This window comes from Sciurus carolinensis, chromosome 2 (genome assembly GCF_902686445.1).
Source record: "Sciurus carolinensis chromosome 2, mSciCar1.2, whole genome shotgun sequence".
Classification (NCBI taxonomy): Eukaryota; Metazoa; Chordata; class Mammalia; order Rodentia; family Sciuridae; genus Sciurus; species Sciurus carolinensis.
In genome coordinates, this window is record NC_062214.1 from 30780417 (window position 1) to 30852505 (window position 72089).

The window sequence follows — 72089 nt, forward strand, 5'->3', positions numbered from 1 at the left end:
TCTATGTGGGAAATGTATATAGAACCCTTATAGACTATTTTCCACTAAATATCAGTGGAATAAATAATACCATAGGATTTCCAACCCAATTTTCACACAACTAAGATCTGACAAAAAGTGCATTGCTTAGCTTAAAAAATAAAAAAAGATGATGAGGTGTAATTTCAAGTCTTAGGTTCTCAGACACTACCAAAATTTGTCAATACATAAATAAACTGCCTTGTGAAAAACATATAGAAGGTAGACGAAATTAGCCATCCCTATAGGGTAAACACTAAATATCAATTTCTCATAATAACATTATAAAACCATCCTACAAAAGTAATAACTTCTTGAAATTCCATTTTATAATGAAGAAAATAAATCTGTCATTTTATTTAACATTCATTCTTAAGTTACAGATATGTCAATACAATGTGCTTCTAATGAAAGCAACCTTAGTATAATCCTAAAAACATGCATATACACTCAGTAAGATCTTCCACATTTCTAAATAAATTACATGCATGATATATATTAACCAATAAAGAAAACCAATATAAGAATCCAGGACATTTATTTTTCTCCATGAAGATTTAACTACTGTACAATATGCACACAAAACAAACCCACAAAGCAACAGTGTGTAATAGGTAGTGAGAGAGACTTAAAATACGCATATTTAAAATGCCTAAGAATAGTCTTTTGCTTTTTTTTTTTTTTTTTTTTTTTAGGCAACAAAATATTTTCAGTCCTTGACATCTTCTCACACTTACCTAGCACCACAGATGCAAGGACTTAACAGTAAACATGTAGAATCTCATGCTTAAAACCTAAAGCATGCACTGAATCAAATTTATACATTGTGATCTACTCTTAAGTATGTAAATCGTACTTCTAATATTTTATACATTAAATTACCCTGCAGCATTTTGAAATTTTAACATTTATGCAAAACAACTTTTGAAAGATTTATGAAATGAGTTTCAAGGCTCACCTCCAGGCTGGTTTGGTTAAGTGGGGAAATGGCAGCAGCCTCAAGGTTCATACTGAATGAAAATGGTATGTGTATGTCAATCCATGTTAAAAATACCTATATACACAGATGGCACAAGGATTTGTGCAGTTGGAATCACCAGTGCAAATGCATGCATTTGAGGTACTTATTTTTTCCATGGTCAGGTATAATTATGTGTAGTCATTTTCCTCATGTGCTAAAGATTTCAGACCTGATCAAATGAAAAGTTCTAAGAGTAAATATGAAATATTTATATAGTTAATTTCAAAGTGCTATACTTTTAATGAAGATTTCTTTAACATTATAGGCTTAAATATTTAGTTTAAAAATATTTACCAACCAATAAATTTTCTCATTGTATAGAGACTAGAAATTATACCTGGCCAAGTGATTTAAATAGCATATTCAAAATTCTTGCAAGAATTGTAGTGAAAGAGTGAAATACTTCATTATTGCTTCATTGAACTGAGAAACCCAAAAGGCATAGATAAACAATGCTCAATGATGAAAACTGATTACCCAGAACAGAGGTGCATGCCCCAAAATGGCCTCTATGCGACAAAAACTAAGCATTCTCCACGTTATCAATGCCATTGGCATCCACATGGATATCAGAATCCCCACACAAAGAGGAGGGAACAAAGCGGCTAACAGTGGGACACAAACAGCTCTTAAGCTCTGGCAATTCCTGCTTCAGGCGTTCCAACTGCTCCACTTGGAATATATTTGGCTGTTCAGGCATCCAATCATATATCCTATGGTGAAACAAACACAGAATACATAAAATAGTGTAATTTTATGGCTTTTGTAAGACCTGTCTGACTTAACCTTGTCATGAGAATTCATTTACGAAATGTCTGGAACATCCATATTACTGAGTTCTTCTTTTGTTTTATTTTAAAGACAAAAGCATCAATTCTACTTTAAAATGTTTTTTTCTTCCGAGTCTAATAACCCCAAACAGTAGCACTGCCCTTTCATATCCCTGATATAAAAGAGCCGAATATAAAGCAACTGAATTGGAAAGTGAAATCTACAGATTACGAGTGACTTTGAAAGAATCTGCCACTCAAGTGATTCAATTGGCAATGTCTTAATTTACAGATGGAAACCTCTCGAGAGCTAGAATTCACACCCTGTTCTGACTTCGCTGAAGATCAAGGTGAAAAAACTGCCCACCAGTGTGAGAAGTACCCTATATTGAGTAGTACAAAGCCCAGAAAGAGTCTCCCATGACTCAGAGGAGCACTGGCACCACCCACCAGCAGACAGAGGACAGGACAGCTTCTTATACCACACTTGAAAGCCAAGTAACGGTGCAGGGAAGTGTGGTAATCTTCCCACACTTCACAGTTGAGAAGTTGTTTTTAAACAAGATTAAAAGATAATAATAACGGATCTTTAAATATCTGATTCTAATACAATAGCTTTTGTTAATTAGACATGTGAGAGAATGAAGAGTGACCTCTGGGTCAAGGTATGAAATAGAACAGAAGCATCTAACTTTACTCCCTCCCTATGTTCCATTAAATATAAAGGGAATTTCTTTAAAAAAAAAATGCGAAGAGTATGCCAGATACAGAGGTGCACACCTGTGACTCCAGCTACTGGGAAGCTGAGGCAGAAAGATTGCAAGTTCAAGGTCAACCTGTATTATTTAGTGAAACCCTGTTTTGAAAAATACAAAAGGCTCAGGGTATGGTAGGTATGGCTCAGTGGTAGAGCACTGAGTTCATTCCACAGTACTACCATGCACACACACACACACACACACACAATATCCATGAATATGAGGAAAAAATCAAGAGACAGAGCAATAAAATTGAAGGCTAGAAAATTGATGAATGAACAACCACCAAAAAAGTTTCTCAGCGCAACCAAAAAGACCAAATCGCAAGCCAGGAGTAAGAAAATCGAAAAGGCTGGGCTGAGAGCAGAAAATTCCTCTTGAACTGTAGTGAAAGGGAAGGGGGCAAAAAAAGACAGGAAGAGATGAAGGCATGGAGCAGCAGTGATCATTTCCTTCCTCTACTCCCATCTGCTGGGGCTGTGCCTCCTCCACACCAGACTGTGAATTTAACTGGATGCCTCTTAAAATGGAAAATAAGTGGACCAGGTGAGGGTTTGGGCATTTTACAAAACCACCACCACGGTCACAGCACCAAGGGTATTTAGAGACAGCAAATACCAAATGACCAAATGCTAAACACAGAGATGCCCTCCCTACCCCATCTCTCTTCCTTCATTTGATTCCTTGGATCCCCCAGGAAGAATATAGATTTTCTTATGAGGAATTTGATCAGTCAAAAAGTAAAGTTTTGCCAGGCATGGTGGCACTTATCTCCCAGGAACTCAGGAGGCTGAGGCAGGAAGATTTCAAGTTAAAAGCCAGTCAGCAACTTTGCAAGACCCTGTCTCAATGGCAGAGTGCCAGTGGGTTCAATTCCTAGCAGTAGGGTGGGTGGGGGTGGGTAAAGTTCTAAATCTGGTAACCTTAGAGTGAACACCAGGTCAACAACCCCAATCATACCTCCACATATTCCAATAAGCTTTGCAAGTCCCAACCTTATCATGGAAGGAAGCCTTGGATTTTAAACAATTTAGAAAGTTTTTAAGATGAAAGAGCAGAATTAAGGATGTCACTCAGTGGTAGAATCCTTGCCTGACATGTATAAGAACCTGGGTTCCATCCTTAGCACCAGAGTGATAAAAGTTCTTATGGAAAATTCTAATAGAAAATAATTTCTGATACAGAATCTGGGCCCAGTCAAATTTCCAGACACATAGTACCTAAAAACATTTACAGAGGACACAGAGAACATCAGCAAGTGGCTGTTCTCAGGATGGCACTTGTGGCCACAGAGGTCAACCAATTTAGACTGGAGCAGTCCCAGTAAAGAGAAAGGCATATTAAGGCTATCATTCCAAAAGAACCGCTGCCACTGTAGCAGCCCAGTAACCTAAGGACAGGGTGTCCTAGTGAGCATGAACCAGTCTTACTCAAGTACGGTGCATCTGAACCATGTATGTACTGATGCAATTTCTACGATACCTGACAGTATTAGAATGCTTGGCCCTACTCCTGAGAACTGGTGGTGGGCTACAATGCAGCAGGAAATACAGAACAGCCCACTCCAGGTGACCATAAATAGTTCCTGTTGTACTTCCAATGCCTGACCCACAGGCAGATGCCTGATGGTGCTGGGCTAGAGACCTAGTGGGTCACAAAACCAGTTTAGAAAGTTAACATTTACATTTAACAAATACATACTCATGAATAGGAAATATTCAAGACACATTACTTCTTAATATTGTTAAGCAGACACTTGTAAATATACGTATCTATGGTGTGTAATGGGTTGCAATGTAAAATGGGTTGGGGGTCAAAAAGTTCTGGAAGATACTGTCCCAGAGAAACCTTATACGTATATTCTAGGAAACCTGGTCAATAACGTTCACAGCAAGGACTGGGAATGTAGCCCAGTAGCAAAGCACTTGCCTAACATGAATGTGTAAGGCTCTGGGTTCAATTTCCAATTCCCAGTACTGCAAAAACAACGATGATGACGATGATGATGATAGTAATAGTAAATAGTTCACAGCAACACTGTGCATAGCGACAAGAACTTGGAAACAACCTAAATGCTCTTAAAAAGTAGAACAATGAAAAGTTATACAGTTATGAAAATGAATAATTATAGCTACATGCAAAATACTTAATTTTAAGAACATAACTGATGAAAGTATAAAGTTTAAAATTATATAAAACTCAATGGCAAATTATTTAAGGCAAGAAACAAGATCAAACTTAAGAAAAATAATTTCATAAGGGGTTATGTATGAAAGAGTGGGAATGTATGAAGGATGAGGGATTGGGATTATATAGAAGAACATAGAACTTAAAAACTATGATGGTGTTTACTTTAAACACAGGTATCTGTTGTATTGTTACTGTATTATCTTCTATTTTAATCATCTACATAGACAAATAATCATTAAAAATGGAGGGCTGGGGACTCAGTGGATAGGTCAGTGGTTAAGCATTTGTATGTATGTGTCAGGCCCTGAGTTTATTCCTATCACCTTAAAAAAAAAAAAAAAAAAAAAAGAGCAATTATTTACTTTATCAGGCCGGTAATATCCCTGATACCAAAACTATAGACAACTGTTTGAGTAAGGTAAATTAAAGGCCATCCCACTCTTTATCATAAATGTAAAACTCTCAAACAAAATATTAGAAAATAATGCAGTTTACATATCACAAAACCATGATTAAACATGAAATCTGTGTTTTAATACCTCTGTAAAGTAAAATAGTTTTTAATAATCTAAAATACCCACTCTCACCACACCTCTCCTAAACACCTCAGACTCCAAATCACTAAGCATTCAAAACTGTCTTCATGTTTTGTTTTTTGTTACCCAGGATTGAACTGAGGGGCACTCAACCACTGAGCCACATCCCCAACCCTATTTTGTATTTTATTTAGATATAGGGTCTCACTGAGTTGCTTAGTGCCTTCCTTTTGCTGAGGCTGGGCTTTGAACTCACAATTCTCCTACCTCAGCCTCCCAAGCTGCTGGGATTACAGGCATGTGCCACCTCACCCAACTTCATGTCTAAATTTGATAACATAAAAATAACAGCAATAAGAATATTAATCAGAAATAATGAGGTAAACACCAGGGGGGCGGGGAACTCCTAAAAGAATATTAGGAGACCAGAACTTGGCCAGGGACAGTGAAAAAAAAATGGCACAAGGGACAACTTTTTAAATTATAAGCCTTACAAAACTATTTAATTTTTAAATTATACACATGAAGTGCTTTGATTTCATTTAAAAAGAAAATCCACACTAACATAATCCAACTTATCTCTCATTAGATGCTAAGAGGCCAGTGCCAGGCTGTCTCTTCAAAACCCTCCACACCTTCAACAGGCTTTCCGATTTATGCTCTTGCCACTACCTAAAAGGTCAGTCTTATCAGAGCAAATTTAAGTATCTTCAACTAAATTCCAATTCAATTCTTCTTTCAAGATTCCAAGCTAGGAAAAACTACCTTTAGTGCTGATTATATTACACATCCTTCCTGTTCTCTGTTACATGTTACCATTTGATGCCTATAATCAAGGCCCATGAGATGAAAGAGCTGCCTAAAATTTGTATACCTTATAAAGCCATACACTGCATAATCTCACAGTACAATTTTCTTGCCTGAAAATATCTGCAATCACTCCTTTCTCTACATATGTGCACATACATACATATATATTATGTGTGCACATATATGTATACATAAAATCTTCAAAGATTTGCTGACGCTAGCACTTCCTTTTTTTTTTTTAGGAAAGATAAAACTTTTATTTATTTTTTCATTCTGAATATTTTGTAAGTTCTTTTTTTTTTAATTTATTTTTGCTAGTACTTCTTTAAAACTGTCCATTTAAAATTTAAATTTTCATCTGATTAGTTGGACATTATTTTTTTAAAAGTTGTAGAACATACTGTTTTATGCAAAATGAAACCAATCATTAACAAGGAAGGGAGGATCTTGGCTGCAATTTAAAAACCAGACTAATTCAGACAAAATAGTGGGGGGAAAGGCTTTATTAAGAAAGTGATATAACTTTGTAGAACAAGTAATAATACGAACTAAATTCAAGGAAAGTATTTTAAAGCAGGTCCAGTCAGGATTTTATTACTTCCTCTTTGTATGATGCTACATGCCTACAATTTCCCCAGCTTAATCACATCCTTTCTAATCCCAAACTTCTTTACTCTAAAGAAACCTCTCTGTCTGTCAAGGTAGTGCCTGTCAAACTTAAACACCCAGGAAGCCGACTTAAAAAAAAAATTAAAAAATACAACAAACATTTGAAGTCCTATTGTGTGTTATACAGCCTAGTCTCTGGAAGCAGTATTTAAAAAGAAGGAAAAAAAAAAAAAACAAAAAAAAAAAAACAAAACAGGGAAAAGCCTTGCTCTCATGAAGTTTATATTCTTGTTTGTGTGCATCAGAAAGAAGAGGGGAGGAGTTAAGGGAAAGGGGTTAGGAAGAAAAATAGTCAAGTGCCATATGATATGCATATGTAGTGTGTCAGACGGTAATAAATAATATGGAGAGAAGTCAGGAAGAACACAGTAAACAGAGGCTGGAGTCTTTCTGGGGGAAAGTTGTGGGGAAAAAGGGTCAGAGAGGGAAAGAGGACTGAAAGGTGGTACAGGGAAAGTGGGGTAGGGATCAGTTCATACAAGCCCTTACAAAGTACTCTGGCTTTTCCTTTTAGGTGGCACAGAAAACCATGTGGCAGCAAAATGATCTGATATATGTTTTAAAAGCCTCCCTTTGGCTGCAGTGTGAGAAGAGACAGTGTGGAGGCAGTCACCAGGCTATTAAAATATGTACACAGATGAGGTGATTCAGCTGAGATTGATAATAGTAAACACCGTGAGGGGACACATTCAGGATTTTTCTTGAAGTCAGAGTCAGATTTTTGTCTCACTGGATCTGGGATTATGAGAAACTGGAACAACCACAGTTTTCATTTATGTTGAAATCAGGAAGATGAAAGGAGGACTAGGTGTGGTATCTGGACATAAAAGTTTAGACATCAGGGAAATGGTCTGAGTTGGACACACACAACATTAGGAATATACTGAAGGTATGAAAAGCCACAGAACTGAGAAAGCTGGTATAGACAGAAAACAGGTGTCAGACAGTAACCATTAACCCTAAAATGACTTGGTACATCTGGGTTAGGGCCTACTCATTTGCATTTTTTAGCAAGCTTCTCAACTGACTTCAAAGTTTGAAATCACTGACAGACAAATGTCAAGATAAACCTCAGGCCAAACTACAGAATTTTAACTTAACTAAGTTTAATTTTATTTATAATTTTATAAGATGAAAGCTACACTTTTCCTAACATTTCATGGAAATTTTTTATGAAAACCAAATACCTATCATAAATTAGACCATTAACTCCAAATTCCTTCAATTTCCTTCTGTTTTCAGGATCATTGGTATCATCACCCCAGCAGAATATGACTAGTCCCTTAGCTTTTGCCTCTTGGATATAGGACGGATTTCTGAGCAGGTCTTCAGTATGTGCGTTAATCCCCTAAAAGAAGAAAAATTAGTTGTTCGTGAAAAAGTAATGTGTGTACTGTAAATGTTAAATACTATTTTCTAGGTCAGTGCTTTCTAGACTAGAGAAGGGAGGGAAAGAAAATGTAGAAAATATTAAGATTCTTTTTTTTTTCCTTCTAATTTCCCTTATTCTTTTCAACATATACATACAGTTACAATACAGTGCTAACGTAAGTAATTTATAAACACACATGTTGAATGCATGGTCACCCTCATTTCTAAAGAGAGCTACCTGCTTGTTACACGTCAAATTTCAACCATTAGGTATGTAAAATAACATGAAACCTTATTTACTACTGTTATACAAAACAATAGAAAGCAAAAAGTAAAAATTCAAACAACTTGCCAGAAGATTTTCAAACTGTGCAAAGCTCATTGCAATCGGGGTTGTCCGAGATCTGAGATCCATGAGTTCAGGGTAAATATCAGATTTTCCTTGAGTCAAAAATAATATGGGATATTTGTTCTGCTTCTGCCGAACCCTAAAAAGGACAAAACAATACTTTCTGTAGGGAGATATCTGTAATATTGATTTGAAATTTTAGAAAAACAAAGAAATAGAAAAAAAGCAATCCCACTACTCTGATATAACCACCATTAACTAAAGAAAAATATAAAATACTCTCAGACATGAGCAACAAGAAAACCCAGGAGGATTTACAATCAGGTAAGGAAGACATGACATGCAGGTACATGAAGCACAGAGGTGAGGTTCAAGATTTCACAGTAGCAGAGGGCACTCCAGAAAGCCATCAGAAAGGGTCATGAAAACACAGGCAACTTGACTGAGGTCAAATTAAAGGAAAGGTGGACAACTTCCCAACCTCCAACCACCACCTGCACTGAGTGCTAGATACAGAAGGAAAATACTGAATATTACTCACATTGTACAAATATCTGCATCAAATGAAGAAAACACTATTCTCCTCTTTCCAGAGTTTTCTAAAACAGTTTTTAAAATTATATCCAAAAACACATTCATGTCAAAATATGTAGATAAGTTACCATCCCACATTCCATCCTATGTGGAAAAAAGAAAATAAAAGCTATTGCACACCTTAGAATTACAGGGCTGAAAAAAAAACAACATTATTAAGAACATCTACTCTAATTCATATTTTTAGAAAATTGCTTTCAATATATTTTATTGTGCTCATTTAAAGCATACCACAGAATATTATGGAATACACAAAGACAGTAAAAAGGTAATTAAACGAATCAAGTTATCATATCCATCATCTCACATAGTTGCCGCCCCCCTTCTCTTTTTCTGGTGTTGGGGATCAAACCAAGGGCCCTGCACATACTGAGAATACATGCTACCACCCAGCTACACCCAACACTCTCCACTGTGTGTCAAAAGCAGCCAAAATCTATTTATTTTGTGTATAATATAATGTCATTACATATAGTCTTCATGTTGTACATGAGTGCTCTAGACTTGTTCATCCTACACATCTGATATTTTTTATCCTTTGACATATATCTCCCCATCTCCCCCTCCCCTCTCCCCTAGTAACCATTGTTTTTTCTCTTTCTATATTTGAATTCCAAGTAGTTTTCAGATCCCATATATAAGTAAGATAATACAATATTTTTGTATGTCTGGCTTATTTCATTTAATATATAATGCTCTCCAGGCTCAACTATCTTGTGGCAAAGGAGAAGAGCTCATTCTTTCCTAGGGCTGAATAATATTCCATCTTATAAATGTATCACAGTTCTTTTATCTATTTGCCCATTGAAGGATACTGAGGTTGTTTCTGTACCTTGCCTACCACGAATAATGCTGTAATGAATAAAGGAGTGCAGATATCTTTCAAGGCAATGATTTCACTTCCTTTGAGTTTGTGCCCAGAAGAAGTACTGCTGAGTCACATGGTAGTTCTGTTTTTAATTTCTTTAGGAACCCCCATATGTTTTCCATAATGGCTGCACCAACCTACATTTCCATCAACAGTGTATAAGAGTTCTCAGAATTCTAAGTATGATCTCACCAATATTTCTTTTGAGTTTTTGATAATAGCTGCCCTAACAAGTACGGAGTAGTATCTCTTAATGGTTTTAACCAACTCTGATTTCAAGGATGAGGAAATTAAAGATCCGAAAAGACTAAGTAACTTGCCCAAAACCACAGTTATTCAGTGATGGTAAAGAAATCATAACCCAGGTACAGACACTCTTATATAAAAAGTAACTATATCATTAATAGGCTTTCACTTTAATATTAAAAGATGAAATTCTAGAAAATTATAATCTACTGATTTAAAAATATTTTGTATAATCTTCATAAATCTGTAAGTTTCATTTGCTAAATGAGAACCTATTAATTTTACCAACGATAAGAAACATCAAAATATACAATATAAATAGTTCTTTTAATTAAAAAAAAAAAAACAAAAAACTTCAGAATCTCCTTTGGGTCTCAGACATTATCAACTATCCTTTTGAAACAGTTAAAATAATTCAACAGAGGAGGTGGGTGTAGGGAAGGGGAAGGTTCATTGGAGTGGACAGGGCAGAATGTGGTGAAATGAGGGGGATGGGAATGGAAAAGAGAGTACAATGAATTGGACCTGACTTTCTTAGGTTTATATATGAATACACGACCAGTGTTAATTTCACATCATAAACAACCACAAAAATAGGAAGTTAGACTCCATGACATTCTCTGTCATGTATAAATAAAAAGAACAAATAAAAAATAATTCAACAAATAACCGAGATACAAAGAATCCTAACATTCAAATATTGATGAATGTTTTTACATACGAGTTATTGAAACAATTCTGGAAGCACAGAAAGCTAAAAATCACATATTAGGAAAATCTTGGTTCAGCATTTACTATGTGAACAAGGACCAGCTTCATGATTTGAAGAGTTAGAATATTCTGACCAAAACAAAATACAGGACATTAGTCTGACTGACCAATTATGATACCTGAATAAACTACTTTGAACGCCTAACCACAATTCAGTCTACTCACCAGGCATCTCATCAATTTACACATCTCCCTGATTCCATAGTTAGTTCTTGTTTTCTTCAATTAGAATATTAATTCCAAGAAAACAGGACCTTATTAAAGTTCACTACTAATCCACTGCACTCAGAAAAAGCCTAGCCTACAGCAGCTTTCTCTTTGTTGAAAAAGGAAATGATTGGGGCTGGGGTTATAGCTCAGTGGTAGAGCATTTGCCTGGCAGGCGTGAGGCACTGGGTTAAGGCCTCAGCACCACATAAAAATAAATGAAACAAGGTATTGTGCAACTAAAGGTATTGGACAACTAAAAAAAATTTAAAAAAATAGAGAGAGAAAAAGGAAATGATTAAAAGCACAGCTGCAGAAATTTGTTTTCCTGGATAACTATTACTAACTATCGTTCTTCAACAGAAAACTGCTTAGGAAATTATTTAAAACAAACATTTAGATGAGAAATTAGAAAGTAATAACTAAATCAAAGAGATTTGCCTACTTTATAAATCTGTCTGGAACCCATTCACATGTAAATCAAAATTTCTACAATACATCATCATTAATTTTTTTTTTTTTTTTTTTTTGGGTGCTGGGGATCGAACCCAGGGCCTTGTGCTTACAAGGCAAGCACTCTACCAACTGAGCTATCTCCCCAGCCCCCATCATTAATTTAAAAAGTACTCACATGTTTGCTATGTGTAAGGCTTTTGTAAAATGGTTCAACAAGTACTGTGCTTTGATGGATAAAGCTGAAAAATTTCAGTTTCACTTAATTCCATTAAAATAAAAAGATAGAAACTAAAGAACTTTAAAAATGGGAGGGAGAAATAAAGAAGAATGTGTAGTTCAGAGAATAACTTACCCTTTGTTGGCAGATCCATTTTATTTCTATGTTAAACCCTACATCTTCTGGTAAGGACTCCAAAACCTGGAGTTTTGTTTTTGGTGAAATGGTAGAATTAAAAAAAAAAAAAAAAAAAGGAAAAAGAATTATTATAAGAAGCAATCAATAAAGAATACATTGCTAGTAAGGATAAAATGTTTTATGTCTTCAGTATAAACTACCTTTACTCATCACCAAACTGACAAACTGGTTAATGATTACTACATTAAATAAGACAAAACAGCGAAAGGAGCAGTTTCAAGAAATATCTGTAACAAATGATAAGTAGCACCAGAAAGATCCTTAACCTAAAATCCTTCTCACCATTCCTTTAGAACATTAAGAATTCAGGAAGACATTTGTTAGGTTTTCTAAATCACATTCAGGTATGCTGGTATACTAAGGTATGATTATATGAAAACCCATGATTTTTAGCTTGTTTTGAAGGTGATAATACTTTAAAAATACCATGGTGATAACCCCCTGAAAGTTATCCCCAAAGAAACAATATGCTAAAGCACATAAATCAAAAAACAATAATCTATATAAAGGAACAAATAAGTTGTTCTGTTTATCTAAAAAAAAAAAAAAATCTGCACACTTTCCAATCAGATTATTTGGACAGTCATAACTAGAAAATCAAGTTAAAAATATGAAGCTTGTTCTTCTTTATGACTGAATAATATTCCATGGTATATATATACCAGTTTCTTTATAAATTCATCTGTTGAAGGGGATTGAGGTTGGTTCCACAATATAGCTATTGTGAATTGAGCTGCTATAAAAATTGATGTGTCTGCATTACTGTAGGATGCTAATTTTAATAAGTCCTTTGGGTATAAACCGAGGAATGAAGCATAAAATTATGGCATTTGCAGGTAAATGGATGGAACTGTAGAATATCATGCTGAAATAGGCCAATCACAAAAAAAAAGGCTGAATGTTTTCCCTGATAAGTGGATGATGATACATAATGGGGGTGGGGGGTGGGGGGAAGAGGGGAATGGAGGAACTTTAGAGGGAAATGAGATGGTGGAGGGGGTGGGGGTATGAAAGATGGTGGAATAAGACGGATATCATTACCCTATGTACATGTATGAGTACATGAATGGTGTGAATCTACATCATGTGGCACAATAGAAACAAAAAGTTGTACCCTATCTGTGTACAGTGAATCAAAATGCAGTCTGTAAAAATAAAAAATATATATATATATATATATTTGAAGCTTGGTTATTAACCTACAAAGAAATGAATACACAAACATGCTTAGGCCAAAATGAATCTGACATAGATTGTCTTTACTTTAACTGATTTCAAAGCTTTAGGGTTATTAACATGTCTAAAATACATGGTATTTAATTTTATAACAGCAAATCAAAGGACATCAACAGAAAAATTTAGTGTTAAGAACACCGCCTAGCCAGGTGTGGTGGCACATGTCTGTAATCCCAGTGGCTCAAGAGGCTGACGAAAGAGATTCATGAGTTCAAAGCCAGCCTCAGCAAAAGCAAGGTGGCTAAGCCACTCAGTAAAACACTCGCCCTAAATAAAATACAAAACAGGGCTGGGGAATGTGGCTCAGTGGCTGAATGCCCCTGAATTCAATCCCCTGAACCAAAAAAGAAACCAAAAAAACAAAACAAAACAAAAAACCAAACCACCACCCAGAAGACTAATAACCTGGGGTCTCTATGAACCAGTTGCATATAAAAATCACATGACTTAAATAGCATGCATTCCATTTTGTGTGGGGCTTTTACCCTTTCTTCTCTTATACCTAAAGTCTTATTTATTCAATGCTTCTGTATGTTTTTACTGTACTTATTTGAAAAATAAGTGTGCTTTAGTGGTAAGATTATTAAGCATTAAAATTTGCAAAAAAGATTGTCCTTACAGTGAAATTGTATTTGATAGTTTTTTTTTGTAAAAATGTCTTTATTACATGATAATGATGGCAAATTAAGTATATTAGTGTATCTGTGTGTCACTTATTAGGCTAAACAAAAGTTGTCAAACATTCAATACACAATTAAAATGTTTTTCTATGTGGTACATACACACAATGGAATATAATTACCCAGTCATAAAGAGGAATGAAATTATGGCATTTGCCAGTAAACGGATGGAACTGTAGACTATCGGGTTAAGTGAAATAAGCCAATCCCAAAAACCCAAAGGCCAAATGTTCCTCTGATATGCAGATGCTGACTCACAATAAGTGGTGGTGGAGTGGTGCTGTTCACCAGAATAGATACAGGGAGTGGGGGGAGAAGAGGAGAGATGGAAATGGGAAAGAGAAGAATGAATCGGACATAACTTTCTTAAGTTCGTATATGAATACATGACCATGTAACTCCACATCATGTACAGCCACAAGAATGGGAAGTTATACTCCATGTATGCACAAAATGTCAAAATACATTCTACTGTCGTGTATAACTAAAAAGAATAAAAAAAATTTTTAAATTTGTTTTTCTGTTCAATAATTCAGAAGGTTAGGAATCATGAGATTTCTGAGAACCAAATGACTTGAGGGCTCTTCTGTGAAACCCTTTTTGCAGAGTAAATAATCAATACTTTTTTAACCACTTTATACTCTAACTATTTAGATTGTTTTATGAACTCCTTTCTCAGGTAATGCATACCTAAAAGTTTTAGCAAAATACCTCATTACAAATTCCTTACTGTCACTTCTTTCCTAAATCACTTATCTTCACATTTTAGCAACCAAATGACATTCTAGATAAAAATTCACTAATAATACAATGGAGTTTTATTCAGCCATAAAGAAAATCATAAAAATTCTGAAATTATGGCATTTGCAGGAAATGGGGTGGAAGTAGAGACCATAATGTTAAGCAGAATAAATCAAACTCAGATCATTAAGGGTCACATGTTTTTCGCTCATATGTGGAAACTAGAGAGGAAAAAGGAAAACAAATGTGGCCATGCATCTCCTAAAAATCAAAGGGAGATGGGTAGAGGAAAAGGTCCGAAAGGTATGGGAGGTGGTGAGGCAATGGGGAAATGCTGGGAAGTAATACTGGCTAAATTATATTTTTACATTGTATGCATACACAAATATGTAACAACAAACCCCTTTAGTATGTACAATTATAATGCACGAATAAAAAATGTGGGGGGAAAAAAGAGAAAATGACAATAAATCATCATGATTTTTGGAGATCTGAAAAAAAAGATATTCCACTAATAAGCCCCATGCCCAAAACATACATTTTCACATCACAATAAATGGAAATCACCTATTTTTGCCTATGAAATCTACTATATCTGACACTGTCAGAAAAAACAGAAACAAAGAAAAGTCAGGCTCAGTGGCACACATCTATAATTCCATCAGTTTGGGAGGATGAGGCAAGAGGATCCAGAGTTCAAAGCCAGGCTCAGCAATTTAGCAAGGCCCTAAGCAACTCAACGAGACTCTGTGTCTACCTAAAAAATATAAAAAAGGGCTGGAGATGTGGCTCAGTGGTTAAGTGACCCTGGGTTCAATCCCTGGTACCAAAAAACAAACACAAAAACAAAAGACCCCAAAACAAAGACAAAACAAAAACAGCACAGAAGAGAAGATGTATGTTCACAAGAGGAATTGTAGGAACCAAGGGAGACTCACCATCTCTTGCACCCATGAGGGCTTTCCTGTTGCTGCTACAAGGATTCCTGTATAAATTGCCTAGTTTTTAAAACTTTCATGCTCATTTCTTTCTCAGTGAATTTTTGAAATCTGTCTTATTTTAAGTCATCAGGGCACTCATTTTCTCTAGTACAGAATCTAAATTCTTTCCCAAAACTAGTTTTTGGAACCATCTCACCTTCTTTGGACCCATTTTTCTTTACCTAATCCTTCCTGTTTATATACATAAATATGAACAAATGCTATTCTTACCAAATGAACCCACTGAGGAAATTTTTATTCATTTGAGCAGATAAGTTACTCTTAAAATCAAAAAGTAGGAGCTGGGATTGAGGCTAAGTGGTCGAGCACTTGCCTAGCATGTGAGAGGCAGTGGGTTCGATCCTCAGCACCACATAAAAATAAATAAAATAAAGGAACTGTGGTTCATCTACAAATAAAAATTTTAAAAATTTTAAAAATTTAAAAAAGTAGCACAAGCATACCACACAAAAATGCACCTTCTAGAAGCATCAATGATAATAAATTTTCATTAATGACATTGTTGACACCATCATTTTAGTACCCAATTAAAAGAACAAAATAAATTGTTCAGGCAATAAGAAGATTAATGATATAGCCTTGTTCTAGTTTTCCTCAAGGAACTTACCATCTTAAGAGAAGGAAACGGCTGATTTTCAGAAAAGGAATTTTCTTCCTCAACCACAGATTCTGAAATTAAATAACAAAAATTTAGTAAATAAAATGACATTGTATCACTAAGATCTTTTACACTCTAAAAAAAAAAAAAAGAGAATGAACATGTGTTGAAATGATCACAAGATCCTTTCATGTGTAGCACTTCTGAAGTCTCCTGCATTATTATTTCTTAATGGAATTGAGTTCAGTCATTTTGCTAAGACTTCTATTTGAAATATCAAAATCAGCTCAGAAATTAGAGATTAAGATAATCTATAGATACTACTGTTTGTTATTACTGAATCCAAATGAATCATAGAGACACAGATGACATTTTTGCCGAGAAAAAAATTAAAATATTAAACTTTTCTTTAAAACAAATCCCAACTTATGTTTATTACAAAAACTAAAATAATGCAAAATTTCCCAGTTGAATAAATTAAGAGCAAAATTTACTGTCATTAAATATCTTAAGACTATGCAGTCACACTAATGCTTTGGAGATAATCTTTAAGTCATAAGCATCTCACAGTTTCTTCAAAAAGGGCATTCAAATTGTGTCAATGACACAACTGCAGACAAACTACTAAAGTACCTACCATATGTAGAACACTGTGAAAGTAGATCTCTAGAAATATGAAAATATTTTCCTACCCTTGATAGGCTTACATTCTAGAGCAAGGACATAAACACAAAAAAGGATACAATAAGCCTCAAATGAATGGTCACCTATTTAACCCTATGTGAGTAGAAAGCAAAGTGCAATTACAAAGGAACATGGCAGGCAAGGATAAGTTTTGAGGTAATGGAGGCACAGAGTGCTTAAGTAAAGTAACCTGCCCAAAGTCATAAATGATCAATGGCAGAACTGGTTCAAACTCCTGGCTCTGCAGCCAAATTCTGTACTTCATATATTTTCTCTAACTGTAACGATTAAATGTTTGAAAACATGTATAGGTACAAATATTGTGAAGAATTCTGATGGTTTAGCTAAGAAAAGTAATAAAATGGTTATTATACACAACATATATTCAGTTGAAAATTAATACATGTATGGCCATCACATCTGTAAAATTACATTCAGGTGGCCCAGTATTCTATTTGTTAAAATGACTGTGAATTGGTTTCCATATTGGTGCATACCTTGTCGATCTTTAGATTTTAATGCAGTCACGTGAGCGAGCTAGAAAATACAAACACACAAAATGCAATGAGGAAAAAAAAAATCCTAGGTTATGAAGAGATGGTTAATAAAACTAACAACTCAGGAATTTAGAAAAGAATATAAAATGTAGAATTACCAGTTTATTAGAATAAACACTAACTACTCTACTTATTTTATATGTGTTCACATACACCAAGGTCATGATCAAATGCCCAAGTAGGGAAGATGAATATAAAAAGTGGTAAGTTAGGAAACTGTTCATACTTAACTATACATGTTTAATGAGAATGGGAAAAGGAACCACATAAAACTACGTCGTACAACCAAAAATACAAAGATCCTAGAAATCAACATTTGTACAAAACCAACTATCAAATAAAAAGCCAACTGTAAAACAGAAACAGTTATAAAGAGAAGGGCTCCTGCAGAATAAAGGCATTCTAAGATTATGAATGTGAAAGGCAGGTAACGCTTATAGCATACAAAGACTTACATACAGCCTAGTTCTTTCATAAATACAAAAATCAATGACATCCACAGAAACAGAGTAGATAGATGAATCAGCATCTTCCAAATCAGAGCAGAAAACTAAAGCACACTCTTTATATATTAACTAGTCAACCATGTGGCAAGGGGAACATAACCATTTATCAGTAAGCAGAACTAAAGTGAAATGGGAATTTACATTTATGCTTCTGTTACTACCTTTAACAACTGGAGTTGGTCAAATGTTAGTTCCTTTACTGGAATTTCAAATAATTCAACTGGATCAGCATCATATTTCTAAAACAAACAAAAAGAGAGAGAGAAATGGGCCTGTTTCATTATTACTGAATGTTTACACTGGATAGGCCTATAATTTCAATTTACTGAATGATGAAACTATTAGCCCCATGCAGAAAAACCATTTTAACTTAACAAACCTCCCAGCTTTCTACTCTTTTTTTTTTTTTTTTTTTTTTTAAGGTGGTACTAGGGATCAAACCCAAGGTCTTGCACATGCTAAGCAAATGCTCTACAAATGAGCCTACCCCCAGTCCCTGGCTTTTATTTTTCAAGCAGTCCAGGAATGCCAGGACAAAAAGGCCTGCCAGGGGAAAGTCAGGACACTGAAGACACGCTGAGGACAGAAGGAGCTGTCTGTCAGTCATCATTTCCCCTGCTTCCTATCATGCTATATGCTTCATATTTGACACATAATGCATGCTACATGCCTAGGAAATCAACATGCAAATACCAGAAGGGATTAATTTCTGTTCGTAAGTTTCTAAATTTTAAAATTTAAGTTTGGTTAAAAATAGCAGCCACTCAAAGATATTGCCATAACAAAACTGCCAAATTAGCTATAAGCAATACTATTTAATAAGAACTCATTATCTATCATGATTCCCCACAGAGCGAAGATACTCTACTAGGTCTTAATGCCATATCAAATGTCACACTGTTAGAGGTACCATTATCTTTAGGAAATGAGTTCAGGTACCACCAATGAATCATCAATTCAACAATCACGCTAGAAGTCATTAAGTACATATAAATTCATTCATGTATGCTGGTACGAACCTGTGTATGCATAAAGTTTTTCTGGAAGGATACATAAGAAACTATTAAGAATAAGGGAATAAGATCAAGGAAAAGGGGAAAGGAAGATTTGTTTTTCAATGCATAATCTGAACTACAAATTTTAAGAAAAATGCTAGCTTAAAAATTAAAAATTAACCTAAAACATACATACTTCACTACTTTCCTAATTAACTCATTCAGCTTCAACATCAGAGCAAGACTGGTAAAAATAGGAGATCATTAATAACTATTGACTAAACTGACATTATTAGAGATGGTGTTCTCAGCAAAAACTACTTGCTCCATTTCTTTCTGGTTATTCTACTTCTTTCCTCATCTGAATACATGTATCTCCTTTCTTCCCTCTCTTCTCCTGATACCCACTTAACAAAAACAGAAGTGTCTTTTTTAACTACGCAATCCCCTAGAACTCTGCTTAAATCCACTAGCAGGTGGACCCAGGTGCCTTGTCATACTCTTTTATACAACATATCTGATACAGTGTTCTACATAAACTGGCCTTAACTTTAAATGAACTCAAATGAAAATGAGAACCAATATAATTTGGCACAGAGGGTAGACAGGGATTGAACCTAAGAGGTTAACCACCGAGTCACATTCTCAACTCTTCTTTATTTTGAGACAGTATCTAAGTTGCTTAGAGCCTCAGTAATTTACTGAGGCTGACTTTGAACTTGCAATCCTCCTGCCTCACCCTCCCAAGTCCCTGGGATCATGAGTGTCCACCATCACACCCAGCTGAGAACAAACAAAATTTTAAAGAAGATGCCAAATGAACCTTCCGAAGTTCCTGAGAAATCACCTGTTAATTTGTATATACTGAAATAACAATATGTTACAATGACAAATTTTTTTAAATTACATGGATTTCAAAATCTCATTCTGAACTCTCCTCATCATCATAAGGTCTCTTCTGCATTCTCCCTTTACCTACTGTACCTATGGCACACATATTACTGCTTCCCTTGCCTCTAGCCTATGTCTTCTTAAATTTCTATTACGTCAGTCACCAAAAGATTCACCTTGAAGTTTAGTTCTTAACATTTCCCTTCTCAGCTAAAAATTCTTTCATATCTTACTAGCTCTTAAGTTTATTCCTCCTTCACTGAAACCCTCTATCACTGATCTCTAAACACTTCAATTTTTTGCTATGACTCCTCTTGCTTTAACTATACCAAACTAGCCTATGAATTTGAGAAATAGCATAAAGCAGAAATACATGGAGGTTAGAAAACAAACACTGGTACAGATACCCCCTGGAATAAAAATATAAATAGAGCAATATGGAGATCCTACTTGAGGAAATCAGTATGCATCTCCTCACTCTCTTAAATTTGCTAGAGCTAGAGACAGGAACGGACTGGCAATAATTCACCAAGACAATGAATTGAATAACTGTAGTTAATAAATCACTAAAAATACAACAAATATCCTGGTTTTATACCTTTTAGCTAACAATGAGTTTAAAATAAGGAATTTCAACATACCTTCTTCATAGTCAAACAACAGGTGAGATCATGATATACCACAGGCACAAAGTCTTTTGAAAGGTGAACATCAAATTCTACAAAGGCTGCACCCTGACAGAAGGAAAACAAGAATTAGAAAACATTATCTGGTGAATAATACATTTAAAAGTACAAGAACATAAGAAACTTAATGTTCACTATAAAATGAATAGATCTATATACAAAAACATAAAACATCCACACTATTTGTTGAGCTTCTTCTAAAAAGCAGTTTATTATCTTTTGTTTCTTTCTTCTTCTTTTTCTCCCCCCCCCCCCTTCTCTATTTTGTAAAAGCATAACTTTTTCCTGGCCAAAAACAGGAGTGGGCATGAATCCATTGATCAACACCCAGGGGCATCTCAGTAACAGTGACAGCATTCATAGGTATCACCTCTGCTTCTGCTATTAGCAGACATGGAATCAAATAGGAGCCTAGAATTCAGGGTTTCCCCGTCTTGCTGCCCCTGCACACCTTAGCAACAGTTGAACCTCAAAGATGAGATGAAGAAAAGAGTAAGTCACAGAGCCCCTTTACTCTGCACCCTAGTACACTTAAACAGTATGTTTTAAAGCCTTTCTTAGAGAATGTCAACAGTGGATTAAAGAAGTTATACCTATTTCTGAACAGATAGACAAAACAATCAGGCAACAAAAATGATGCAGTGCCAAATGCCTGAATGGAGACCTAAACAAATTAGGAGGAAGACATGAATTAGCATTAAGAATATATTTTTAAATGTCAAACTTTCTGGACATAGTGAGCACCTGTGATCCCAGCTACTCTGGGGACTGACGAAAGGAAAGTGAGTCTGAAGCTCACCTGGGCAATATGGTGAGAGTCCTATCTCTCCAAAAAAAAAAAAAAAAAAAAAAAAAAAAAAAAAAAAAAAAAAAAAAAAAAAATCATTCTATCTATCCTCTGAATTAATTAAAATAAAGACTGAAAACACAAACTGACGAATAAATGTGTACATTCACCAAAAGAACAACATCTGGGATCAAAGGAAGCAAGGTTTGAGAATTCTGTAATGTTACTGACTTGTGACTAAACAGAAGTGCTATTTGATAATGGATAGATGCATTACCATTCCTAAATTTGCTCTAAGTCATGGAATGGTACCCACCTTCTGGGCACACATGGTACAACTTTCTAGTTCAAATGTGTAATTTTACATAATCATTATCCTTCTGGAAAAAATTTTACTAAGAGATAAAAACTAATCCCAAAATTCATGTGTGAAATTTAATAATAGTCCAAAACATCTTCAAAGTTACATTTTTAACATTAAAACAAGTCAACAAGCAAATAAATATTAAAATAAGACATTACCACATGTGATCCATGTGAGTTATAAGGATTTTGTCAGAATACAAAAGAAGGCTAAATGAAATCCTCTTCCCAAAACACATGGAAACCCTGAAAATTCTTTTAACAGCAGTCAACCATGTATTTACAGTTAGTTAAATAATACTTAGACTAGCTGGCTACAATGGTTTAAAACCAGTTCCAAATTATGAACAATATCCCAGAATGCTCATAAATAGGGTTTTATTTTTTTATTTTGGTTTTGGGGATTGAACTGTTGGGATTACAGTCATGCGCCACCAGCACAGCATCTAGTATTATCCATTCAACACAAAGATGTCATGAATTATAAAATGTATCATTTTATATACTACTTGGGGAGCGCAGTTAAATCGTAACTCAAGGATAAACTGTAAAACCTATTCCAATTTCAGAGAGGTTAAGATATGAAAACATGTCAGAATAGATGTTGGTTCACATAAGTGATAAACACCCAATTACTTGCTGAACAAATTTTAAGAAGGCTAAGTTTAAGTCAGGTGGAGGACACGGAAATAAGTGGAATACAAAAATAAGATCTTGCTCCATTTACCCCTAGTTTAACCTGAGAACCTGAGACTTCCTGGTCAGGCACAGAGGAAGGGGTGAAGGAGGAAATCCCAGGTTCTCAATTTAAAAATAGCAAATTGTAGTTGCAAAAAATCAGACTGGATAAAGGAAAGGAGTTAAGTAATGTAACATAATCTGGTACGCAGAGTGGGAACTTAAATACTTTTTAAAAAAAAGTGTTACATAAAATCACTAAATCCTTCTTATAAATATTATATCAAAAGTAAATACCAGCCAGGAGCAGTAGGCATGCTTGTAATCCCAGCGGCTCTGGAGGCTTAGGCAGGAGGATCATGAGTCCAAACCCAGCCTCAGCAAAAGAGAGGTGCTAAGCTACTCAGTGAGACCTTGTCTCTAAATAAAATACAAAATACAACTAGGGGTGTAGCTCAGTGGCCGAGGGCCCCCAAGTTCAACCACCATTCCCCCCACCACAAAAAAAGTAAATACCAGGGGACAAATGCAGTGGTGTACACCTGTAATCCCAGTAGTTCCAGAGCCTGAGGAACAAGAATCACAAGTTCAAAGTCAGCCTCAGCAACTTAGTAAGGTCCTAAAGCAACTCAAAGACACCGTCTCTAAAAAAATATAAAAAAGGGCTGGGGGTGTGACTCAGTGGTTAAGTGCCCCTAAATTCAATCTCTGGTCCCCTACCTGCCTCCGCCCCCCACAGAAAAGGTGAATAGCAGGGACCATGAAGAGCTCTACAGAGTCTACTGAGGTGCACACAGCCTGTGCACCACATTCTTAGGACTGAAGTCATGGCTGCCCTGACCAACTCCTGCCATATTGCTGGTTGGCTGCTTTGAGTCCCAGGGTCCAGAGAGGAGTATAGGGGAGGGAACAAAAGGACCACTGAGAACTCAGAAAAAAGGTCTTGAGCCAGCAGGCTCAGGTTCAATCCCTCTATTTATAATCTTAATTTATTAGAGGCCACCTGAAAGAAACTGCCTCTTGTATTGTTATATACATAACCCCAGTTGTACATACATTGTTCACTGTATAAAAAAAACAACCTGGTTTTGATCTTAAAAAAAAAAAAAAAAAAAAAAAAAAGAATACCTAAATAAGTACATGATGCAGATAGTAAATATTGATGCTTAGTGGAAAATTTTTTCTTTCCCCAACAACTCTAAATATAAATGCCAAGAGATAGTCTTTACTTAGAAACATGTCAGAAAGAAGGATAAATTTTCCTCCTTAACATACCAATGCAGACTGTAGGAGATCACCCTGAGTCACATTTTTCCAACTCAATAGCCCAAAATACTTTAAAGAAAGAAAGGTTACTTACATGACTAGCAGCATTTCTTAAAGAAGCTATAGTATTTTCTTGAACTTTAGCCAGCCTGAAATAGAGAAGAAACATGTTATCACAAACTACAAAAAAGAAACAAATGCAATAAAGTCAACTGTATTTTTAACAATGGAAATAGTATTTATTCTCTATTTTGAACCTAACTTTGCCATCCCCAAAATATGACTTGGGGGGAAAAAAAAAGATGATTGCAACCACTCTTGGCTAATGTGTACACTTATTCCTTAAATGCAAGCTCAAACAACTATATAAGTACTGACAAGCTGAATATAGACATATGCTACACCACAACATATACCTCTCCTGTACTATGGACTGTTTTTTCCCCCCTTGGAAACAAGTGACCAATTAAGGAAAAAAATATCCTTTTCAATGTCATGAAGAAATAAGAGACATAGAAACTTGTTCCTTGCAATAAAGCCTCTATATGAAAAATACTGGCAGATTGTGGGGGAAACACTGACATGCTAACAGGACAGACATTATGTAAACTTTATTAAAACGAACAAGAACAGAAAGGAAAACAACTTACTAAGATGGAGCCTAAGTGTGCTTCTTTCTTAAACAAGTTGATTTATTTTATAGACTTAAAAGATCATAATCATGATCACAGGTGCTAAAGCCATCCCATCATCACTTTATGTATTTATGTATGAATGTATGTATGTTATGTATTTATGGTACCAGGGATTGAACCCAGAGGTGCTTAACTACTCAGTCACAGACCCAGCCCTTTTTATTTTTTGAGACAGGGTCTCATTAAGTTGCTTAGGATCTTACTAAGTTGCTGAGACTGGCTTTGAACTTGTGATCTTCCTGCCTCAGCCCCCTGAGTAGCTGGAATTATAGGCATATGCCATGGAACCCAGCAGCATCAGTTTAAAATAAAAGGGATGGGATTAAAATTTACAGAGAAAAGTCAATGGCAATAAACTATAGCAGATAATTAAATAAAATTTAAAACTGGAAGGAACCACCGACTGTACCAGGATAAAATATGTCTGTTGAGAAGAGATGATGCATCTTTCTGATGATGTGTCTGCTGAATAAATAAATTGCTCTGAGTTTACTTAAACTTTCTTGGAATCATGGATGCTTGGAGTAGAACACTAGGGAATATACAAACCCTTCCATTTTATAGATAAAGTTAAGAAAGGGCAATGTGCCCAAATCCAGGAAGACAACACCGATGGTAAAGAGGCCAAAAGCTTTCTGCAACAAGCTTTATCTCCTGGTTTTGTATTTCTAATGCCTTTCTCATCATCAATTCAGTATAATATTAAATAGACTAACCAGAATCTTAGGAGACTAGAGTTGTTCTCTAATTTTTTGAAATAACAATCCTGATTGCCAAATTACATTTAATTCCCAGGACAATAATAAAAGCATCATCTGACCCTTTTGTGGGTTAAACCAATCTAACCTTATTGAACATGAACTACTGAATGCTAATCCTACCCAAAGATTCAACCTACTGGGCAGTTGTTGTTGAATTCCCTGCACCTCTATGTCCAACATCCAATGGTATTCTTGGCTTCCAATACTTGGAAAATGAAGATTTCATGTCACAGTTGTATCCTGGTAATGGCTTAATAATGATAAAGTCAACTTCCATAGGAAAAAAAGGAGGGACAAATATAAAAATGGTTAAAAAGTTCATTATGAGCTCAATGACATTTAAAAAGCACTTAAGCACTTAAACCAGTTTAATTAATCTCTATCAAATAGAAAATAATCAAGTAAAATTGATTCAAAGTAAAGCTTCTAGAAAATATTATAAACATGCTTAATTTCTTATTATTAGTTAATAATCTAAATTCTTATTATATTAATTAATAATAAAGTAAATTATTAATCATTGCCATTTTCAAATACTCAGTTTAAAACTAATGAAAATTCTAAGTTAACCAATTAGCTTTACTTGTCAGGACTTGCCTGTTCCTCTAAACTTACCTCTCACTTTGCCTATTGTTTTCCTGGAATTTCTGCTCATGATGGGAAGAGTAAGAATGCCAGCACTCTTCCCACTCTCTGCAATGGTGGATGATAAGAGACAGGCTGTGCCGACATGTCCAGGAAGGGCATCACCCTGAACTACATGTTCACTTAGATCTTCCTGAAAAAATGAGGTTTAGAATGTTCTGAATTCTTAAATGTTTTTAATTCATGATCACAGAACTCCCTTAAAATCAACTGAGAGTCTACAGAGGACTGATGAGAAAGAAATAATCAAATTTATATTCAGGTAATTTAGATAGCTTATTCTAAATGATATATTTTCTTATAAAATACAAGTAAGATTTTATTAATCATAAGTCTGCTGATTTGCACTTCTGATGTAACATGTATTAGGTGAATTTAAAGCACTGTCTGAAAATCTCTAAGAACTTTTACACTGAAATAACAAGATATACTTGTAGTGAATTTTAATGTAAATTATATTCTCTACAAACATGTCCACATGTATGGCCTACAGGAAGTGTCCATTTTGAGATTATAATTGGTATTTTATCAGCCTCATCTGTGAAAAAAAACAGTTCTTTCCAAAAATGCCAATCAAATGGAAACTAAGTTAGGTATTTAAGAGCTTTGTTTTGTTTTGGGGTGGGGGGAGGGACTGAACCCAGGGCACTGAACCACATCACCAGTCCTTTTATTTATTTTGAGACAGGATCTTGCTAAGATGCTTAGAGCCTCACTAAGTTGCTGAGGTTGGCCTTGAACTTGCAATCTTCCTACCTCAACCTTCTGAATACTAAGATTACAGTCACGTGCCACAGTACCTACTACAATGTTCAAGAGATTATTAAAAAGTAAGTGCCAGTCAGGCGTGATGGTGCATGCCTATAATCTCAGTGGCTCTGGAGGCCAAGATAGAAGGTTAGTAAATTCAAGGTCAACTACAGCAATTTAGTGAGGCCCTAAGTAACTTAGAGAGGCCCTGTCTCAAAATAAAAAACAAAATGCACTGGGGATATAGCTCAGTGGTAAAGTGCTCCTGGGTTAAATCCCAGTACCAAAACAGAACCCCCCCCCACCACAAAACAAAACAAACAAAAAACCACACATATAATGTGCTTAGGCAAAAAGGAAACGTTCAATCAAAACTTCATACTGTATTTTAAAAATAAAGTCCTACATATTTATTGTTTAAGTTAGATCCAATAGTTTTTTTTTTTAAATATAGCCCTAGAGGAAATACTTTAAATTCCATATAATGCAAAATAGCCAAAAAATCCTTCACAAAGGATGTCTAGGTAGAATGAGACAGACATTATCCTACATACATGTATGAAAAAAAATTTTTTTAAATACTTATAACTGTCAAAAAAAGATAATGAAAAATAAATAAAAGTAAAAAAACCTAAAAAGTTAAAAAAAAAGATTTTAAAGATATCATCAAATCGAACAATTCAAAGACTATTATAGGAATTTTAATTATGTGTAATTAGTTTTTTTACTCAGCAGGTTTAAATCCCCAAATTCTTTTGTTCCAAGAAACTGTGGCTAGGTACTACTGCTAATCAGGCATGTTCCCCATTCTGAAAGATTTAAGTTCTAATGAGAATAGTGACGGCAAAGGAGCCAGAGGCTAAGAATACTAGTATACTTCATGGTTGGGCCAGGCACACTATAATAAGGACATTAGGGGAGATACTAGGAATTATTTGTGGGACCATCTGAACAGCCAGTGAGCTAAGAAGTTCTAGTATTAACACAAGTAGCATTGGAAAGTTGGCAGCACTGTTTCTGCGTAACTGGCACAACCTTTATAACTAGATTTATTACATATTTATAACACTGAGTAAAATCACAGGCAGTCCAATGTCACAACAAATCTTCAAAATAAAACACCTCAGTGAAAGACAGATTTTTACCATGAAGAGGACTCCATCATGCTAGTTACATCAGATTGCTCACCAAGAGGTACACAGCCTGCCTGGCCCTCTACTTATCTTTGAAGGCTCCTTTTGATATTTAGGTTAATAGGCATGTACAACAAAACATCCAGTCTTGATTTAAAACATCAATTCTGCAATTTTCTTAACAGTACTTGAATTTGCTGCCTCCAAGTTTTTTAAACTTGCTAAAATTTATAGAGGAGCCAATACCTAAAGAGTTATGAATCATGGCTTTACACAAACCAATAAGCTCATGCCTGCATTCTTTGCCAACCCCTTCCCTAAAACTACTCACCTCAAAAAAATCAAAGATCAGTTCCAGGTTATCTGGTTCCATTGTTTGTATGCTATACTCTGTCCAACGATCAGGCTGTAAGCCATAACCACACTCTGGCTGTGAATGCCTACACTTGAACTCATTATCACTTATCAAGGATATCTCCAAGGTATTGGACATTTTGTGAAGAACAGTGGGAGATACCCTATCATCATCATCTTCCTCCGGACCCTCTAGTGTAAGCTTTACCCTGAAAAATAGGAAATAATAATGAAATGCACAAGTGGCACAGAAGAAAACCTTATAGAAATGTTACTTAAATGTAAAGTTCTTCAAACATGCTCAAACAAAAATATCACATTAAGATTACACATAGGTTAAGGCATTAGATGTGGTTTATCTACAAATATTTCTACAAGGTATTAAAATGAGATAAATGGTCATTATGCCGCCTACTAAGGTTGTTTTAATTCATTGGTTTTTTGTTTTAAAAGAGGTATTTACTATTATCTCAATTATAATTTGACATTTCAATTTCTTAGCCTTCAAATAACAGTAAGAACCCCTTTTGGAGAGGTCTTATAAGTGTATATATAACAAGCACAAAACTGGACCATATTCTGTTAGTGTATATTAAAAGACTCTTAGAACTGGAGGTTTAAACTGAAAATATATCCCTTTCCTCTACCACAATACAGTGAAAGTCCAGGTACCTTATAAAAAGTACATGACTAAAGAAAAATATTAAACATATATATTATGTATGTATATTTTATGTATGTATATATACACACGTATATATACATACACACACATAACGTATGTATGGATGTTTCCTATGTGAATATATTTTTTTTTTCAAATTTCTTTTTTTTTTTACTTCTAAATAAAAACCACACTTTGTGCTGAACAATGGAATATAAAAGAATTAGACGTGCAAGGATTTTAGACATCTACTATTTGGGGAAAAAAATTACAAAATACACAAAACTTTACAGCAATAGATAATAAACACTTAAATATTAGGAGGTCAGTACTTATTAATTTAATAGAAGGAGTTAAGATGTCAACAACTCTTTTCCATTTCATAAGAGACTTTAGCTATTAGAGATGGGGCAGTTTGGGAGGGTTGGACAGGGGAGGGTGTTAAAGACAAGTCAAAATCAAATGTTTCATTTTTCATTCTGATGTTAAAGTTTATGATGAACAATCACACTGAAACTAATACTGTGCACCCTGCTTTCTGTCTCATTTGGTGCAGGATTTAGAGAGAATGTATTTGTTTACATGCTTTTTTAATGAAGGAAACAAACAATCCAAGACAGCCTCTCATTGGGCTCAGAGTAATGAAAACAAATACCAGTTACCCAAGCCATAAGGGCCTCAAAGACTGGTCTACCTCAAATGAAAAGCAATGACTTGCACAAAATATTTGTAATACCAAAAGTAAACTCAAATGTGGAATATTTCTTCTACCAACTAAATCATATATAAACAACTTGATTATTATTAATGTATGGTGCAAAGTTATTATATAGAGTAAGAGGTAAACTACAAAAATTTTTCATTTGAAATTTAAATGAGATCTGACTTGAATGCAAAGAATTATATATTATAATTAATTATATTAGTGTGGCCCACTCTGACCTCTCTCCCCCTAATCAATACTGAGGTTTTTGTCTAACAGTCACATAATTCTGAGGTTTTCCTGAGGGATCAGTCATACAGATTTTTCCATTAATAATACTGTCTGTAATCTAAACTAGTATTTCAATAACTCAAAACAAAAATCATCATATTTCCAGAAACCAAACTCTCTTGGGAATGATTCTGGATAATTGATTCTACTGGTAAACCTGAAAGAACAAACATTTTCCACTGGGGTACATGAACAAACTTACAAATGGACAGAAATGAGCAGGCAAGACAGCTACTATAAAAAAAACTTTAAAAAATGAACTGGAATATATGAAAGAATTTTTAGTTCATTTTATTTATGTTAAAGGTTTTCTTCAAATAGCTCTTTAAATGTTATACTCTGTCATAAAGAGACACCACCATTGCTTTCCATTTATTGGAGTAGTCAATAAATAAGAAACGTGTGGGCCAGGCATGGTGGTGCATGCCTATAATCCCACCATCTTGGGAGGCTAAGGCAAGATCATTGCAAGTTCAAAGACAGCTTCAACAACTTAGTGAGACCTTGTCTCAAAATACAGAAATATAAAAGGGGCTGATAATGTGGCTCAGTTGTTGAGTGTCCCCTCTCCCTGGTACAGAAAAAGAAATTTGTCTTTAAAACTTGGGGATAATAAGGTGCATGTTCACTCTTTTATTTATAAATGTATAAACTGGTCAGTATAGAGGCACACACATGTAATCCCAGTGACTCAGGAGGCTGAGGCAGGAGGATAGTTAAGTTTCAGTTTACCCTCCACAACTTACTGAGACCCTATCTCTAAAATACAAAAAGGGCTGGGGACATAGCTCAGTAATATGTCCCTGAGTAGTAGAGTACCCCTGCATTCAATTCCTAGTAGCACACACAAAAAATAAAATACCCAAGCTTTTACCAAGTTTTTAAAATACTGACATTCTCACAGATAAATCGAGCACTAATATGAATTTGGGGAAAAAGATCATTGGAACGAACAATAATTTCTAGCCATGCACAATTATTTCAACAGGAATTAAGACATTTAATAGGTAGACTCCAACTAAGTACATTTCAGTTTAATGTAAGCCTAAGCAACTCAATAATATATACAAAGCGATTTCTACATAAACAAGAATGACATTAAGACTCAGTATTCATTTGTATTCCAAATCAGATCCCCATATATTTATTATTATTTTTTGTGCTGGGGACTGACTGATCCCAAGGGAGCTTTACCACTGACCTATATCCCCAGTCCTTTTTATTTTGAAAGAGGGTCTCATTAAATTGCTGAGGCTGGCCTCAAACTTGCAATCCTATTCCTACCTTAGTCCCCCAATCTCCATCACTGAGACTGCAGATATGTGCCACCATGACTGGCTATTAATTGCTTAACTGCGTCCAAGGAAAAAATAAAAGTACTAATAACCTAACCAACCAAGGCTTTACCTCATATTTCTATCATCATTTCAATGTCTTACTCTATTAATCAGTTCACAACTGTAACACAATTTAAAATAACATGTAAGCAAAATATTCAAATGTGTATAGATAACAACTTAAAGAATTTTTGAGGTACAATGGATCTTGTAGATTGACCGTGTGATTCAATTACTTCAGTTTTTCAGAAGCAAAGACCTAGAAAAGCTAAAGTAAGGGGACAAGATACACACACCCCAAACCCTCTACTATATCAGTGTAGCCAACACAAAGGGCTATGAAGTGCCGCTCACACTTTTCCTTGTCTGTGATTGGGATATGTAAGTACTATAATATTTATACAGTTTACAATAAAACATTTAAGGACTTACAGACTCAAAATGATTATGAATTTTATTATAAAAATAAACAGCTTCAGTTACTGAAAATGAAACTTTCAACATAGTCCTGACATCCTGTTCAGAAAAAGCTGTGCTACATATCAAGCTATGTTATATATTTCAATCCCACAAAGTCACAAAAATTCATATGTAGGACTCCCTGGGCCCTAAAGAAGCCAGCTCACTCAGAGATATGTACAATGATATCACAGGAAAATGAAGTTACCGTTTAACCATTTACACAAAATTTTATATCTATAAAACTGATACAAGTTTACAAAAAAAAAAAAAAAAAATCTACCCAGGATACTACACAGGCACAGGCTTGTGATCCCAGCAACTCAGGATGCTGAGACAAGAGGATCCAGGTTTTAGGCTAGTCTCAGCAACTTACTGAGTTCCTATCTCAAAATAAACAAAATTTTTAAAGCGGTGGGGGTGAGTTGGGGATGTTTCTCAGTGGTTGGTGCCTCTAGGTGTTTGATCTCCAGTACAAAAAAACAAAAACTCTGAAACTGCTACCTTACTTCATGGAAATGTTTTCATTTTCAAGTCACAGTAAAGTTTAAATCTCTGAACGGTATTTCCAATAATCATTTTTTTTCTATTATGCCATTCCCTCCTCAGCACAAAATCATTTATATGCATTTTAAAACCAATTATTACTACACTAGGAAATATTAAATGATACAAACTACAAAAATACTAAGCTTAGAAACAACCGATCTTTAAAAAAATAACTTTTCTGGTTCCAAATTTAGAGATTTAATACTCATATGAGTGTTGGGATCAGGTTTGTGGTGATGCACACATTTAACCAATAATCTAGGAGGCTGAGGTAGGACATACCAAGTTCACAGACAGCCTGGGCAACTTAACTTAGCATGACCATCTCAAAATAAAATATAAAAAGGGCTCAGTGATAGACCACCCTTTATCTCCAGTACCACAGCGGGGAAAAAGGATCAATATATGTAACAGTACAGAATTCTATGGTTATTAGAAAATATGACAATATCTTTAAGTGTGTATATTTTATTCTCTTAAAGTCTAAAACCAATGGGTTCAAAATCTACAGTATTAATTAAAAAAAAAAAAAAATCACATGGCCTAAGTAATAAAAAGTGCATAGTCATACCTAAATCTAGACTTTTTAAATTTTTTCTTGGTTATTGAGACTGGAGGTTTTTCAGAATAATGCAAACGTAATCTTATTTCAGTCTGACACGTCAGCCACCCAGAATCCAGAGTTTCAACACCATCTGTCATAGTAAATAGGAAGAATAATAATTATTTTAATGCTCATTCAAATTTACATTTTAATACACTGAGATTATAAAATACTGGACTTTTCCCACTCCATCCCCAAAGCAAATATACAAGTAGCCTTAAATCTATCATTAAAAAAGAACTTTTATATGAATGGGAAAAATTTAAATGACTATTAACAAGTATCTGTGCTTTAACAATTTAAGTAAATTAAACTGTTTTTATCAAATCAATTATTGAAATAATCCATATCTATATTGAAAGAAAACATGTTCCAAGATAGTTTCTAACTTAGCAAATGTTCCATTGGGGATTATTACGTTTTCAAAGTTCCCTAAGAAATTTTCAGCTGAAACTTATTATGCCACTAGTGCTGGGTCTGAGATATTAGAAGGTAAAAACAAAACTGTAAGTCAATTTTACATACTTGTATTTATATATCCTGTCATTAAAAAAAAAAAAAAATCACAATTGTAATATTGTGTAACCATTGTTTAACTTGAAGTTAAACAATATATGTAATAAAATTTTCATGAACAGCAAAGAAGCTGTCAATAGACCTAAGGTTTTTCATCAACAGGATTTTTTTAAAAATACATATATACAAACACGTGTGTATACACACAAAACATACACAGTATATATACAATAATATTGAATGTTATATACATACACACACAAATGTTTTTTCCTTAGTCTTAAAAATGTTTAAGAACTATCAAATTTTAAATATTGCTTTCAGAAATGGACAAGGAAGAGAACGGCTTTCCATCCTGAAAGCTAACTAATGCTAAATTTAGAATGATAACAAAGTGGGGGTGGGTAGGTTTAAATCTTCTGACATAAACAGTAATTAACATCTAATAGAGGGACATGATATCATGCTGAGCAAATGACAAAACTCCTCCACAAATAAAGCTCTCTGAAACATGTAGCATAAACATTGTCTTTTGTAAATAATAAAGTGGACGAGACTAAAACAATAAATACTAAAGCTATTTGAATATTTTAACTGTATTATGATATATTATAAACAACTTCAAACAAAATCAAGGAAAAGAAATGAATTCCTATCTGCCAGAACATGCACTTTGCCAATGTGTATAAACATATGTACATAGCTAAACCACAACCCAAACATTCAGGCCCTGCTCTTTCTTGTGCCTGCCAGGAAAGCAAACTGGTTATCAGTAATTTACCTCTAGTTCAGTCAGTACAAGCACACATTTTGCCCACCCCCTTTCCACCTCTTACTCCTAAAAGTAGTATCTACAAATCAGAATGCAAGTTAGCATGACAACCTTGATACACTGTGAGAATTCCAGTCATTGAAAAAATTTGGAATTCTCAGGATATAGTATTTATTACAGTAATAAAGTATGCAAATAAATGCAGAATATCTTTAATCTGTTTCCGAGTTAAGGTGTTTTCTAAGTTTTAAAGATTCATAATTATTAGAACATTCTGGCTAGTCTGTATTTTACTGAAAATGCATATACAAACATGAAATACACAAATAGTGTAAGAGTAATGTTTCACACTTTGTTTTGTAAACTACAAACTTTCGAAGAATAGTATTATAAAGAGATGATACATTAACCATTAAATACATTATTCTTAAATTTTAATTTTTATTTTAATATTTACATTTATTTGTGGAGTACAGTATTATAATTCAATATATGTATACAATGCTCAAATCAGGGTAATTAGCATTTCCACCTTCTCAAATAAGTACACTACTTTAAAGTTAATTATATAAAGTCATACACCTGAAATAACCAAATAAACACCAAAAGGATAGAAATTTAGCATTAAGAATTATACTGGAAACTATTATTAAGCAGAATGTATTTGTGTTTCTTGGATCTAGTCTCTATTTTCAAAATCATACTATGTCCTATTTTCCTTTGCTATGTATTTCCATGGAAATGTGAAACAACATATAATCTTATCAGTAGACATTTCCAAAATTCAGTCTCACTTACTGTGGATTCCAAATTGTCCATCATCAATAATAATTTCACTTTCTAGAATTCAAGGAAAATAGAAAACACTGTTAAAATTCATAATGTTTAAAGAATGAACAACTGAGAAATTACCAACATTAAGGACTGTTTAAAATATTAAATCTACAACTTAAAAGCAGCATAAAATGAATAAGCATATTTATTGTAGCCCTCAATAAAGAATTCCCTTTTAAAGATACTTGCAAGTAGTACAGTTCTTACAGAGTTTGGATCATTATTCATGATAGCATAAGGAAGCGAAAGAAAATTCCTCAGAGAGGTGCTCTAGAGGCACTGGGATGAACTTCTACACCCATCAATGTACAAAACTAACAGGATGCTGGACAATGATAACTCCTTGTGGATTTTCAAACCAAAAGTCTTGGCACAATTAAAATGCTTATTCTTATGTAGTGCACATTCTGAACTTGTCTAAAATATAATTCTCCTCAAATTCCAAGGATAATCTATAGTCAGCTAAAGCTTTACAAACAGTATAAACTTACCTGTATATACAGAGCTGTGAGGAACTACCAAAAAGAGAATAAATGCTAGCATATCCCCTTCAACTAATGTTCAAATAAATGAGAAAAGCTTTAAGATCCAACCCTCTAAATACTAATTGTCTTTCCCTCCTGCTTCCCTTTCCAATTTATTTTAAACATAAGTTTGAAATACTTGTTAAAATATTACAGTTCCTAATGCAGATTTTCTGATAGAGTTCACACAGCTTGTAAGTTTAGAAGTTATATTTCCCAAAAGAATAAATTTCTTTCTAAAAGAAAAGAAACAAAATCATTCCACTCCTCACAATAAGACAATATATTTAACTAAAAGATGCTTCAAAGTGCAAATTATTTTTTAAAATGTTTAATACCTAATAAGTTCCAACCTCAGTATGGGACTATTATAATTCTAAATATGCTACCATAAAGATTCTAAATATACTATTAAAAATGCATTAAAACACATTAAAAAAAATCCAATAAAGAGGATGGAATGAAACATCTGTTTAAACAAGATGTGTGCTGATATAGGGTAAAGCAGAAACTCCCACTCCTTACTAATCTAAGCTAGTAAATCAGCAAATCAGTTAATATACTTAGATTTTTAACTTTGCCTAGGAACTAAAAGATACATTTTTTGGCATTAAGTTAATATACAGATGAACACAAGTGGGTAATTTAATGTATGTAAATGAACTTCAAATTCTACTTTCAGTACGGAAAAGGAAATTCAAAAATACTTGTATAAAGAGAAATGCCATTTTTAGGCACAAGAAAGCTGAATTTTTTTTTTTTTTTTTTTTTTTTAAACTCTTGAGCATCACTTCTACCATAGGCAGCAGGGAATTTAGGTAAACTGGAAAGAATCTATGTCAACTACAACAAAGATATTTGAATTCACTCATACAAGTCTATTCAAGTATTTACTAGTTTAAAACTAGAATAATTTATTCTAGTACCTTTACTAGTCAAAGCTAAAAATTACAAAGTTTTTGTTTTCGATTAATTCATTCTTCAAATGTTCTCTAAGCCTGCGTAAGTAATCAAAGTCATGGATGCTCAGTCAAGAAGAATGTCATAAACTTCCTAGCCACTCCAAATGAAAACAAGTATTTCATAATAAATTAATCTAATCCAGGAAAACAAAAATAACTAGGCAAGCATTTCTAATAAAATTTGTAAAGGCAATTAAGTAAGAACTGTTTAGTTTTGAAAGTAAGATCCATGAAATGCTAAGTGAAATTTGTAGTACTAACAATGCATTGACTTTAAACTTTAGAATAAAAATTTATTAAATCCCACTAAGCCATTGTGCAGCATATTAGTAACTTTATGCATATGCCTCAAACAGATGCAGTTAATGCCCATACCTAAAGGGGTTATTGATCGTGGTTGTAGATGAGTCTCCCACTTGTGAACTATGACTTGACATGGACCACCGATAGTCTGCAATTTAAAAGTTAAACGTCTGCAATAATTTCTTATATCTTATTTTCTACCCATGACTCCATTAGATGTTTGTGGCCTAAATCTTATACTAAATATGAGACCAAGAGATTCATCTTGCTAATTATCAATATTATATGCCAAAATCAGGAATGTACCCAGGTTACAAAACATGATGTAATGCTGGAAGAAAATGAAGAGTGAGGCAGTAAATAAAGAAAAAAGAGATGAACTGGCACACAAAACTCTCTTAACCCCGTTCATAAATCAGCCTACAATACTCATTTTTTTTCCAAAACAATTTTAATTTTGATCTGATATTAATTAATTTTAATTTTGATCTGAATTAATTCTGTCATAAGTTAAAGTTAGTACCAAATATACTCTGTTTGGTGTGTCATCAAGCAGAGGAATTGCCAGATAAAATATTCACCTCCTGCTCAGCTCCAAGTGTTTGGAAAAAGTCTTAAGCCTACAATAGCAGAAATACTATGAAGGAGTACTTTGAGATCAATTATCACAAGTTATTCAAGGAATTAAAAGGCATAATAAAGTTGTTCATTACATTTATTGAAGAACACTAAGTGGGAAATAATAAGAACATCAGATTTCTCATATCACTGTGACCAGTGTCACTAAAGAGAACAGGAAACCCTAAAAGAAAGGACACAAGGACAAGTAAATCTGAAGATCAAGTGTGATAATAAGGGAGTTTATGTCCAAATTTAATTCTTATGCCTGTGAGTTTATCAATTCATACACTATGACAATTCCTAATACTGTCTTCTGATATCGAATTCCCTTACCAAAAAAAAAAAAACAAAGCTGTATGTGTTAACATACAATTTTAAAAGAACTATCACAGAAGATTCCCTGAGTATACCTAAAAGACTGAAAGTTGAAAGAGCTCAATTTTTAATTTAAAAAACTTAATTAAAATTATGTGCCAAAATAAAACTGTTAAATACACATTTTAAAAGCAAAAGTTTCAAAATAAATCTTACACTGCTATTTTTTCTTTACATATTCTATAAATAAATTTAATTACACAGAGAAGGCTATACAAAAATCAATTAGCACATAATTTTGGGATAATCACTACCAATATTTTCATATAAATCTTTTGAGCCCTTTTCTAGGCATGTATTACCTATCCTCTTAAAAAACCTAGGATACATAAGCATCTGTCTCTAGAGTGTACATCTTTAGATGACATCAAACACTCTTCTACATGTCTTACTGGATTTTAATACTGATTATATTTGATGGGTGCCAAATGATAGCCGAGTATGTAACAAATTAGGCATATTATTAAACATGAGCTAATTCAGTCACTTCAAATAACCAGGTTAAATTCTTTTTAAAATTTGCAAACTTTAAAAACTTAAAAACTGTAACAGCATTATTCATTAAAAATCATTAATCCTAAAATACTAAATGAAATGCTTTTTCTCTGGCTGAATACCTCCTTGCTATAAGAGTTCACTTAAAAATTGGTAGGATGAGTAGTTTTTTTTTTAATAAAATGTAATGTCAAACTGCTCATCTTAAAATATGGTGAATATCATTTCCGTTATATTAAAAGAGGAGATACATTTAACTTTCCTTCTGCTAGATATTTTTTGGTACAACTTCTTTCCTGACAAATATTTTAAATTTGGTTTTTACATCATTTAACTTTTAACTCATAAAAGATACAATCATGTATACATTAAAAGTAGAAACAAAGCCAGGGATGGTGATGCACACCTGTAATTCCAGCAACTCAGGAGGCTGAGGCAGGAGGATCAATAGCAATTTAGTGAGGCCCTAACCAACTATGTGAGAACCCACCTTCAAATTAAAAAAAAAAAAAAAAAAAGGAAAAAAAAAAAAAAAAAAAAAAAGGACCAGGGATGCAGCTCAGCAGTAAAGCACCCTCAGATTCAATCCCCAGTAACAACAACAAAAAAATTAGAAACAATGTTTTTTGTTTTTTTTTTTAACCAATGATAAGCAGCCAAAATAATCTATGCCTTTTCTTCACCTCTCCCCTAAATTTCTCTTTTCTTCAAAGACGGTGTGGGATTATATTCTCATAAAAATTACTCAGCAAAGGTGGGTTGAAAGGGTGCTGTTAATATGTCAACAGGGATAAAATGTGGATAGAGCAAAAAGGGATATTTGGTTTTGTTTTCTTTTAATTCAAGTGTCAGGGGAACATAATATTTTGACTGGTTTATCTGTACTTAATCATGTAAGGACAGCCCTGTGTATTAAATATTTGATAGGAAACTTATTTAGTAGAAACTTTAATATTCCCACTCTCCTCTATTTTAGTAACAAACCCACCACTCATGCCATAAAATCACCTAGACATAAACAGAATAGTTTTTCTATTTGTTTCTTTTTTGCAGTGCCAGGGATCAAACCCAGGGCCTTGTGCATGCTAGACAAGCACTCAACCACCAAGCTATATCCCCAGTCCTTGAATAGAGGGTCAGAGGGACAGTCCATAAGTACAGCTCAACAGATGATTTCTAACCATATTTACTAATATTCACATTACAAATCCATGTTGACTGGTAAGCATACAAAGTGGTATGATACCAAAAAAGAAAAAAGAACCTAGTCTTAAAATACATCTAACTTCCAAAATTGATATTACTACTTTATTAACATAAGAAGGTAATCTTAAATTTTAGCTTTATTGAAGTTCTTTTAAAAAAATAAAAACTAAAGCCTAAATATTGGGAAATTCAAATTCTCAAACATGCAATCCTTTTAAAAATACTATTATAATAACTCATTCTTCTCCAACATCTTAGAAAAAGAACAATTCTGTTCGCAAAAGACTGCAATGGTTTTAAGTTTTCAGAGTAAGGTAGATGGTGGATCTTTGGAAGAAAAAAATAAGAATATCAATCCAAGACAATGTTCCATTAACAGTACTACATGAATTATTTCACAATTTAATGTATCTAAAATCAGATGGCTATAGAAATGTTTTAGAATATGTATATTAATGAAAACATTTTAAAAATCAATTTGCTTCTGCAGAAAAAAAATCTTATTTTGCTTTCTTAAACACTGACATTACTTGACTACATCAAGCACTGAGAAGTAAATCAAAAATAATCCAACATGTAGACTGGGGATTTGTTTCTGAACAATCCAAGAAGCAAAATTATCAGTGAATTCTGCTAATATCATTGCAGATGTGAACTTTCAACACTTTTATTACTATTTCCTTTCCACAATTTTGAAAGCAACCTGTATGTAAAAGGGAACTGAGGAATTTTTATTTAAGAAGTCATAAAGAATCCAAACCCATGTTATTTTAAAAATCACTACTTTTAGTAAGACCAGAGAAAAATGGTCACCTAAGCATGATTAGAACAAAGGAAGCTAGGTCAACAGATATCTCTAAGAAGGCTCAAATCTCAAGTTGATAGCTAGAGCATTTAGCATACAGAAGAACTTCACTGTGTATTAAGAAACCATTCTCCAAAATGACAACCTAAGTTATTTTGAAAATGAATAATTATCAACCTCTCACAGATGATTCTCTTAAGAAAAATCAAGGGAGATTAAGATCAAAATAAGAATCTGTAATGAATTTAAGTGAATGAATGTTAGCAACTCTAAACATCAGAAACATGTTTCTAAAACATAAAGACCTACTTTCACAAAAAATGAATAAAACCTTCAAAGTATATAATTAAAAACTGGCTAACATTTCATCATTCTACTTCCTAATTCTAGCTACCAGCAGAGAGGGGTGAACATGAATTTAAAAAAAAAAAAAAAAAAAAAAGTTTAAATTACATGCCAATTCAAAAATATCTGTTGTGAAGATGTAAAATCAATGGACTGCAGACTCAAACAAATGTTTTCATTCTGCAACACTCACTACCTTTGTTTGCCAAGTTTAAATAAGATAGTAGTTTGCCTTGTCACTTGTAAAATTATTTTAAAATTCAACATATTAACACCTTAGTCTATTTTCACAAATGTAAAAGAACATACAGCTGAGAAAAACTGAGAAAAAGCACTTCAGAGCCCAACTTCTAACTAAAAGGAAAATGCCAGAAAAAGCAAAGTATGGAAGAGAAAATATGAATGGTAAAATTTCATTTGCTTATAATAAAATTTTAATAATGAAAGGAATCTGAGAAACCTAGGAGTTCAAACCCTTCATTTTACAGTTGAAGCAGCTAAACTATACAGGTAAAGTGACTTGTCCAAAAATAACTTAGGTTCTACAACTGCCAAGTTACACTACCCCCCTAAAACTTTTGACCCAAAAAAATTAATCCTATTTCCCATGTCAGTTTTTTAATATTTTCATCATTACTTTGCTTTCCTATCATTACTTATGGTCATAAAAATGTAATCCATTAATTTACTTCATTTCATGATTTAAGATTCCCTGCACATTAATCATTTGACAATGTACAATTGAGACAAACTTTCATAATACTTCTAATAAAAATGTTTCATTTAAAAAGTGCCACCAACTTTTAAAATAAGTATCACTTTAAGCCAGCATGTGGAAAAATAGCCATATACATGGGATTTTATGTAGCTATTTACTCTATTCCATGAAAAACATACTTACCATGGCAGCCCCTGCATCACACGGTACATGTGTACACGATACAGAGCAAGCACCTACTTAAAGAAACACACTCACCAACACATACTGTAAACTTTTGCAAGTATTACATGGGGATAAACTTGTGGTTTTTTTGTTTGTTTGTTTTGGATTTTTGTTTTGTTTTATTTTTACTGTTCAGGAGATGTCTTGCCAATTTTTCCAAAACGCATTTTGGACTGATTGCTATTTTGGTTACATTTTCAATGAAGTGGAAAAAAATATTACAGGTTGGCTTTATTTCACCTGTGTTGACAATAGTCTTACTTTAGAAAACTATGCCCCAAGGACTCATTGTGATTTTTCTTGTCCAAATTCCGAGTAAAATTTAGTTGATTTTTTAAGATACAAAAGTAGATTTCACATACCAGGATTCTCAGACTTCCAATGTCAGGAGTATTGTAGCCTATGTTTCTAGACACAATAGTTCAATTTATACTGAAGAACTTCACCATGGTGTTGTAGCATTATGCTAATAAGTAAAAGATGCTCTTTTCTTAGGTTGTTAAAGTGAGACCATTGTCAAGATAAGCCAACACAAAGATCAACCATAATGTAATTCAAGTTCAATTACTGAGTATTTACAAAGTACTCGGAATAAAAAACGTAATAGGTGCAAAAGACAGCTGAAATAGGGTTGTCAATTTTCTTTCTTCTCTGTAATGGTGGCTAAGAAAATGAGGTAACAGTGACTGCTTGCATTTCTCACATGTAGCAAAAGTATCCAATCACTCCCAAGGGAAATACATTTTTTAAAAAGGTCTAATCCATGTTGTTTCCTAGATCCCTGCTTAAAACCCTTATTCACATGCAGCCCAAGAGTGTCAAAGGCAAAAATCTGAAGGGAAAGAATCCTTTCAGCAAAAAAAAATCTGTAGACTAAGAGAAAAAGAATCAACTTTTATTCTTTTCTAAATATGAAAACAATTCCAAAATAATAAATCACTGTGAACAGGCAGATTGAGAATTAACAGATATTCCAAAGGCTTTCAGAAAAGACCCTGGCTTATCAATACTACCTTGTGAAAAAATCTAGGAGGAATCACTTCAATAATGAAAGGAGTTAAACAACACAGTCACTAAGAGATGACTGCTGGGAAATAATTTTTAAAAACAATTAACCGTTTAAAGCTGGCTATGCACTCCTCTAAATATATCTACACAGTATAAAATTAAAAACAAAAAGAAAAATCTTTGCAACTGATGACTAACTAACTTACAAAAGTTACCAAAAATGCAAACCTATAGAGAACATTCATCATTAAAACCAATTTCATGGTAAGAATATTGCAGAATATACTTACTATCAGTCTTTTAAAAATTCCAAGGCAGACAACATTTGCCTCTGAAGTGGCTACTTACTTGTTTTTTGTTACTAAAATGTTATTGAGAATTCCATTCCTTACTGACTAAAACAAACTCATTTTACTTTTAATGGTTTCAAAATTAAGCTAGTGGCTTTTGAAAGAAACAAGTGATAAAGAAATTGGAAACTAGATAAAGAAAACATACCTTTGGTTCTAAAAAGCACCCTCTGAAGTAGCGATATTGAACTGATATGCCTCTAGTGAGTTCAATGGTTGCTTTCCATAACATGCTGTGAGGAAAAAAAAAAAAAAAAAATCAAAAAAAGCAGCATCAATATCAAACTAAAATTATGTATAAATAACTCATAATTGACAAAACCCCTCAAATACAGTCTGTGACCAATACCACCCATTTATTCCTATACAAAATTTAAAACAGGACTACTCTACAACAGGCAATGGAAACATAGTGATAATGCAGGACAGCTCCATCTTCAAGGAATTGCTTTCCTATGTGGACAAATAAGCAAACAAGATAAACTGCAAGTTTTAGAGAAGGCTTTATGGAACAGAGGCCTCAGTGATTAAGAACCATCTGAAGTGAAATCTAAATGATGAGAAAGAACCAAATATACATGGAGCAAAAATACACCAAACAGAAATCCAAGCAGTGCAAAGGCAAAAGCCTCTCTAGACTTCCTACTTAGCTCAGGATGTTACATCGTTGTTAAGAGGCTTTGGGACCAAAGGTTAAGGTCACAAGTGAGGAATGAACACAGGCAAGTTACACTCATGCCCAACAATACTACTCAGGCTCTAGCCCAGGTCAAGGACTTAGTTATCTGTAACTTGCTTCAACTCAATGTTCTCCTCTGAACTATGCTATTCAAACAACATTGGCTCAACAGCTGCCTTATAGTGAAATAATTCACTGTTACTAATGATTTTAACTGATTTTTTAGCTTCAATGGTAGACCACTGACATACAAAGTGAGTCCTGGGAACAGCATTATCAGTTGGGAACACGTGAATGCAAATTCTCAGGCCTCATCCAGCCCTACTGAATTAGAAACCCACATTTTTAAATTGGTGCATTATAATTACACATAACGATGAGATTTTTCACATATCCATGCATGTACACAACATAATTTGACCAATATCACCCCCCCCAGCACTTCCCTACTCCCTTCCTGTTTCTCAGCCCCTTGGTCCCTTTCCTTTACTGATCTCTGATTTTCAAGATTCCCCCCACTACACATCTTTCTTTTTCCTCTCGAGCTACTGAGAGAGAGAAAATACATGACCCTCGATGTTCTGAGTTTGACTTGTTTTCTTAACATAATGGTCTCTAGTTCCATTCATTTTCCTCCAAATGACATAATTTCATTTTTCTTTACTGTTGAATCAAACTCCATTGTGTATATACACCACATTTTCTTTATCCATTCATCCACTGATGGGTACCTTGGCTGGTTCCATAGTTTGGCTATTGTGAATTGCACTGCTATAAACATGGGTATGCATGTATCACTGTAGTGTGATGACTTTTAGTTCTTTAGGATAAATACCAAGGATTGGTACGGATGGGTCATATGGGGGTCGCATGCTTACTCTTTTGAGGAACCTCCATACTGTTTTCCATAGTATTTACAATCTTACGACCAGTGTAAAAGTGTTCTTTTTTTCTCTGAATCCTCTTTAGTGTGTATTATTGTTTGTATTCTTGATGACTGCCATTCTGACTGGAGTAAGATGAAATCTCAGTGTAGTTTTGACTTGCATTTCCCTAATTGCTAATGATGTTGGAACATTATTTTTTCATATTTTTTGGCCATTTATATTTCTTCTTTTAAGAAGTATCTGCTTAATTCATTTGCCCATTTATTAATAGGGTTATTTCTGTTTTTTGATATAAAAATTTTTGAGTTCTTTATATATTCTAGATATTAATCCTCTGTCAGAAGAATAGCTAGCAAAGATTTACTCCCATCCTGTAGGTTCTCTCTTCACATTCCTAATTGTTACTCTTGCTGTGCAGGAACTTTTAATTTGATGCCATCCATTTTATTAACTCTTGGCATTATTTCCTGAGTTTAAGGGTCCTCTAATCTGTATTTTAACAAGGATCTAGGTGACTCTGATGAAAACTTAAGGTTGAGTGCCACTGTCATAGCCCATTACCCAATCATATTCAGCCTGTGTAGTTGCAGCTCCAAATGATGCCTGTGTGTGTACACCTGTCTGCCCAGGATCCACCCTTGGAGATTCTAACTTCATGGATCTTAGGTGGTACCTAGCCACATAGAACTTACAAAATTTTACAGGCCAATCAGATGTATACGGCCAGTTGCCTATCACTGCTACAAAACAAAGACAGCAAATACTCTACACAGGTACCCTTACTTTTCCCCTGATAAGCCTCAGAATCCTTTTCAACAGAGGGCTTCAGGCAGATTCATTAACTCATTTCTGCTGCTACAAAACAACTAAAAAAGGGTGGGTGGCAGGGGAGATTTCCAGGAATATCTCATCCAGTCAGCCAGAGTATATGGAACTAGCCCCAGATGTGCATAGAAGAATTAGTGGTAAGCTTTGAAAAATGTTCTGGTGCTCCTCTCCCATCCACTATTCTCAGTCTCTAGAAGCAGGATCTAGGTATGTGTATTTTTAAAAAAGTGATTCTGTTATATTCCACTGGTTAAGAACTACTAAATAAATGGAAAAAGCAAGTTGCCAAGTCTTTTTACCTCACTTCTTGAACCAAATGCTTCTGAAGTTAAAAAATGAACCAGAACTATTTCATGAGTTCAGTGAATTCAAGACTGAACGTATTCTGATTAAATTTCAGGAAAAAGGGCAATGAGATTGAGTACAGGGTTGAAATGCCCTCCTATCCATCCCCAAAGTGTTACAAAATACCCAAAAAAGAGCAAATAAAATCATAAGTGACTCACATCTTCACCCTTCTTAGGAAACAATACCATAACCTTGAAATGATCTGTAAGTAGGCAAAAATTTCCAACAGAGCTCTAGCTACCATCTGGCACCAAAAGCTAGTAAGAAGTTTAAAGAAAATGTGAACAAGAGGGACACAGAGGCCTTAGAGGTAGAGCACATTAAAATCCCAAAGATATGCCATACTTCTAAACACAAAAAAAGTCATCTGAAGGCAAGTAGACTCTCTTATACTCTTGGAAAAGCACTTCCTTTTCCCTGTGAAGTACTGTCTATCTGCTGTATACGACTCAACTATTTCAATGTACATCAGCAATGTATAAATGGCTGGTCCCTTAAGGTTCAGTAGGTAAGTGCTGTCTCATTCTGTATACATCACTTTGACTAGGGAGGCTGAAATCAACTCAAGACAAGCAGAGGTGTTTTAGAAACAAGTTCAGAAAGACATGAGGTTTCACTTCAGATAGGAATGGCTGATCTGAAAAATCAAAGAAAAATGGCCACTTCAAAGAAATAAGTATCTTGTTCTTCTGTGAGAATCTAATAAGGAATATATACCAACTACCATCTACCAATAGAACTCTACTTAAAAAAAACAGTTGAGAAAAAGTTTGGCTGTGGTGGCAAAATGGGCTTGGGTGGCTCCTCGGCGGGTTGCGGTGGTGGCCTTAGCAGTTCCTCCTGACCCTATTAATGTTGGGGTCAGGCCTGGGGAGGATGGCGCCCTAGAGCCTTGCCTTGCTGGGGTAGGGGCAGGAGGGAACAGGGTGAAGATCCGCCATGTTGGAGGTGACCCAGAGTCTGCTGCAGCGCTAGGGCACCAGTTTTAGGAGAGGCGTCAACTTCGACTCTTGGGGCCAGCTGGTGGAGGCGATAGATGAGTATCAGATATTGTCAAGACATTTACAAAAAGAGGCCCAAGCTCAACACAATAATTCTGAATTCACAGAAGAGCAAAAGAAAACCACAGGCAAAATTGCAACATGCTTGGAATTGCAAAGTGCAGCTATACAGTCCACACAGTCCCAAGAAGAATTTAAACTGGAGGACCTGAAGAAGTTAGAACCAATCATAAAGAATATTCTCACCTATAATAAAGAATTTTCATTTGATGTTCAACCTGTCCTATTAAGAAGAATTTTAGCACCTGGAGAGGAAGAGCATTTGGAATTTGAAGATGAAGAAGAAGGTGGTGCTGGAGCACGGTCTCCTGATTCTTTTCCTGCTAGAGTTCCAAGGTTGCCATCAGAACCCAGAATGACATTGCTCACTATCAGGACTGAGAAAATTGGTCTGAAAGATGCTGGACGGTGCATCAATCCCTATATCACAGTTAGTGTAAAGGATATGAATGGCACAGATTTAACTCCTGTGCAAGATACTCCTGTGGTTTCAAGAAAAGAAGATACATATGTTCATTTTAATGTGGACACTGAACTCCAGAAGCATATTGAAAAATTAACCAAAGGTGCAGCTATCTTCTTTGAATTCAAACACTGCAGGCCTAAAAAAAGGCTTATCAGCACCAACTGTTTTGCTTTCATGGAGATGGATGAGATTAAACCTGGGCCAATTTTAATAGAACTATAGAAGAAACCCACTGACTTTAAAAGAAGGAAATTGCAGTTAATGTCCAAGAAACCACTTTATCTTCATCTACATCAAACTTTGCACAAGGAATGATTCTGATATGAATAATCTGGAACTTCTGTGAATTTTAGCACTCAGTAGAAACATCATAGCTCTGTGTAGCATATTCACCCTTCAGGAGGCAGGAAGTGAGCGGTACCCATAGGCCAGTGAGTCCATTGCAAAGATGTACCACAGAACTAAAGTCCAGCACCTCGCTGTTGTATAAGACTCCTTTGGATACAGGTCTATTGTAGATTTTGAAACATGTTTTTACTTTTCAATTACTTGTGCAATTAATAGTGTTTTCCAATTTACCACTATTCCTCCTATCCTACTTCCTGGAACAATACTGCTATAGTTAAGTATGCTCACCTTCAAACTTAACACAGCAATAAGAATGTGCTAGAGTTTACACATTTGCTCACTTTTGCTCCAATATGCTCTTTTGTTTGAACTAACTTCAAACTTTGAAGTGGGTAAGGATAGTACCAGATAATGGTTTGAAGGGAACTGGACCAGTTATGGTCTATCTTATAGACTGTTCCTTAGAGGTGGCCTAAATTCACCCTGATCTGATAGTTCTGCTTAGAATAGTGTGCCTTGGCCAGAACAGTATTCTACATGGGAGTGTTCCCCAAGTTGTAGCTGTGATTTTTTTTTTCCAGATGACCAGATTGTTTTTCTGAAAGTGAGCATATTTTTAGTAATGTTGATTAGTTGTTCTTTTACATCACATTGCTATTCTTTCCAATAATGATTCTAGGGTTAACACTGAAACCATCTCAGAATAATTGCAAATTTTTTCATGGGTTTATATGTCTTCTAAATCATGTCATCTAAAAATAAGTGGGTCAGATACTAACGAGATACTGTAGAATAACTGCTGTTTTTCTGACAGATTGTAAAACCTTAAAACCTGTGTACCTCATCTTTAAAAAGTGAAGAGTATGCAAAATCCGGAAAGATATTCTATTTTTTTTTAATATAGTATATAGGTTTGCCATTTATTTCCTATTTAGATATATTGACATTCATCCATATGAATTATGCAGGTCATTAGCCTATTATAATTCGACTATTTACATTACCTTTGACTTAATGATGAGACATAAATAAAACTATCATAGTACATGAGGTGGATAATTGATACACAGTACATTAAGATTTGTGAGTGCCTTTTGTGGGTTAGATGTAGCACCCACATATTTTAATATTCACTATTTTAGAAGAACAATGCATGAGGGGAATATAGTGTCGATATTTGGCCTATTTTTCAACTAGTGTAAACCCTAGTCATACCATCCAATGTTTGCTTTTTATAACAAGTAACAGTTGTTTTAGCCCCTGCACTTCAAGAGATCTAGTCTTTATTTTCAGTTGTCTATTAGGTCAATTCAGTTTACTAGATGAATGTTAATAAAAACTATTAAATAAATTAAAACAAAGAAACAAACAAACAAACAAAAAAAAAAAAACAGCTGAGGACCAGAATAGAAAATGGATCATACTACTGACAAAAAAAAGAGGTATTCTGTGTACTTCTGTTTTCCTTTCTTGGCTCACATTATGATACTGATATACTTTCCTTTGTTGCTTTCCTTGACTTTGTGATCCGTGCTCCTCAAGCCATCTGCTATGGAGGACCAGTTCTTGTCTGCTGGTTTGTTTTACTGAATGTGTCCAATGACCAATACTCTTCCATCTACATATGTAGTTCAATGAGATGAGCCCAAGATGATGTATACAGATGCCCTGACAATGTCAAATTGCTACAAACATTTCTGAATGCTTGCTCTCAATTTCTGCATTTTTAAATTTGGCATCAGTCCATATCACTGACTGAAAAAAAGTCCTCTGGATAGGTCCACAGGCCATATTTTTAGTAGCACTGCTTTATGGGAAAATTAACTTTGAGCCTAAGGAGTCTTAAATAATCACCTCTGCTGGTGCTTCTTTTCTCTTATTTATTTTTATTTTCTTGGTACTGGGGATGAATCCACAGATGCTTTCCCACTAAGCTATATCCCCAGTCCTTTTCATTTTTTATTGTGACACGGTCTCACCAAGTTGCTGAGGCTGGCCTTGAACTTGCAATCCTCCTACCTCAGCCTCCAGAGTTGCTGGGATTCCAGGCATTCACCATTGCACTTGGCTTAGCTGGTATTTCTCTATTTAGTGGCACTGGATGTATTTGTACACTATTTATGACAATGCATAACACTTCCAAATATCAATAAGTGGGATAAAGGCCACCTCTGTTGACTTCTACTAGTCTAACCTCTTTACTGTGTAGATGAGCTGAGACATTAGACTTGCCCAACATTAGTTAACTGGATATTGGTGACCAACACCCAGATTCCCCTTTACCCACCCTACTGTGTCTATGCTGTTCAATGCTGCATTCCTTTATATTAGCTAAGATATCTAAGTGTGTGTTCCACTCTACTCTTTTTAATTATACCTTATACTTCTCAAGAATATAATTTCATAGGTGAAAACAAAATTAATTAGATCTCTTATCAAGAACATATACTGAGGGCTGGAGATATAGCTCAGGGGTAGAGCACATGAAAGTGTGAAGTCCAGGATTTGATCCCCAGAATTTAAAAAAGTTATACTGAGAAGGCAAAAAGATAATGCTTCAGTTTTGCTCTTTAGGAATATGGTGGTAAGTATCCAAAGAACCAGTCAAGAATTTTACATGGTTGAGAGGAAGAGATGGAGGAACAGAGATACCTGTTTTTCACAAAAACTTTGTAAAACTATTTCACTCCTTAAATAATGTACATGTGATATTCTGACAATTAAACTGAAAGAAAAAGTATATGCTAAAGCACCTTAGCAGTCCCTACATCTATAAAGTGAATGCCACAATTACTCTGTAATCTGACATTGCCTTGCTTACCTTTCACCAGTCTCATTCTCTGGAAGAAGAGCCACAGCATTTTGTGGATTCCAGTTTCCTAAAGCATCACAGCTTCCACATATTGCAAAAACTTCACCTAAAGAAACACAAGAGTCTTTTCCTAAGTAGAAAAATTTTCAAATTTCAGTTTTAGGAAACAAGAAAAGATTAATCAATTGCACTATTTCAACTGGGTGTGTGTTCAAGTCAGAAGACAGCAGCAATGTAACTTTAAAACCCTCAAAACAAAGACACAGGGAAAAATCCAGTACTCCTCATTCCAATAATGACTATTATTTCACCTGAACACTTCTCATTGATAGAATGTAAAAGTCACTATATTGCTATCCAGTATAGGCTTGTAGAAGTCTATAATTTCTTAGATGCAGAAATTTTTGACTTATATCAACACATTCTGAATTAATGTACTTAAAATTCATAAAGGAAAAGAAAATGAATTGAGTCCAAATGCCAATTTGGTTCAAAACAAGCTCCTACTATTTGTTCCAAAATGGTGTATCCCAAATGGAAAATAATTAAACTTCAAGACTCAGTGGTTCACTTTGTTCCTATATGGTATGCCTGCATTTTACCAATTCCCTCCTGCAGTATTACTTTGTCTTTCTGTTGATTCCCTGGGAATACACTTCTGAAAAAAGAAAACATTTTACCAAAACAAATCCACCTCTCTCTTCAACTGGCCCTCATTTTTAAAAGAATACAAAGACTTGATTGCTAACTAAAGATATTTGCAAAGGGACCCCCCCACATGTTCTTTTTACTTGTTCTTTCCCTTTTTACTGCTTGTTCTTTCTAACTATCCTTCCCTGCCCTTCCTACTCTCTACATTTAGCAGAGAATGTGCTACAGAGGAGATCAAGATGATGGGATGCTATGGGGGGCGGGGGGAGTCTCCCTCGATACCCTCTCCCTGTCCCTCTACTTCTTCCTTCCCACCTACAGAATCATCTACACTTATAGGCACCATTATCTCCTTTCTTGGTTCCTGAGAATGTGTTCCCCTCATAAAGCTGAAATTCTGTGGTCAGTTTACTTGCCTCACGTGGCCAGCTCCTTCAAATGAAAACTGCCTATCTACAACTCCCTTAAAGGGTATAATATAGTTCTGCTGTCTCCTCTCCAGGAGGCTACACACAGGATCAGAGGTGAGTACTTGGTCCTCTGGAGAGTCAATACACCAGATGACTAGAAATCTCCAATCTGCAAAATCTACCCAGAGGTAGAGCTGTACCAGATTATCTTGACAAAGAACAAGAACTTGGCGACAGACAGACACACACACACACACACACACAACACACTTTGCCACCTGCCATGAAGGTTGCTAGTACAAAGATGTTAGATATAGAGTGAGTCACTAATTTATTCTTTGAATACATGTTTACTATATTCATAGTCTGTGCCAAGCACTGTGCTAGGTGCAGGAATTTGACATAAACAAGACAAGGTCATGTTTTTAGAGCTTACAATCTGTTTACAAACAAAATTACTAAAGTAATTCTATAAAATCTTTAGAATATGCTACAAAATAGTGCCAGCAACCTGAGAAAATTTTGCAGGGGTCCTCACTTTGTGGAATGTGAGAGTTAAGAGGTGGGGGAGGGGTAGGACAGAGATCTAGACAGAGGAAACCATTTGAGAAAAATTCAAGAGGAAAGGAGAAGGAACACAGCAGATTTGAGGAACTGAAAGGTGGCCAGTATAGCCAGAGTATATGAAATAGGGAGGTCTGCGACTCAGGTGTAGCACTGTTTTGATATGCTATCTAAACTAAAAATTATCTCACAGTGCTTCCACAGACAGCAAAAAATACAATAAGACCAAAAGATAATTTACAAGTATCCAACAGTTATTTTAGCCAAGTATTTCACCAGTTTCTTGTACTAGCTAACATAATATTCCTCATTTTCATGTTAATTTAAAAATCATAGCCCAACCATCTTCATTCTATGCAAAATTAAATAAATCTAAAGCTTTTCTCAAACATGAGAATAAGACACTTCGAGGAGGGTTTTTCCCCAAGAGTTTACTGTTCTCAGAGGACATTTCTGATAGGCAAGGTTATAGATATTTTCGTCTAGAAATTAGGACCACTCTAATAACAACTCCATGTTTAAAATAACTTAGATAGGAAAAATGCTCATTTAATTTTAAAAATTGTTTTAAGGTAAAATTTACAATACCTGGTAAAAGATTTCCCCTTATTTCAAAGGTAACTTGAGAAGGTGTCATTCTGATGGATTTATTTTAGGATGTCTTGCTAAGAAGAAAAAGAGAAGTTGTCACTTATAGTACATGAAAACACTAACATTAGATAGTCACCATCGCAAAACAAGTTAATCCAGGAACTATGTTTCCATTTTTTAACAGAATACTTAATGTCTTTGCAGCTTTATACTAATTTTTTTCAAAAAGTCATTTTAAGAGGAAAAGAGGTCAAAAAGCAAAAAAATGAAAATGAATCTCAACTATGACTACAAGATTCATTTTACAGTCCCTATACATAAAATGACTGCATTATTTGGGAAGTACCTAACATGATTTAATGAACCTTTTCTGAAGATGTACCTACCTAAATATCGCTAAGAAAATTGTCCAAACTTGTAAGGAGTTAAGTGTCTCCTGCAATATACTTTCTCTTCTGATAAGCAGCTGTTCTGAATTCAACCTATCTTTCCTGAGCAGATTCATGTTGTGGTGGGGGGGAGGGGACTATAAATAGAAAAATGTTTGACTCAGGAGGTTTTCTACTTAAGATGTGCAGACTGTAAGATAATGAAGATTGAATCCAGGGATGCTTTAATGTTGAGCTACATCCTCAGACCTTTTTATTTTTTGAGTCAAGGTCTTGTGAAGCTGTTGAAGTTGACCTCAAATATGTAATCCTCCTGCCTCAGCCTCCTTAGTTGCTGGGGTTATAGGCCACATTGCTCTGCAAACTTTAATAACAAGGAAACAACCAAAGAAAAGGATCTCTCACTGAAACAAACTAGTTATTTTTGCAACAAGTTTCAGAATCTGCTTCTAAGATACAATGTAACTAATTTAAGAAAAACAACCCTTTCCCACAAATAATAATCTGATTTTCTCTTTATTAACCATATTATTAAGCAAGTTCTACAAGCTTCGAATTTAGAGTCTTGACATAATCCACTTCGATTCTGTTGATTCTAAATGATCCTGCATACATGCCATTCTTCTCTAGCTATCAACTTCATTTAAAATCATAAGTACAGTGTTGGTCACAGTGGTGCACACCTGTAGTCTCAGTGGATTGGGAGGCTGAGGCAGGAAGATTTAAAGTTCTAGGCCTGCCTCAGCAATTTAGTGAGGCCCTAAACAACTTAGCTAGACTCTGTCTCTAAATAAAACATAAAATGGGCTGGGGATGTGGCTCAGTGGTTAAGCACTCTTGGTTCAATTCCCAGTACCAAAAACAAAACCAAAACCATAAGTACAAGTGTTGGAGATGCAGCTCAGTGACAGAGTACTTGTCTAGTATGCCACAAGTCCTGAGTTCAATACCCAGTTAAAAAAAAAACAAACAAAAACCACACACACTTAAGTACATACAAATCTTTTGGCTTCCAAATCTCTTCCAAGTAACACATTTTATGTCAACTAGAATATTCTTCCTTAGTTTTGTGATTTTTTGAATCACTTCGATTATTTATAGAAATCTAAACCTCTAAGATTTTGAGTCTTTTACTGCTTTTTTGTGCACATTTTCTCATTTTTTCCTTTCTTCCCTTTCAGTCAAATAAGTCATCTCCTCCTTAACCAACTGAGGGAAGACAGGAAATAGTTTTAAACACATACATACATATTAATACCTAGATTATGTAAATACATACACACATAAATAGCCGCATAGTTTAAAAAACATACTCTACATAAGGACAAATCATGTTCTATATAACTTCTCCAACACCTCCAAGACTTTTACATACCAATCCATCAAAGTTCCTAAAAGAATCATAATGTCTTTATTCTGCATCATTTCCATTAATGAACCACCTAAATTTCATTTATATCTATAGATTATAAGATAATCCTAAAGTACTTTTTATAGTTATTCATTCCTGTATTTCTTCTCTGCTCCCTTTCCCTCCCTCTGAACAAATGCATAACTCTACAATGGTCATTTAATAAATATTGCTACTCAACAGTTAACCACATCTCCAAGTCAAGGGAGACAGATCTATTATCAGTGTTTCTCACTACAGGCAATTTTGCCCTCCAGGGAATACGGGCAATATTGGGAGGTATTTTTAGTTGTCACAACTGGGAGGGATGTTCCTAACGTCTAGAGGATAAAGGCCAGGAGCGCTGCTAAATACCCTACAGTGCACAGAACAGCCCTCCACGTAAATGTCCAGGTTCAAATATCAATAGGGCTGAAGTTCAGAAACCTGACCTATAATATCTATAGAGAGCTGTTAAATAGGATCAAGAGTCAGAGCTCAATATGAGCTACAAACTGTATATCATCACATTTATATCAATTATAAAATATAGTACTGAAAATATATTTTATATATGTAAAATACTGTTAGGTCATGATGTACATGGACAAAGAATTCCACATTTGATGACTCTACTATTTCAGTTAGTAAATTCAAGAAAACTTGAATTTTTGGAGAAAACTTGTCCTTGATCAAAATAATTTCCAAGCTATATCGTTCTACTTTCTGTGTCTAAGAGTAAACTCCATCAATTTAAAGTATATACATCCAATTCTGGAACTCTAGATTGTCACCCTCTCATTAGCTTGTTATCTGAATAATAATTCTTTTTTAAGATGACATGATATGAATCTGAGTATAACCTTAAGAGTATATTTTATTCTAATAAAATGGTTCACTGAAGCACTGCAATCTTACATTTAATTGAACATCTCTACCATACCAAGAAGAAAACTTACAGCTAGAGAAAAAAGAAAGAAAGAAAATCTTGACTTTTAAGCAACTGAATTAATTTTAAGAGAGAGCATAAACCTCATCATCCAACAAAATGGCTGAATAGTCAACCTCAATCTTAAACTATAACTTGTACTTTCAGTGTTTACTGCCACACTTCTCAACTAAGGATAATCTCATCTACGTGATTACACAGTTGATAGCTAACTGCTGACCAATTTTAAATAACCAATTCAACCAAGTGAAGAAGAATCTGATGTAAATATTTCTATGTCTTAAAACCAATAGCTAGTATAAAATTATCTCTAGATTTCTACTACATTAAGACAAACAGGAAATGTATATAAATAAAAGGGAAATAAATCAGCTGATTTAATAAAGTGGCTATAGTAACTTGGCAGTAAACAGCTGCAGTAAATGTACTATACAAAGTTAAATACACAGCACAAAATCACCCCCCAAAAAAAATCTCCCCAAAAGTCAACAAAGCATCACCTTCCACTTCAATTGACAAGTCAACCAAGCAAGCTAGTTCAAATTTTCATCCCCACAAAATAAATACCACACCAAATAAAAAAACCTGAAGAGCTGCTTCGAGGGCAGTTTACTTGATCGTGGACACAGGCCAAAATTCTGGTGCAGGATTGAAGCATACAGTTTTGGCACCCAGCTACCACCAAAACAGCAATGACGAAGTAAAAAACGGATCTACTGTGGACCACAAAATTTACATACTCACTGGTACTTCTTCCTCTCCCAAACAAACAAAAAACATCCCAACATGGAGGGGGAGGTGTTCCAAATAAACAGCAAACAAAAATAAGATGAAAAAAATGCTAGTCACTGTAGGCACACGAGCTGACCATGAAGCTATTTTAACCAATTCACTTATACCTCACAAACAGACTACACTTCTTGAGGCAGGTCTTGGTTTTTTTTTTTTTTTTTTTTTGCGGTGCTAGGGATTGAACCCAGGGCCTTGTGCTTGCAAGGCAAGCACTCTACCAACTGAGCTATATCCCCAGCCCTTGGTTTTGTTTTTTCTAAAAAAAAAAAAAAAAAAAAATTTAAAAACTGCACTTTTAAAAGATAAACCGCATTCTCATCCAAGAGTTTGCGTAGTACTTAAAACTATTTTAACATTTTTAAAACTGGAGACTTTAGCAAAATATTATAATTAACTTAGAGTTTTTGAAATTTCAGAGTTCACACTACCTGTCAAAATAAACTTTACGGTATTCTTTTTGTCAAACAAACTTTCCCAACACTTGACTTTACCAGTTCATCAGCTTGGGAAACAAAAGGGAGATTTAAGCAAACCAAGTACAGGAACATTTAGTTTAGAGGTGAACTGACGTCAGCTATTTTTAGCTAAAGTGTGTAAGTCTGGCCAAAAAGAATGTTTTCCTTCAAAATTCTTCAAGGAATAAAAAGTTGTTTCCAATTAGCCTTGCTCTTTCCTAGACTCCAGCAACTTTGATCCTCTTAACTAGCTACAGTAAAAGAACATATGAAATCCCTACATTAATAACTGTTATTTTTGGTGAAGGATATCATGATCCCACTTTTCTGACCTCTGCATACTTTAAGTCAATGTTTTAATCAAATATGTACATATTAATCGATTTTTTATTTAGGAAGCATTTCTGAAGATTAAGCTACATTAATAATTGCAAATCAAATTTCTAAACAATGCAGTAACATTTTCCAAATGTTTTCCACTTCATTTTCTGATATATATTTCATACACTTTCATAATATGTATGTTGTTATGCATTTCATATACTTTTCCTGTTTGAGTTATACACAAAATTTGCTTCATCAATCTACTTTTTGTATGTATCAAATTTTATTCACTATGAATTCTCTTTTGTGGTCATCACTTCTTTAGCCCATTTTCCTATGTCTTACTTTGCAGATTTAAATTTTGTATAGAAAGATGCCTAGATCTTAAACCAGAAATGAACTAGGCTTTGTGCACTTCTACCTCTGTTGATTTTGTGCTATTTGTATCTAGAGCACTAAAAATAGGAAACAGACTGATAGCTTGTATTTTTCTCTCAGTTATGTAATAACTGTTAGAAATGTAGCAAATAGAAGCAGCAGCATTAAGAGATAGAGTAAGTTGGTAGGAGCACGGCAGAAATCGGGAGAGACAGAAAGGAGTGTGAAAACACCCTTCCATCCAAACATCCTGCTTTTGTTTGGTTTGATCAGTTCCTCTATGCTGGTACTACATAAGACTCAAGAGCTGCCTCAAGGTGAAAAAAGTATCTACAATTCATGCCAGATTTCCTTTCCAACTAGGCAGTGCGTGAGGGAGGAAGGGGCCCAATAGACTGAGGCTTCCTCCGAAAAGTCAGCAAGATGGTTTGGGGAGCTCTGGAATAAGCAAAGCTTAAGAGGAGTACAACAGCCTCAAAATTTTATCGAGAGCACTGATGACTGTTCCTGGAATAGGAATATTCCTAGTAAAGTAAGGCACTGTGGTTCCTCGGAATAAACTGAGTTACACAAGCAAGCCCAAGACTTTTGGTCCCTATCAAATGCTCACTCTGCCACTCTGAGTTTTCTTGCCGTGGTCACTAATTTTAGGCAATTGGTGGGAAGAGGGAAAAAAAAAAAAAAAAACCAGTTGTCAAGACACTGAGTTACTTAGGGACAGAGGCGGTGGGAGAGGGGACTGCTGTGGGAAAGCGGGACCCGAGGGACTTCTGCATTTTGTGTTTCTTTGTTCCTTAACTTAGTACTGTGTATATTCTTGGTGGTCCTATACTCTATAATAAATTCTGGCCGCATATGTTTCAAAAGGGAACTAAGCACTGAACTGTCCGGCAGAATCGTGGTCGCGAACAAAAGCGGGAGAGTATTCCTACCACCGACTTGCCGCAGCGAACGTCAAGGCCGCCGAGGCGACCGCCGCGGCGCCGGCCGCAGCCGCGGTACCCCGCCCGCCCCTCGGCCCCGCGCCCCCCGCCCCGCCGCGTCCCCGGCACGGACTGCCCTGCCCCTCGGCTTGCCACGTGAGCGGCCGCCGCGGCCCGCACCCGGCGTCCGGCCCGCCAGCCCTACCTGCCGAGTCCTGGGGTCAGCGGGTCCGCGCCGCCGCCGCGCCGGAGAGCGAGGGCCGCGGGCCGAGGTGCCGGACGCCCTCCGTCCACGCCTCGCCAGCGCTCCTCCAGGCGATCCGCGGCAGCGACGAGAGGTAGGAAGCGCCTCCGCTCAAACCGGTTTCAGCTGCTCCAGACCAAACGGCCAGGCCACCCCATGGGGCGGGGCCGAAGGGCGGCGAGGCGGGGCCTGACGTCACGCCCGGCGCCGTCCCGGCCAATCAGAGGCCGCGCGCGGGGGGCGGGCCCGCGCGTTCCTGGAAAGGGCCCGCGACGGCGGCCGACGGTGGACGGGTATTCCCAGGTTCCCCGCGACTTGCTTACTACTCGGATCTCGGGCTTGGGGTGGTAGATGCGTGCCGAGGTTGAGCAAGTTCAGGTCGCGTTAGGAACAATCAGGGTGGAAGCTGAAGCTGCAGTTTTTCCACATGTAATAGTGAGGGAGATTAGAAGGCCTGATGTTAACTAGAAACTTTCTTTCGTTACAAAGCAGTCGCTTTGGGATCAAATTATTAAAGTTGAAGATAAAGATCAGGCAACCTAAAGTAGTTCAGAGTTGATACCTTTGCCATGCAAAATACATTCTACAGGCAGGCATCATGAAGAGCCAGCAGTCAGAATGACCTAATCCCAGACCTGCCTAATCTAATCTGCATTTAACAACATCCCAAGGTTGTTTGTATGCAAAGGAAAGTAAGAAGGAACTTTTCTAAAAGTAGAAAGACCCTTTCTGAAGAAATTGTAGTCCCTTATGTTCTAAAAATAAACCGTATTAAAAAACAAACTTCCCTCTCCTTTGATGGTCCTCAAAAAATTAATCAGTATTTATCAAACTGTTACCAGCATCAAGGTTAATCTCTGCTTAACCTCTAATGTAAACATTATGTTAGCATATTTCATTTAAAGTAAGTGAGATATTGAAAATTAAGAACCACTTTTTTGGGAGACGTTGAAGGTCTCAGTAAGAGATACATGTAGTTATAAGTTAGTTCAAGAGAGCCTTCTGAAAAGGCATTTGACTTAAATGAACTCTCACTTTAGACAGCTTCTAGTCTTATAAATCAGCATTGTTTATGGACATATTTGATATTTGAACTTGAATTAGATCCCGGGACATTTCTGACAAAGTCATTTATTCAGTTATTAAATAATTAATGGGTGCTTGCTTTCTGCTGTGCACAGGATACAATTTTTTTCATTTTTATTGCACTCATTTTAATCCCAAATCTCTTGAAGAATTAAACTCTCCTCCTAATTATTTACCTTTATTTGTTGAACTCTGCTACTGTCAATTTCCTTAAATAACTTGGAATCGATTTCATTCCTCTGCTGTTAGTCATACTTAAGTGATGAAGTTTTTCATGTGTTTACTTCCTTTAAGGGTTTATAGTAGATCTTTATTTCCTGTACTCACCATTTAGTCAAGCTATTTTTTTAATTCAAGCTATTATTTGCCTAATTGTTTATAGTTCAAAATGAGAGACCTAAACCACATTCCTTCCCTAAATCCTCCTGAAATAACAATTACAGTTGATTCTCCATATATGCATATTCAACCAATCACAGATAAAAAATATTTAGAAAAAAGTTGCATCTGTACTAAACATGCAGAGTTCTTTTTCTTTTCATCATTTCCTAAATAACAGTATGAAACTAGTTCTATAGCATTTGCATTGTATTGAGTACTATAAGTAATTTAGAGATGATATTAAAGTATAAAGGAAGATGTGCATAAGTTAGACAAAAACACGGTATCATTTATGTAAGGAACTTACTTGATCATTTGGTATCCCAGGAAGTCCTGGAATCAATCCCCTATGGATATAGAGGGACAACTGTATACACATTTTGAAAGCTGTCCTAAGGGTTGGGATGTGGCTCAGTGGTAGGGCACTTGCCCAGTATATGCAAGGTCCCCTGGATTTAACCCCCAGCACTGCAACAACCAAAAAAAAAAAAATTCCTCACTGGGCCAAAAATTAAGGAATTTCTAGAAGATATGAAAAAAGCCACTAGCATTCAATGATACATAGAACTTGGACCCACACAGAGAAAGAAGAGATTCCTGAAGATGCTATTTTACAGTCTTACTTACAAACTGTTAATATAGCATATTTTAGATTATCCTGTTTATTCTGTTATGATAGAGATATTGAAGTAGAACAAAGACAACATGTTCCTTCCTCTTGCCTCTTCTGTGGAATATTGTAATTTTTTAGGCGCATGGTTGATGACATTAATTTAAGTCTTACCTCACTGTTTCCACTAGAGCTGTAGCTAAAATCAGAACTGCAAGATTAGGAACCAGGCCTCCTGACTTGTATTCTATTCTTCCCCTGTCTGCGACATTTATTTTTTTACTATTTCATCATTTTGTCTGTGACATTTTAAATAAAACTTTTAGTACGTTTTACTGCCATTGATAAATGTTGATAGAAAATTGGTAAGTCCATTTAATTTCCTGACTAGTTTTTCTAGAAGACATGCTTAAACTATGTCTTTTAGATATGTTCCATTTTTATTTGTTGCTGAAATATTGGGTTCAAATTTTTCATATGCATTTTACCACAGAAAATTACTTTATGTTCATACCATTATTTTTTAAACAAACCACCAACTATAGCTTCTACCACTGTGAGTTCTTTTTGTGGCCATTATTTTACTGAGTTTAATTTTGTAAGTCTGTATTTTGTCACGAAGTATTGATTCTTCCAACAATGTTTACATAATAGCACATTTTTACCTTGGCTGTTTTAACTATTATCAGTTTTGTTCTGATTGTTCTCCCAGAAACATTCATCATGACTAGATAAAAGACTAACTGCTGATAACTTATCTCTTGCCCGATCTATGAAATATTGTGAGTATTCCTCTGATATTTCAATTGCTCCTCTGTCAGACTCAAATGCTATCACTTTTGTGTGCTTTGTGCAACTCACTGGTAACCCTGTACCTCAAAGAACCTTTCTGTGGAATTCAGGGATTCATTCCCTCTGTTCGCCTCCATAGAGTAATTTCCCATCTTATAATATGCAGTACTCATGCTTTATGAAAGTGACAAAATATTTGTGTTGACTCTGATTGTTCTTTCATATAAAGATCACTCCAGAAATGAGAGGAAATCAAAGTAACTGCTGGGTTCCAAAGCAATTCAAGTGCCTTAAATGTAAGCCTTCAAGTCAGGTGTGGTGGCACATGCCTGAATTCCCAGCAAAGTGGGAGACTGAGGCAGGAGGATTGCAAGTTCAAGGGCAACCTGGGCAATTGAGCAAGACCCTGTCTCAAAAAAAAAAAAAAAAAAAAAATAGAAAGAGCTGGGGATGTAGCTCAGTGGTAAAGCGCCTTTAGGTTTGCTCCCCAATACCAAAAATAAAAACCTGAACCTTAAAACAATTTCATACTGACTATAGCTTTTTCATATGTTGCTTTCAGAGTTCTCAAATTCATTTTAGGTTCATTTTATTATATTTTGGTATTTAAGGGGTACTTAACCTCTGAGCCACATCCCCCAGTTCTTTTTATTTTTTTGTTTTGAGACAGGATCTCTCTAAGTTGCTTAGGGCCTCACTAAATTGCTGAGGCTGGTCTTAAATTTGTGATTCTCCTGCCTCAGGTTCCCAAGTTGTGAGGATTACAGGCATATACCACTGAACCCAGCCCTTTATAGGTTTAAAATCTTTGGAGCAAGAAAGGTTCAAATGGTAAGCTCAATTGTCATTCTTGATTCATTTCCTCTTCAGTGAAATATAAATTCAGGCACCGCAGGGTTTTTTAGATGAAGTTTGAAAAGGCACCCAGCAGCCACCTAGCACAGGGCCTGGTCCTCCAAAATGCTGACGTCCCTTCCAGGCTTCACTGAACCTCACTTCCATGAAGGAACTGTTAGTTCTGGGGCAGGGACTTGCCATAAAACTGAAACAGACATGAAGACCCCCTCCCCTCTTTACCCCAATTCTTGTGATCATGCCAGAAAGATTTGGCTAAGAGGAGCAGGCATGAGTTTATTGAAGGGATAGGGGACACTCTCAAAGGAGAGAGTGCATCCTCTCAGAAAGGAAAACAACTGCTTGCCCTTCCTGCCCTCTGGTTTTACTGGGGGTCTGTATTAATCAGGGTTCTCTAGAGAACAGAGCCAACAGGAGGTATGATTATGAAAAGGGAATTTATTAGATTGGCTTACATGACCAGAAGCTGGATAGTCCACAATGGCTGTCTGCAAGCTGGAGAACTGGAGGAACCAGTAGCTGCGCAGTCCAAGAGGCTGAAGCCTCAGAGCAAGAGGGATCAACGGTACTACCCTAGTCTGAGACCAAGGCGTCTGGAAACTCCCTGGAGAATCACTGGCAGAGTCTGCTTTGGAAGAGTGAAGGAGTGAGTGTCTGATATCCTCAGGTGATCGCAGCAGCAATCAAGAAACCACTCAAGAAGAGTGGAGCTTGCATCTGCTGCTGCTTCTTTGTTCTTCCAACTTTTATTCTATCTAAGCCTCCAACCTCTTGGATGGCACTACCCAAACTTAGGGAGGGTCTCCACTTTAGTTCACTATCTCACATGCCTATCATCCTGAGATACCCTCATTGACCCACCCAGAAGTCTCTTAATCTTCTCCATCTCTTAATAATCCAATCAAGTTGACAATTCAAGTTAACCATTATAGGGTCCCAAGGAAGTTTCCAGAGAGTTTGACCCAGGTCTACCTCTTGAGTTACAGCAAATGATAACAGACTTCCAAGTCCCCACTGGCATGGCACCTGTAGGTCTGTTTGACCCACACTGACCAGTTCTAATTGGAACCTGATTTGGGGTGGTGGTGGTGGTGGTGGCTTGTTTTGTTTTGTGTTTTGTTGTTTGGTACTAGGGATTGAACCCAGTGGCACTTTACCACTGATATCCTCAACCCTTTTTATTTTTTGAGGCAGGGTCTTGCTAAATTGCTTAGGGCCTTTCCAAATTGCCAAAAGGGCCTCCTGCCTCAGTCACCCAAGTCACTAGGAATGCAGGTGTGTGTTACTGCAGCAGACTGTAACCGGTTCTTACAGATTTTATGATTAGGAAGAATTATCTTTATCTCCCTGAGTTGTGGGATCTGGTCTGTGTAAGGGTCACAAAAGTCCCCTCTCTGGGGTAACTTGTTTTCTTTTCATCAGCACTTTAGGCCTACATTTCTCCTGTGGATGACAGATTGTTTGCAATATAACATATCCAGTTGACAAGCCAGGCAGGACTACAGGTAAATGACTTTTAAAAAATAAACACCCAGGCACAGTGGTGCACACTTGTAATCGCAGTGACTCAGGAGGCTGAGACAGGAGGATTTCAAGTTCAAAGTCAGACACAGCAACTTAGCAAGGCACTAAGAAACTCAGCGAGACCCTGCATCTAAATAAAATATTTTAAAAAGGGCTGAGAATGTAATTCAATAGTTAAGCACCCTTGGGTTGAATCCCTGGTACCCAAAAAAAAAAAAAAAAGGCTGGGCTGGGAGATATAGCTTAGTGGTAAAGTGCTCCTGGGTTAAATCCCCAGTACCCATTAAAAAAAAAAAATTAAGAAAGAAAGAAAAAGAAAACATGTAGGGATCAGTTTATAGAACTATTTCTTCAACCTCCCTATCAAAACCACCAAGTTCATCAAATTTGATTTGATTGTAAGACAATACTAAGAATCCATAAGTGCTGTTCTTTAAACTAGACCTTTATACTTTCTTATAACTTAGGAAAAACTTATGAAGATCTGAGAGTAGCTGGAGCAACGTAATACCCACTCTAAATCACAGAATTATAGCAAGTAAGCTATTTGATTACAGAAAGAGGATAAAAATATCTACCAATTAGATTTAATTCCCATATTTTATATTTTTTTACTATTTATTTGTTTAGGTACCAGGGATTGAACCCAGGGGTGATTTACCCCTGAGCCGAATCTCCAGCCCCTTTTTTATATTTTATTTAGAGACAGGGTCTCACTGAGTTGCTGATGCTGGCTATGAACTCACAGTCCTCCTGCCTTAGCCTCCTAAGCTGCTGAAATTACAGGTGCGTGCCACTGTGCCTGGCTGTTTACCTATATTTTAAATCTATAAAATCATAAAAGAATTTTAAAAATTTACTTAATAGAAGAATACTCTTAAAATATTTGTCGTTACTATGGCGTTTCCTTCTCCACGGAAAGGGACAATGGGATAACTATTTTTCACAACTGATTGGAAAAACTTTCCATTCAGTTTTGACTGACTTAATTTTTCATCTAGAAATAAATCATTTGGGATTACCTGACCCATAAAAGTATTAGTTCAAGTTTTCATGTTTTGATAGCATAGCATTCCAGAAATATCCCAAATAGTGAGATAAGGTGAAAGCAATATCATGAAACTTTAAAGAAACGTTACTACATATAACATAAATGAACATAACTGTAACACTAGAACACACCGGCCCTATAGACTCTTTAGGAGTCAAGACCTTATTAAACTGAGAGGCAAAAGTTACATTGGAAAACACCGAACTGAGCCGTTTTGTGTCCCGCCTATTCTATTTATTATTATTACTATTTTATCTTTCCAAATGTTTCCTGGTCTTGTGCATTCCTATTCAAATGGATTCCCGGAGGTAATTCCCTTTCCTGCTTAAATGGCTCAACAATTGGTCATCATTTTGTCATTTTTGTGAAAATACTGATGTCTGTCCACAGAATGAGCTGCTGTTCTCAGGACATATCCTTCCTGTGAACAAGAGATGCCTAACAGCGCTGGGCTCAAAAACCCAGCTGCCAACTCGGGACTGGCAGCCAGCCAAAGCGAGCTGGGACTGGAATCAGGGAGTCGGGGCTTCTTGGCACGGGTGGTACATTAATTATGTGCATGATTTTGATGAGAAGATTAGAGGCCATGATGCTGCTTTCAATTCTGCTCCTAACTTGCCAGCACACATCATACCTTTGTTATTTTACCCATGAAACAAAAATGAGAGGGAGAACTAACACTTCATTGCTTTTATCTGTCATATCTGTATTTTGCCCTCCCAAAATCAGGTTCTGAAGGGCAAGAATTATGATATGTGTCTCTTCACACCCAGCACAGTGCCTGTTGCACAGCAATGTAAACATGCTTATAGAGAGCAACAAAATTTTCAGAAAAAAGTACTAAGTGAGCTAGTCAATTCTAGATGTCTACGTTTTATTTATTTAAAATAACGAAACAACACTGTGTGACCCCACTAGAGTGATTTTTTAAAAATTATTTAATTTTCCTTTTCAGTACTGAGAATTGAACCCAGGGGTTTTATACCACTGAGCTGCATCCCTCACCCCTTTTTATTTTTCTTTTTGAGACAGGTTCTCACCTTGTTGCCCAGTCTGGCCTTGAATTTACAATCTGAATATCCTGTAACACCCAGAAATCTTGGGCTTCAAAATAGTGCTGATTCAGCAATTCACTGGGCTTAGCCAAACCAAGATTCCCTCTTAGATGTTTCTCCTTTCACTTCTCTTTTTAAATAATATAGGTGCGTTCTCTCTGTATTTTATATGCCAAGGATGTGCCATAACTATGTTAGGAAAATGTAGTTTCTAAGTTCTTCCCCTTTGTTAGCTTAAGTAATTCTCCACTTTTATAGCCTCGACCCAATGTGATGATGAAGAGGTGGAGGTAATTCACACAGCCCTGGTTCCACCCCTAGGAAGAACCCTGCAGTCCAATTCAAAAGAGTGCCCCAAGGAGCATCTGTCAACAGAATGGGCTTGGCAGAAATACATTTGCTGTCCCTGTCTAACTGGGAATTTCTTTCATTCTTTCACTCCTCTGACCCTGGCACTAGTGATTGAACCACCCAGGGCTACTGTGCCATTGACCTATACCCCCAACCCCTTTTAATTTTTATTTTGATACAGGGTCTCAGTAAATTTCTGAGGCTGACCTCCTGCTCATGGTCCTCCTGCCTCAGCCTCCTGAGTTACTGGAATTATAGGTGTGTAAAACTGTCCTGACGTGTTCAACTCATTTCTTTTCCCCTGCTTCTTGTGGCACTCATGAAGAATATTTAAAGACATTAGGACCACAGTTATTAACTATCCAGGACTTTGGATGCATCACCTTTTTTAGTATTCCAACTCCAGAGAGCGACATGTGAGCGACAATGATTTTATTGTTACTTCTCTATTTATTTGCTTATTTATTTTTGGTGCTGGGGATTGAACCCAGGGTGCTTTACCACTGAGCTACATCCCCAGCCCTTTTTAAATTTTGTATTTTGGGACAGGGTCTAGCTAAATTGCTTAGAGCCTGGCTACGTTGTTGAGACTGGCCTTGAACTTGCAATCCTCCTGCTTCAGCCTCCTGAGTCTCTGGGATTACAGATACACACCACTATGCTGGCTTTACTTTATGTATTTGTTTATTTGTTTGTTCTGGTACTCGGGATGGACCTTATGCATGCTAGGCAAGCACTCTATTACTGAGCCACATCCCCAGTCCTTCTAATTTGTTTAAAAAGTAATTGGCATTCATCAGTACATAATCTAAGGTCCCTTTAAAATTAAAAAAGAATTGCCTTCAACAATTGCTCAAATGCTTCATCATTGAAGAAGTATTTTATTTGCTGGGATGACCCTTCATAAACTGTAACATGCCAGAAGAGAATTCTGTTAGCAGTTAATGGTATTTTAAATTTTCTTCTTTTTGGCATATTGGCATTTACTACAAGGAACATCTGTTGCATTTCAAATAGAGAATAAATTGCACACTAGGCAATATGCTAGGAATTTTACATGTATTATATTCTTAAATCCTCCTGACCATCTTCGAGATACTATTATTAATCCACATCACAGAAAAGGAAACAGAAGCCATTGAGGTTAAATAACTTACCTGGTTCAGCTTGGCTGCTTGGCTTTAAACAAACCACTAATTCTCCTGGGATCTCAGTTTTATAGGCCATAAAACTAAGATAGGATCTACCTCATCAGATGTAAGATTAAAAAAAGAATGCCAACTGTGAGGGAGTTCTCATGTGAAACACCTGGTCTAGAAAAAAGAAACAGCACTTTTTTTCTTTTTAAATTCTTTGCAGGTGTCGAGTACAATTAAAATAGATCCTTCAGCAGTAGTGTGCAAGAGCTAGCTCAGATGCTGATTGACTACCATCTCCTCTGAACTGAAAGCCCACTCTCCTCAGTTTGGAGTCTTAAAATTGGCCACAATGGGGGTCAGAAACAAATTCCCACAAATCAGGTCCTCTCTCCCTGGAGAGCCTGTTGTTTGATATTTATCAGCACACCATACTTCCTAGATTGAGAGATGATGAATATACTAGTCTGGCTCAAATTCAGGCTTTATTTATTTATTTAGGTGGAGTGATTCATAATTTGGCTTTACATGTCATGAGGCCTATTTTCCCAGTGAAGGAATTCCAAGAATGGCAAAACAGTCCAAGAAAAAAAAAGAAGAAAAAAAAAAAAAAAAAAAAAAAAGACTTTCCCATTTCAGCTGTTTCAATCTGATTAGGAAAACACAATATTCTACAATACAGCCCGTTTGTTGATGTGAACTTTTTTTGTTTTTATTAAATCTCTTTACTGCCTGTTGTTGCCCAAAAGGGCCCGGATTAATAATTTTTATGAATAACTCATTTCATTTGGCATACTTGTTCTTTGGAGTGGCTACTTCGTTAACCAGACAATATTTCTTCTCCTGTGGGACCATATACTTGTAGGAATGGTTGGCAAGGAGAAATGAAGATATTTTATCAAAACAGGACAGTATTAGTTGACATCATTTTAGTGGTTGATGTTCAACCCTGAAAAGTTTGCTTTGTCTCTGATAAAATGTTGGAGCCTCCCTCATTCTGGCTGAAGAAATGGAGAAACTGTTGGTTCACTGAGGACCTCCTGAAACTCAAGCTTAAATGCAGTAGGGGACTGAACGTAAGAGTCCTACTTCCCCACTCCCACCCCACATCTTCAACTGTTTCCAAAAACTTGGTCCTTGTCCCCAAAGTCAATCCAATAATGAGGACATGGTTTTAAGGAAAAGGAAAAGGGTTTATTGCTTTGTCAGCAAAAGAAAAGCACGGGGGATCTCCTGTGAGGCTCCCTATCAGGAATTTTTAAAGAGGTGATTGGAAGGTTACATTTCACCGGTTCTCTGTTGGAGTTGTAATTCATTTGTTAATTTGGGAGAGAGTCATTTCTGAGATCTTCAGGTGCCATCTCCAAAGCCTGGATTACTTCATTCCTGTGGTGGGTGTGTGCTCAAGGACAGATAACTCTCTGCCTCGGATGGGGAAGAAAGGTAGTCTTGTGTCCTCTGAGATTTGGGTGGGTGGCGTCGGGCAGGAAGAGAGGAAGAGAAGGAAACATGCCCTTTTAAAAATAAGTTGCAGTGGCAGGGGAGCAAGGGCCACATTCAAAGCGTAAAGTGGACCACCGTCGCACAACCCCCTGGCCATGTTTGCTGGCCATTCTCCAGTGGGTCCTAGCTTGCCATCTTTCCTGTATTTTGACATACAGATCACTCTGCTTCATCCATAGTTACCCAGACTAGGAAGCAAAGCTAGACTGAGCTCTGATTGATTCTGGGGTTACCACCTGATCAGAAGGAAGCCGATCATCTTATCTCAGTATATTCAGCTAGGATACTGTATAATATCCTAAAACTCCTACAAACTCAGTAGTTGAAAGCAAAAGAAATGTACTCCTTCACAGTTTCCGAGGCCAGTAATCTAAAAACAAGTTTCAGCAGTGCTGTGTCCTCTCTGAAGGCCCTGAGGGCGAATCCATCCCCTGCCTTTCTCTTTTAGCTTTTGGTGTTGTCAGCAATCTTTTTAGCATTTCTCGATTCATAGATGCAGCACTTTAATCTCTGCCTCTATCATCTGACAGCATTCTCCCTGTGTGTATCTGTCTCTGTGTTCTTTTCTTACAAGTGTACCCGCCAGTTTGGTTTAGGACCCATCCTAATGACCTCATCTTAACTTAATTGTATCTGTGGAGACCCTAGTTCCAAATAAGGTCACATTCACTGATAAGGAGTTAGGACTCGAACAATCTTTTGAGGGACACAATTCACCCCAATAACATACTAAGAAGAAAGTATTTGAGGAAGATTCTTCGTGAATAATCAGTCCAAATCCAACATGAATCAACAGAGAAATAGGCAGAACATACGTCCAGAGGAAAACAGGACAGCCCTGAAAAATGGAAAGTGCGGTTTCCACTCCATCACTTTCCCCACTCACTCACCCATTTCCTTCTTTATGTTTGTTCACTTGAGTGACTTTTTCTTTCTATACTGTAAAAACATTGGAACCCTGACCACAGTGACTTCTCCAAAATCATTATGGAACAAAAGGTGATTCCTAAAAGCATGTTCACCGATCAAAAGAAAAATGAGAAGTTTGGCAAGGTGCAATGCTGCACACCTATAATCCTCCCAGCAGCTCTGGAGGCTGAGGCAGGAGGATTATAAGTTCAAGACTAACTTCAGCAATTTAGTGAGGCCCTAAGCAACTTAGGAAGACCCTGTCTCAAAATTAAAAAATAAAAAGGGCTGGGGATGTAGCTCAGTGGTTAAGTGACCCTGGGTTCAATCTCCAGTGTACAACCTCTCCCCACAAAAAAATTTTGTGACAGGGTCTCACTAAATTGCTGAGGCTGGCCTTGAACATGGGATCCTCCTGCCTCAGGCTCTTGAGTCTCTGAGATTACAAGTGTACACCACAAGGCTCAGATCCTCCTAATGTTCTAGTTTGCATTTCCCCCCAGAGCAAACTTGAGGCAAAGTCTTGTATGCAAAGTAGTTTGCTTATGACATGATCTTGGGAAGTCTTGGCACAAAGAAGGGGCAGAAAAGGAGAAATGCCAGTAAAGAGTGTGTAAATCAGTGGTGTAATGATGGTAAATGTTTAATACGGGCTCTCTAGGAAGAAAATCTGATTTGTAGGATTTGCCAATTTTCATGGCATAGATATTTCTGCCATGGCCATTTTCCAGCTGTCAATGTGACATTACTGAGTGGAGTTGAGACCAGAGGCGAGATTTTGTACCATTATTTAGTATTTCTGTCGAATGAATACAATAGATATGAATAACTTTATGAGTGATTAGTATTGGTGAGTTTGCATATGTATTGCCTTTGTTTTTAATAGACTTTATTTTAATAATGTCTCCCATGGAGAGTGGCTGTAAGCTGGCTCTAGCATAACCCATAAGAGAGACCTACTGCTCTGGGAGACTGGGGCCCAATCCTTTCAGACCTGCCTTCCTTGCTGTGTAGACAGTTGTTAGAGGGCCTCTTATGGAAGCATGACTTTTGCATACCTGCCGGTTTGCCCTACTTAAGGCAGTGGCCAGAGAATATTTCTGTGCAGAGAGAAGAAGCAGGAAGCCATAAACATAAGGGAGTTGTGTGTAGGGCAGGTTGAGGACCACAGGGGCACTAATAGAATCTGCTTCCTAGAAAACAGGGCTTTATGTATGTATTTATTGGTACTGGGCAATTGAACTTAGGGGCCCTTTACCACTGAGCTGTATCCCCAGGCCATTTTATTTTTTATTTTGAATCAGGGTCTCACTAAATGACTTAGGGCCTCGCTGAATTGCTGAAGTTGGCCTTGAATTTTGCGATCCTCCTGCCTCCGCCTCCCGAGTCACTGCACTGGGATTAAAGGTGCACCTTGCCAGAATCAGGGAATACTTGTCTTGAGTTCTGTTAATAGAGCTCTCTGACCAGAAAGTTCATACATTCCTACAACTCCTAAGCTGTGCTGTTTTTCTTGTACTTCTCAGAACTTGATTTGCAGCTATTTCTTTACAGCTATTCCCAGTTCCTGAAAAATCCCACCCTACCTCTCCATTTGAGTTCCTATAATAAACTACCACAGGCTGTTGGCCTACAAACAACAGAAATTTATTTCTCACGATCCTAGAGATTGAAGAACTCAAGATTAAGATACTGGCAAAATTTGGTGTCTGGTAAGGGCTATTTTCTGGTTCATATATGGTTCTCTGGGGTCTCTTCCTATAAGGGTACAAATTCCTTCATAAGGTCTCCTCTTTCATGACTTAATCACCTTCCAAAGGCTTTGTCTCCCAAATGCTTTTTATTTTTTATTTTGAGACAGGGTCTTGCTAAATTTCCAAGGCTGGTCTTGAATTCACAATCCTCTTGCTGTAGCCTCCTGGGATTACAGGAGTGCAGCACTGTGCCTGGCTGGAGTTAGGATTTTAACAGGTGAATGTGGATGGGGACACATATATTCAAACCGTGGTGCCTTTACCAGCAACTTTAGCATGCAGGTAAATCATCCAGAGATCTTGTTAAATGCAGACTGTGGATTAGTATTTCCAAAATGAAGCTTGGAATTCTTCAGTTCTTTATGAGCTCCAAATGATGCCTTTTGCACCTATGATTCCATCTGTCCCCTGAGGTGCTTGGATTATACAAGATATTTTCTCTTTTTGGTACTGGGGATTGCACCCAGGAGCCATATCCTCAGCCCTTTCTATTTTATTTTATTTTTTATATGCTGAGGCTGGCCTTGAATTTGTAATCCTTCCACCCCAGCCTATGGTCTCTGGGATTATAAGCGTGCACCACTGCACTTGATTTGGGCGATATATTTTCAAGAGCTCTCGTTGATGGAGCACTGACCAAACTTCAAGGTGATGCCTGTACAAGCCATCAAAAATTAAGCCGAGGCCCGGAGATCTGGCCAGTGCTGAGGGCGACGGGGTCCTGCAAAGTGAAGATTTCAATCCAAAGGTCATGGCAAAACACCTGAAGTTCATTGCCAGGACTGTGATGGTAAAGGAAGGGAACGTGGAGGGTGCATAGAGGACCCTGAACAGAATCCTCAACATGGATGGGCTCATTGAGGACATTAAA

At 35.9% G+C, this 72089-nt stretch overlaps 1 protein-coding gene and 2 pseudogenes across 8 annotated transcripts; 2 read left to right on the plus strand and 1 right to left on the minus strand.

The window, feature by feature from the left end:
* Window positions 1-338: 338 nt before the first annotated feature.
* On the minus strand, window positions 339-58365 carry Gpcpd1 (glycerophosphocholine phosphodiesterase 1). 8 transcript variants are annotated; one of them, XM_047538473.1, is made up of 21 exons: window positions 58173-58365; window positions 52365-52437; window positions 50161-50257; window positions 42871-42955; window positions 36647-36722; window positions 34750-34791; window positions 32631-32754; window positions 28034-28265; window positions 25790-25952; window positions 25312-25444; window positions 23813-23867; window positions 20580-20672; window positions 19072-19092; window positions 18214-18291; window positions 17487-17526; window positions 16315-16376; window positions 11987-12052; window positions 9034-9170; window positions 8496-8631; window positions 7960-8120; window positions 339-1752 (listed from the first exon to the last, which is right to left on the minus strand). In XM_047538473.1, the coding sequence occupies exons 2-21, from the start codon at window positions 52411-52413 to the stop codon at window positions 1563-1565; spliced, it is 2040 nt and encodes a 679-aa protein (XP_047394429.1). In that variant the 5' UTR covers window positions 52414-52437; window positions 58173-58365; the 3' UTR covers window positions 339-1562. The 8 variants fall into 8 exon arrangements, with proteins under 8 accessions (XP_047394429.1, XP_047394426.1, XP_047394428.1 ...); XM_047538470.1 differs by having other exon boundaries at window positions 50161-50281; XM_047538472.1 differs by having other exon boundaries at window positions 52365-52441.
* LOC124975953 (axin interactor, dorsalization-associated protein-like) lies at window positions 46404-47306 on the plus strand (annotated as a pseudogene).
* Window positions 58366-71969: 13604 nt separating the features above from the next.
* Window positions 71970-72089, plus strand: part of LOC124971731 (28S ribosomal protein S21, mitochondrial-like) — a 428-nt pseudogene continuing 308 nt past the window's right edge.

What these genes read in the sequence shown, in the direction of transcription:
- Gpcpd1 (XM_047538470.1), bottom strand. Translation starts at nt 52,413, where the DNA reads ATGACACCTTCTCAAGTTACCTTTGAAATAAGGGGAAATCTTTTACCA. An exon ending in TGATCTTTGATTTTTTTGAG is followed by an intron (nt 25,953 to 28,033) that starts GTGAGTAGTTTT and finishes TCATTTTTTCAG; the next exon opens with GAAGATCTAAGTGAACATGT. An exon ending in AACAATAGGCAAAGTGAGAG is followed by an intron (nt 25,445 to 25,789) that starts GTAAGTTTAGAG and finishes TTCCTATGGAAG; the next exon opens with TTGACTTTATCATTATTAAG.